Source organism: Pelobates fuscus, chromosome 2, assembly GCF_036172605.1.
Source record: "Pelobates fuscus isolate aPelFus1 chromosome 2, aPelFus1.pri, whole genome shotgun sequence".
NCBI classification, from domain to species: domain Eukaryota; kingdom Metazoa; phylum Chordata; class Amphibia; order Anura; family Pelobatidae; genus Pelobates; species Pelobates fuscus.
Window position 1 is genome coordinate 218521553 of NC_086318.1, and position 72089 is coordinate 218593641.

General features: G+C 45.2%; 1 non-coding gene across 1 annotated transcript; it reads right to left on the minus strand.

The window, feature by feature from the left end:
• Positions 1 to 5214: 5214 nt before the first annotated feature.
• Positions 5215 to 5319, minus strand: LOC134593889 (small nucleolar RNA SNORA23). Its single transcript, XR_010090301.1, has one exon. It is a non-coding gene; the product is annotated as a small nucleolar RNA SNORA23 (small nucleolar RNA).
• Positions 5320 to 72089: the final 66770 nt, after the last annotated feature.

The following is a 72089-nucleotide window of genomic DNA, read 5'->3' on the forward strand; positions in this document are numbered from 1 at the left end:
TAGGCTCATTAAATCCGTCTCTCAAAATTCTACTGTGAATACTGAAAAGGACAGGTCTCCTATATGGCACTGTAGCTTCACGAAATAGTGCCAAAGACATACAATGGGGGTACCGTTGTACTCAGCAGAAGTAACTGAACACATAATAAAACTTTGTACAGGAATAGCACACACCAACTTTACAAAATACACATGAGAAGTTCTTTGTTATAAGTTTGTGTGCGAAAACCCCCAAAAAACACAATTTTACTCCAATATTTAGCAGAGGTTGGCGGTAAAATGGCTACTTAGAAAGTGTCAAAACAACCTTAGGTAAATAGCCTGTGGTGTCTACTTTATATAAATATATACTTTTGTGTGGCAATTTTGTTTTCTTTTATGGCTATTAGGCTGACAAGACAAACATACCAAATTCTAAAATCGCTCCACATAAAAAGTTTATTTTACTCCTTGTGCTTTGTGACCTGTAACTACCAAAAAAAACTTAAAATCCCAGACACATTATATATTCTGTAATTCAGAACAACTAAATGAATTTATTTTTAATTACTTTCCTTAACCTGCACTAATTATGTACACATTATTATTGCAAAAACTGGAAAAAAAACACACAAAAATTCATTTTTTTGCATATTTCTGTATTTTTTTAATAATAAATAAGCATTTATATATATATGAGTTACATCAAATTAAAGCCCTTTCTGTCCTTTAAAAAACGGTATATAATATGTGTCGGTGCAATGAATTAGTAAAAAGCAAATTGCAGTTGAACGCAAATAGCAAAAAATGCAAAAAATGCCGTTGTCATTAAGTGAAAGACAAGCTTCTGAAGCTCTGTCCTTAAGGGGTTAAGATGAGTCCTCCAGTTCCAGTTCTGCTTTTCTCTGTTCAAGCAGGCGAGACGCTCCTCTGGCACTGTGAGCAGGAGGGAAGGGGAGTGGCTGGCCTGCTCTGCAGACAGAAAGACATTCTGCCCTCTTGTGGCCATAGGAGGGAAGACATGAATCAGACAGGAAATATCTTTCCTGTCTTGCGGCTGGTCTCAGCCACAGAACAAAGCGTCCCCAGGGCAGGCGGGACTCAAATATATTCACTGTGGGCCGCAAGTTTGCAATGCTTGGCCTAGGCCTATAGACCTGATCCAGACCCGAAAGAAGGGAGATTATAGAGTGAGGATAAACTAATAACAAGGGTGCAGTTGAAAACAGAGCAGGATGAGGTTAATGATAGATATGAGGTGAAAGAAATTAAATAAAAATAAATAAATATGGGATTGGGGAAACTGCCAATGGGAACAACCCCCTTATCTCAAACTCTACATACAATAGGGTATTTGTAAAGTAAGGAATCTACAGACACAGAGGTGCTTTTGCTTCTACCTTTATCTTTCATAGGTAGCTTACAAATAAGGATTCATGGAATTCGTCATACACTTGACACAATGTGTTTTTGATGTATATATTTTTTAATTTATTATTATTTTTATTTTATCATTCATTTTAATTTATTTTTTAAATTTCTATTTTTTTCATTTTATTTTTCTATTTTTATTTTTTACTTTTATATTTATTTTAATTTTATTATTTTTTCATTAGTTATATTTACTATTTTCTTAATTATTTTCTATTTTTTCCTCCTCTAAATATGGTTTAAACCATAGAGTTTTCAATATTGCAAATACTGTCTAATATGAGAAATAGATATGTATGTATCTGGCCATGTTCTCTGTTACTATTGTGTGAAGGCTCCCTCCCTCCCATTCCCTTATTATGTTACATTCCCAAACATGGATAAATTTGGTTAAAGCCTGAGAACATCATTGCGACGGAGGACACACCGAGCGTCAAAATAGCTTGTGTGTTCTTCTACTTTGTAGTTTATTGACTCATGAGCGCATCATTGCACCAGAATGTAGTGGCACTTACCTGATGCCACTGGACTCTGGAGGGTGCGCCACGCGGGTAAATGGCGAGTGTGTCCTTCAGTATAAAAATTATTTAAAAAAATTTGTTACACCAGGACCTTTGAAGGGAATAGACACTTGCAAAGTGCGCAGCCCCAGTCTGGACCCGTACAAAAATTCCCCCTGGAAAAAGAGCAAATTACCTTCAATAGCATAAACAAAGAGTCAAACATACAAAAAACTGCATAACAAAAGCTCATCTTCCTTAAAAGGGACTCTCATATGGTAGAATCACCCACAAATTTAACCTCAAGGCTTTATCCTGAAGCTTGAATTAATTGTTTAATGTGTATTTTACTTTTGAGATGCTCCATGCAATAGGCTAAACATTTTAGGGATCATAGAGATTCTTGTTCAGCGTTATGTGTTTCTATATATATTCTTTTTCTTTAATCATTTTTCATTTTTTCTTATTTTTGTGCACTGGTGACGGACCTTTACTTTTTGGCACAAATGTTATTTGCGTATATATTAGTTTTTCAGTTTTTGCCTTAGCTTATATACCTTTAACTTTTCTGAAATACATAGTGTAACGGACCGTTTCAGCCTAAAAGGGAATAAATCGGTTTAGGCGATAATCCCCTTTTCCATAGACAGGCACAGCTACTGCAGAACATCACACTCCCGATCTGGATACGAAATAACACTCCGAACTGGAACAGCTGAACAAGAAAAGCAGACATCGGCTTACACTCTTGGCAGTCAGCATACAATCCCATTCCCCCAAAGAACGAGACGACACATCGCTTTGAGGGTTAAGTAAGACTCTAGACTGGGACACCCAGTCTGGCTTTTATTTCCAACTCACACATACACACATACCAATGACATAGATGTTACCTCCCACACATCCCCTCCCCTTAGTGTGACACATAATCCCATTATGCATACAGAGTAAAATATACTTTTACACAACTTTCATAACTTTAAAACCATACATCACATTCACATAAAAATCCATATCCACAATCAATCCATTCAGGGGAACAACATATAAAAAAATGGCATGAATCCGACCAGGGGTTTAAAAGTTACTAAAAGTATCTTTTATTCCCCCTGGCTCAAACAGTAAAAGTAAAACATCCCCACAATGCATCCTGGCTTCCTCCCTTCTGCCCTGGAGATAATTGGAGAAGAAATCTAATTATCCAGGACTAGAGGCAGACTCCATTAACCACATGGTTGCAAAAAGACAGTAAAAGACATAAACTTACATACTGATACATTTAACACATAAAACACACATTTCTACATATCCCCAGTTTAACTGAACACATAAATACCTACATAATATTTAAGACAGTATTACTGTGATATGTTACAAAGTCTTAAAGGGACATTAGTCCCAAAAGTCCCAATATGTCCATTGCTGATTTTAAAGGGCCAGTAGCAGCAATATAAATTATTACATGCCCAAATATAGTGTTTATAGAGCAATATGTCCATGGGCCGTAGTCGCAGGGCAGGAGGCTAGCAGCCAGGCCTCTCCAGTTCCCAGTGGCGAAGCTGGTTTCGCCACACATAGGCCTTACTTTGTTAAGCAATTAAAATGTATTACTCCCCCTCCTTTTCGTCCAGCATCCTTCCTTCTCCACCATACCTCAGTGGCGACTTCTGCGTATCAATGACCATTCAAATCTTAAACACTGCTAAATTCCTAATCTCCCTGATGTGGCATAAGTCTGTTGCCCCGTCTTTGAGCATGGCTGCGCTGCTTCCCTCCTCAGGTCGCGTGGCCCGAACAGGGAATACATCATACTTACCATTCATCCTTCCTCTTCTGGTTCATGCAGACGTTTTCTTCCCTGTATTATCATAGACGCTGCCGATTTGGATGTTGCCTCTTTTATAAATTAAATGTTGTTATGTCACACCCACTGTTCAAATGACCACATCATCCAAGCGACCCAATGATTAATCGTTTTGGACTCTCAGAGATGACGTGGACCAATCAGAAACATTGTTAGCCTATATAATGCTAATTTGGGCCTGTATTCATTGCCGTACCGTGAATTCTGACCTGATACACGTTAGTGCTTATAGGAAGTTTCTCTTGAAATTATGATATTGACCTTGGCTTGTATTTGGCTTTATGTATTTCTGGTATCCTGACTGTGATGTTTAAACAGACTCACTGTCTGTCTCAGAGTTTTCCCAGGTTGGGAGTGGCATTATGAATCTCCCCTTTTTTCCTGTTGCAGTGCATGCTGGGAGAAGGAGGATGTGTTGGTCATCTGGAAGCAGCAGCCATCTTGTTGGTTAACTGAAGTCAGCCAACTTGGGAAGACACTGAGACAATGGGATAGGTTAGGAAACTGTAAAGTGTGTTTAGTAAGAAAGCATTGCATTGACTCATCCTGTATACAGTAAGTAATACACTGCCTCTGGATTTGAAACCTCATGCCAGTGTGTATAATTTATTGAATAAACACTCGCAACATCACATTCAATATTTAAGCACCATCCCACACTTTGGGACATAACAGTGGCGATGAGGATTGTGGATTGTAACACACATGGCATTAATAGGCTCTATTTAGCCTTTTGAACCTGCTACTCATGGCCGTCTATAATAGCAATAGGACCCTGGGCAAAGTATTTTCTTGGGCCCCTGGGCCCTGTCCCTGCGCTCTCCCTCCACCATTACGCCCAACCCCCAATCACACTGACAGACATACTGACACATACACAGACAGACATATTAAAACATTCGCAGATACATACTGACACACACATACACTGACACACAAATATATACTGGCAAACATATTGACACACATTAAGACATACTGATACACACACAGACACACATACATACATACATACACACAGACACATACACTGACAGATATACTGACACACACACAGACACATACACTGGCAGACATATTGACACACATTAAGACATACTGATACACACACAGACACACATACATACATACATACACACAGACACATACACTGACAGATATACTGACACACACACAGACACATACACTGGCAGACATATTGACATACACAGACATACTGACAAACACACACACACTGACACACACTGAGACATACTGACATACACACACAGGCATATACACACACAGTATGTCTCTGTGTGTGTGTGTATGTCAGTATGTATGTCTGTGTGTATGTATGTCAGTATGTCTGTGTGTGTATGTCTGTGTGTGTGTATGTCAGTATGTCTGTGTGTATGTTAGTATGTCTGTGTGTATGTCAGTATGTCTGTGTGTGTGTGTATGTGTGTCAGTATGTCTGTGTGTGTATATGTCTGTGTGTATGTCAGTATGTCTGTCATACACAGACATACTGACATACACACACATATATACACACAGACATACACACATACACACAGACATACTGACATACACACACACACAGACATACTGACATACACACATACTGACATATACACACAGACATACTGACATACATACACACAGACATACATACACACAAACATACTGACATACACACACAAACATACTGACATACACACACAAACATTCTGACATACATTTAGCCATCCTTCAGGGTCTTACCTTTCTATGGAGGGTGTTTCCCTGGGCTCAGTGGCAGGCTGAGACAGTGGGGAGTTATCTTGAAGAACTCCCCTCCTCCCTGCCTTCCTCCTCCCGCGCGGCTATTATCTCTGGTGGGAGAAAGTGACGCGCGGCACTCACTTCCTCCCAGCCAGTACAGGAAGGGGCCCGGTCGTGCTGTTTAAGCGTCACAGCACCCGACCGGGCCCTTGCTGACACATGGTCACCAGGTGGCACTTAGTGTATGGGTCACCCGGGTGGCCTCCTTAGTTGGTGGGCCAGTGTGGCTCTGTGCAGCCGCACCACCAGGTACATGGGGGCTGCTGAAATTGCGGAGCCCATTGGGCAGCTGCTCTGGGGCCCCCCAGGAGCAACTAGGCCCGGGGCAGCTGCCCCGTTTGCCCCACGCTAAAGACGGCCCTGCTGCTACTGAATTATGGAGTTCATGGGTGGAGAGCCTGGAGCATTACATGGAAGCAAATGCTTCAGATAAGCAAGTTGCAGTTTTCTTCACAGCGTTAGGTCAAACTGCCTATGGCACACTCAGAGATCTAATTTCACTTGATAAGCCGGCCTCTAGACCCCTGCCTGAGTTAATTGAGAAGTTACATGAGCACTACAATCCCAAGCCCTTAGAAATTGCAGAACGTTTTATATTCTACAGTAGGAGGCAGCTTACAGGAGAAGACATAAAGACTTACCTGATTAGCTTACTTAAGTTGGCTGCTACCAGGGGCGGGCTGGGCCAGGGGTCAGGGAGGCAATTGCCCCCCAGGCCACCCTAAATAATTTTAAGACCGGCCGCTGCAGGGCCGGCCCTTTAAATACTGCAGCCGCCTGAGCACTCTGTAAAGAGCCTCAGGCGGCTGCAGCACAGCTTCTCCCCTCCCCTTCCCTGTAGCGTGGCCGAGCTGCTCTCCAGTCCGCGGTGCCCGGCCGGAGTGATAGGAAGGTGCACGCTCAGTGTGCACTTCCTGTCAGTCCGGCCGGTTACAGGAAACAGAAACTCCGCGCGGAACAGGAGGGGGGAGGACTAAGTGAAGGAGGGGGGGAGACTAAATGACGGGGGGAGGACTAAGTGAAGGAGGGGGAGGACTAAGTGAAGGAGGGGGGAGGACTAAGTGAAGGAGGGGGGAAAACTAAGTGAAGGAGGGGGGGAGGACTAAGTGAAGGAGGGGGGGAGGACTAAGTGAAGGAGGGGGGGAGGACTAAGTGAAGGGGGGAGGGCTAAGTGAAGGAGGGGGAGGACTAAGTGAAGGAGGGGGAGGACTAAGTGAAGGAGGGGGGGACTAAGTGAAGGAGGGGGGGACTAAGTGAAGGAGGGGGGGACTAAGTGAAGGAGGGGGAGACTAAGTGAAGGAGGGGGGAGACTAAGTGAAGGAGGGGGGAGACTAAGTGAAGGAGGGGGGACTAAGTGAAGGAGGGGGGGACTAAGTGAAGGAGGGTGGGATACTAAGTGAAGGAGGGGGAGAGAGTAAGTGAAGGAGGGGGGAGAGAGTAAGTGAAGAGGGGAGAGTAAGTGAAGGAGGGGGAGGGGGGAGAGTAAGTGAAGGAGGGGGAGGGGAAGAGTAAGTGAAGGAGGGGGAGGGGGAGGGGGAGAGTAAGTGAAGGAGGGGGGAGAGAGTAAGTGAAGGAGGGAGAGAGAGTAAGTGAAGGGAGGGAGAGTAAGTGAAGAAGGAGAGGGGAGAGTAAGTGAAGGAGGGGGGAGAATAAGTGGAGGGGGAGGGGAGAGTAAAGGAAGGAGGGGGAGAGAGTAAGTGATGAGGGGGAGGGGGAGAGAGTAAGTGAAGGAGGGGGGAGTAAGTGAAGATGGGGGAGTAAGTGAAGATGGGGAGAGCAAGTGAAGGGGGAGAGAGTAAGTGGAGGGGGGAGTAAGTGAAGATGGGGGAGTAAGTGAAGATGGGGAGAGCAAGTGAAGGGGGAGAGAGTAAGTGGAGGGGGGAGTAACAGGAGGGGGGAGTAAGAAGAAGAAGGGGGTAAGAAGAACAAGGGGGAGTAAGAAGAACACAGGGAGGAGAGGGGGTAAGAAGAACACAGGGAGGGGGAGGTGAGGAGGACACAGGGAGGAGAGGGGGTGAGAAGAACACAGGGAGGGGGAAGGTGAGGAGAACACAGGGAGGGGGGAGAGGAGAGACCACTAAGAGACAGGGGAGAGCTCTAAGGGACAGAAGGGACGGCTCTATAGCACAGGGGGCAAGACAGGGAGCTCTTTCACACTACGTGCACACACACACACACACACAAAATGCATCCCTATACATACACAGAAACACACAATGCATCCCTACACACAGAGAAACACACAATTCATCCCTACACACACAGAAACACAACATGCTTCCCTTACACACAGAGAAAAACACAATGCATCCATTACACACACACAATGCAACCCTTACACACAAAGACAATGCATCCTTTGCACACATACATAGAAACACACAATGCAAACCCTTACACACACATGGAAACACACACACTTCTTTTCTTACATACACACAGAAACACAATGCATCTCTTACACACACTCAATGCACACACTTACAGACACACACCTTGCATCCCTTAAGCATATAAACACAGATTCACGCAATGCATCCCTTACACACAACCAGAAACACACAATACATCCCTTATACACAAATACACACTGCTTCCACTACACACAAACACACTGCATCACCTGCACAAACTGGTATCCCTATACACTACATACCATAAGCACACATATTAGATCCTCTACAATAACACATAACACATCCCCTACACACTCCACTCCCTGTGAGCAAACTCATGGGTGGGTGGAACATATAAGTGGACTTATGAGTGGGCCTTGTGGGCATACTCACAGTCAGGCCCTGGGTCCCAGATCTTGAGCTGTGTAAGGTGCCCCCCAAAAATGGAGCTGTTTCCAATTCTCCCAGAACATTGAATTTTGTGACCACAGTTGCAAACAGCCTCCAGAAATCCTGTTCTACACCAGACCAGTGGAGCCAAACTGCAGCCCATCATCCTCATCTGGTTGTAAGTATGCAATCTAGTATATTATTAGTGACACTAAGCTATAATTTACCTCACATTAAAGGGACACTATAGTCCCCAGAACGACTGCAGCTTAATGAAGTGGTTCTGGTGTCTATAGCCGGTCCCTGCAGGCTTTTTAATGTAAACACACACTGTGTGCAGCACTGGCGTTAGTTCATATGGCAGATCATATGGGTGGGGCATTGTGATGTCACATGGGGGGACGGCAAATTCAGCTGTTCCCCATGCAGCCACAGGTGCCGCTGTGCTGGGAGATTGTGATTACTCTTCACTTCATCCCAGCCTACAGAGCAGCGCATGGTAGAGAGAGAGAGGAGGAGGCATGATTAATCTTACAACAAATCCAGTAAGCAAATCTTTATAAATTTACTCTGATGTCTGTATTAATATTGAGGGATGTCTAAGTAGTAACATCAGTGTGTGTCAGCAGGGCCAGCCGTTGGGGTGTGCAAGCTGTGCAGTCTCGCAGGGTGCCATGACAACAGAGGTGCCCGGCAGACAACACAGCTCACAAGTTGGGTACACCAGCATATTCAATTTAAACGATCGCTGGTGGTCCACTGGTGCGCACCAGCGGTAGGTGCAGTCAGATTATAGCCTCTCCCTCGTGGTTCCGTCGCTCAGTTAGGGAGTCGGAGCAGAGGCTCAGAGATTCTCAGCCTGCGCTCTGACAACATTGAAAGTCAGAGCCGTGAAGGAGCGGGTATGGTAAAGAGATACTGATTAGCATAACATCAATATCCGTTATAAAACCAGGAAAAGGTGGGCACCATTGCACTGATTTGGTGGTGCAATGGGCCACTTGACTGGTTTTTCCCCCTAGGCCTAAGGCTGCCAGCCCTCCCCTGGCTGCTACATGTCAGTTTGGAGACTTACAGACCGCTCTCCGCAATGTTTGGTATGGGGCTTAATGACCCCGCCATACAGAAACACTTACTCACAGTACCTGATTTGATACTTCAAAAAGCTACTGAACTTGCCAGTATCATGGAGTTAGCTTCCAAAGATGCTTTCACTGCTGAAAGAGCACCATTCCCCATGGGTGGCCCTGTATGTGAAGGATAGCATACAATCTAGCGTAATAAAAAGTTAGTGAGGTGAATATAGAGTCCGTTTGGGTTACGTTAGAATTTGGTAATCACACAGTAACTCGTGTAGGTGTGATTTATAGGCCCCAAGGACAAATAGAAGAGTTAGATAATCTACTAATCTACAAAAGTTTTAGACTTTAAAAAACAAACTGACTTTTCTAAAATTAGAATATGTATAAAGGAGTCATTATCGGGGCGTGGCTTGGACGCCGAGCATGATGGCGGCGTAAACCGGGAGCTCCCCACAGGCTCTGCACAAATCCTCGCCTAACCAGCACTCCAGACCGACAAAATGGGAAAAACTCACCGGACATCACAGGCTAACCAGCCCTCCAGCACACGTAAGGGGATACAGCACTCTGCCATGCGGCAGTTCCTTTTGCCGCTGGCCGAACTGGCATCTCTGGCCTCCAATGACTCGGAGGCCTCGGGCCTCTCCCGCCCACCCTCACCGCATGACGACCAGCGCGGTGGACCCCACTCCCAACACCCTCAGCCAGAATGGATCGAGCTGATCCGAAACCTGACGACCAAGGCAGACTTGAAGGAGGCCCACGCCGCCCTCCATAAGTCCCTCTCTGAGGAACTGCGCACCCTGCGGGCAGACATCCAGGGCACCCAGCAGAAAGTAGCCCAATTAGAAGCCGACTGCGACCACATGGCAGCGGCGCAGACCGCGAACACGTGCATGCTCCAGCAACAAGGAGTCCAACTCCGCCAGATGGCACAGCACGTGGAAGACCTGGACAACCGCGGACGGAGGCAAAACATAAGAATAAGAGGTATGCCAGAGGAACTTGACCAAGCTACCCCGATCAGGGACACCCTAACTGAATTATTTAATAACCTCCTCGGCAGGCCGGCAACTACACACATAGACTTTGTTAGGGCACATAGAGCCCTCAGACCGAAAGGGCCTCCAGATGCCCCCCCCAGGGACGTCATCTGCTGCCTTGCTCACTTTCAAACCAAGGAGGACATCCTGCACAGAGCCAGGGACGCCAAACAGGTGCTCACTAACGGAGTCGAGGTACAACTGTACCCAGACTTATCGCCAGCGACACTTGCCTACCGGAGAGCGATGCGCCCCCTCACGCGGGCACTACAAGCCAACAAAGTCAGGTACAGGTGGAACTTCCCCACGGGACTGCAAGCAACCACTCAGAACGGCCCTTTCACAGTGAAAAGCGAAGGGGGCATGGAAGACCTCTTAAAGGAGCTACACCTCACGCCGATCCAAATGACCTGGCCCGACCCGCTGAACTTCTATTCCTTTCCACAGGGGCCGAACCCTCCAGCCCCAACACAACAACAAGTGAGGAGACCCCGACAGCAAGCCATAAGGCCGTCGGGAACAACACGATAACTGATCCGAGCGTCTGCTACCCGGGACTAGACACTGAGAAGGATTTGGCCTAACGCAGCACGACCCCCCTGCGCTCCCCCTGCCACGTGTTTCCCAGAGACACTATCCGACACGACACACGCAAGGAGCCAAAAGATATGGCATAGACTAATGGCGCAATGTGACCCCCCCAGACGGGCCACGCCGCCGCACCACTAGACCCCCCAAGCACTGGGGTGGTACGGGACTAGAGCCGTCGATGCCGGCAAACTGGACTAATGAGTACCTCTAACGGCAAGTACCGCCATCCTAGTGAACAAGCGAGTGCCGTTACAGGAGGGGGGGTGCCTAACAGACGAGGAGGGCAGATACCTATTCCTCAAAGGCAAAATTGCTGGACAATCTTACACATTCGCAACCATATACGCTCCCAATAGAAAACAGTGCCGCTTCCTTCACCGACCGCTACGCAAATTGCACGCTTTCGCTGAAGGGACCTTGATTCTAGGGGGGGACTTTAACATCACGCTAGACCAAACTTGGGACTGCTCCACAGGCACATCCCACACCCCGACGCAACAGCTACACTCCCTCAAGACACTCCTACGGAAATACAGGCTGATCGACTGCTGGAGAGCCCACCACCCAGACGAAAAAGACTTCACGTACTTCTCCCACCCACACCAAACGTACACTAGAATTGACCACTTCTACACCACACAGCATGCTCTTCCCCTAGTAATGGACGCAACGATAGGAGTGTCGACGTGGTCGGACCACGCACCCGTAACCCTTCACCTAAAATCCCCACTGTACCGACCCACCATTACTAAATGGAGACTCAACGTATCTCCTGGCCAGAACTGACCTAACGAAACACATAGGGGAAAAACTCAGGGACTATTTCCTAGACAACCCTCCAACACAGACGACCCCGACGACTAGATGGGAAGCCCACAAATGCGTGATACTGGTCACTTTATACAGCAGGGAGCCTTACTTAAGAAACAATCCGAAGCCCGTCTAACCCAGATCCTGATGGACACCCAAAGTGAGGAAGACCTCAACAAACACACGCCACACCACACCCACCAGACACGACTCCTACAGCTACGACGAGAGTTAACCTCGCTGCTACACTCTAAGTTCCAAAGAGACGCAATAAGACACAAAGCTTTCTTCTCCCTACAGGGGAATGAAAGCGGAAAACTCTTAGCCAACATGCTAGCTAAAAAAAGGCAGCTTACATACATAGAAAGAATCAGGGACAAAAGCGACAAACTTCACCGCCTCCCGACCCACATACTAACCGCAATACGGACATACTACGCCGACCTATACTCCCTACCGCAACCACACACAGAGAGGGCGAAAACACGACTACGAGACAAAATACCCACGTACCTTAACACACACCCATCCCCGACTATAGATAGAGACACATCACTGCTGCTAGACGACCCAATAATGCTAGAAGAACTGGCACTGGCGATCAAACAAACTAAACCGGGTAAGAGCCCGGGCCCTGACGGCCTCCCACTGAAGTACTACAAAACCTTCGCGGACAGTCTATACCCACCGCTGTTTGAATCATTCAACGCGGTGAGGGAAGGCCAAAGCATCCCCAAGCAAGCCCTGACGGCTCACATCACCATAATCCCCAAAGAAGGCAAGGACGGGGAGCATTGCGGGAACTACATCTCCCTCATTAACTGCGATGTCAAACTCCTCGCAAAGATCCTGGCGACGCGGCTCCTGGCGACGCGGCTCCAATCACACATCCCCAGACTGGTCCATCCAGATCAGGTGGGGGGCCGCGAAGCTAGGGACAACACTACCCGAGCACTCACCCTTATGCACGGCATGGGGGCGAGAGCCGGGGGCCTCCTCTTGCTGTCCACAGACGCGGAGAAGGCCTTCGACAGAGTGGGTTGGACATATCTCTTTGACACCCTGGCACACACGGGACTGGGAACACACATGATGAGGTGGATAACCGCCCTATACCAAACGCCAACGGCACACGTCCTTGTAAACGGAGCACTGACCCCCGAACTTGCAATACGCAACGGCACCAGACAGGGATGCCCCTTATCCCCTCTGCTGTTCGTCCTAGCCCTGGAACCATTCCTGACACACATCAGACAGAACAGTAACATCACCGGAATCACGACGGGCGACGTCCAGCACAAAGTGGCCGCCTTCGCAGACGATCTGCTGTTCTTTGTCACCAACCCAGAAATATCCCTGCCCAACATCCAACAGGCCTTCAAGGAGTTTGGAGAGATCTCCAACCTAAAAATAAACTTTTCTAAATCCCATATCCTGAACGTCAGTTTCCCCAGCAGACGCGCTGGCCCCCTATGCCAGAGCTTCCCGTTCCAATGGGCTGACCAAAAGATCAGGTACCTGGGAACCTGGCTAACCAAAAACAACAAGGACCTCTTCCAAGCTAACTTCGCCACCACACTCTCTACCTTCCAAAAAGACATGAGGGACTGGGCGCACCCACACATATCGTGGCTTGGGAGGGTCCAAGTCATCAAGATGAACTTCCTCCCGCGTTTACTATACTTATTCCAAACCATCCCCATTAAACTCCCGGGGGCGTTCTTCGCCGCGCTAAAAACAGCCATGATTACGTACATCTGGGACGGTAGGCGCCCCAGGTTGAAAGCCACCACACTAATGAAATCCAAAGATATGGGGGGCCCAGCACTGCCGGACTTCCGCTTATACCACACGGCCACACATCTCCTACGGGTGATGGAGTGGACGAAGAGCGGGGTCCATAAACTATGGAAAGTGGCAGAAGAATCAGAGGCAACCATGCCACTAGCAGCCATGCCATGGGGCAGGAAGGACCCGGGAAATCGAGCCATGTCCCCATACACCAAACACACCTTGGAAGTATGGCGCAAAGCGTCAAAGACACACAGCTTAGCGCCTTACCCCTCCCCCTTGACACCACTGATACACAACCCCGACTTCACGCCGGGTCTCGACCCTAAAGAATTTCAGGACATCCTCCAGACCTCGATCCCGAGGCTACACCACATAACCACCAACGGCAAGTGCAAACCACTGACGAACATGCTAGGAGACGTGACACCCACTTTCCTGCACAGGTTCAAACACGCACAACTCACCGCCTTCGTGCACACCCTACCACAGGGGACCGCACTCACCAGAGACCGCACAACATTCGAGACACTAAGCAACAACCCAGACCCATTACCACACGGAGTCTCCTTCTTATACACGATGCTGCAGATGGAGACACCCACGGTTAATCCCCTCTTTATGGGGAAATGGGAAACGGCACTGAATAGAACGTTCACTGACGCAGAGTGGGAGCAGATCTGCTACCTCACTCACCACTGCTCGACACACAGCAAGACCCAAGAGACGGCATTTAAAATCCTGACAAACTGGTACCGCACCCCACACCTCCTCCACAACATAGACCCAGAACACACTAGCCTCTGCTGGAGGTGCGAGAGGGAAACGGGAACTGCACTACACATTTGGTGGGACTGTGAGGTAATTAGACCATACTGGCAGGGCATTCACGAAATATTGGGGATGTTCTCGGACGCACCCCCTCCCCTGGAACCGGCGGCAATGCTTCTCCACCACACCACAGTACCCAGATCAAAATACAAGAAATCCATGACGATTAGGATACTGAATGTAGCCAAACAGGTACTCCCCCAATACTGGAAGAAAAAGACAGCACCCCTGTTAGACGCATGGTTCGCCAAGATGGAAGAACTCAGGGCGATAGAGGACCTAATCATGACGGTCATGGACAAACCCCAGACTTACGCAGAGACTTGGAAACTATGGCTACTCGAGACCGCCCAAGAGAGGATTAAAAACAGAGAGAGGATTAAAAACAGAGACGTAGCCAGACCCTGACCTCCCCCCCCCACTACTACCTAGAACGAGAACGACATGAGACTAGTAACCCACGGTTACACTACCCTGAAGCTCCAATGCGCAACTAAAAACAGACACCACTAACAAACGAAATGTCATACGCTATCCTAACATACCGCATATACCCAACACGGTAGATACCTGGACACACTTCAATTCACCTATTGCAGCAGACATGCAGTGCAACTCGATAAGACACACATAGCCAACAGCACATGAACAGGAACGAGACCCAAACTCTGACAACACACCACTCCTCCCCAGGAGGTGGAAACACCGTGGAACACAAACACACAGACGAACCGTAATTAACCCACACACAACATATGGGAAGTACACACTGTTGCCTGCTTATGTTTCCTAAGGGACCTGCGCGTCCAACAATACTGCGGGCCTGCGAGCCCAAATATACCTACGATTAATTGAATTCAACACATTGCATAACGCATAGATATGGTATTGATACCGGAGAAACTGACGGAAGCCAAGCACAGAGAGATCGACACAGGTTTCTTCAGGAAGGAAGAGATTCTTTATTCGATTCACCGACCGGGACTCAGAGGGACTAATGTCACCAAAAAACAGCAAAGTCTGAGCCCTGATCATACAGTGTAGGTCCCTTATATAGGCATGTAGCTCCTCCCATAATCAGTTCAACCTACACATACTCTTATCCATCAACCGAATAGAGACTAAATTCCTGTTTGACCACATGGCTTGCCCAGCACATTCCTACACTTGCTCAGTACACTGTTGATTGTATCTTAGCTACGTGTAACTGACTAACTGATACACCAACATACACATATGCCACGTGGAAATCTCGGCCTACTAAATTTATTTTTACCGAGATTCCACCACATTCCCCCCTTTGATGCTTCTGATATTTCACAATTCCAGATGCATCACTTAACCATAGTTTGCTTACACCTCAGGTTGCTATGAACAAGACCAGACTTTGCGACTCCCTAACGATATGAATCCCTCAACATTCCTCTTCCTGTACTAGTTCTCCCTGATTTAGAGCCTCATACCTATATATAGCCATTATCTGTGCAGCAGCCTTTCTCTCTGCTATATTCTCTATAATGCTCTGCACAGACCTAACTACCAAAGGAATCAGACATGGTAGGAGAAGGCACAGCATCAGGATTAGCATGACTCCACCTACCAATGCCTCCAAACAGCTCATACCAGTTACCAAACCAACTACTTGAATTATACCCTTTCCATACCTGGGTAGGCACATGCGCTAGTTTAACCATATGGCTAGTAAGCTCAGCTATTGCTTGCCCTTCATCATCTATTTGAAGACAACAATTGCTTAGGTTAAAACTTCCCACATACACCTCCCTCTACTGCCAATAGGTAATCCAAGGCTAATCTATTTTGGTAAACGGCTGTCCTCATCCTAGTATTATGTTTCGCTAGGAGATTGAGCGCTTGCGATGTTTCATTGGTAATTATCTCAACCACTGCCTGTAACCTTATAATACGGTTGAGCATATATATTGGGGTTCTATATCCAAAAGTACCATCCTCTGCCCACGTAGCTGGCCCATAATAATCTATAATACGCTGGGGAGGCCACTCATTATCTTCCCAGGTACCTATCTCTAGGGGTCCCCTTTTCTTTCTATGATTCACATCATATAGAGAATAAGATCCCCCATAATGCTAAGAACTTGTTTATTGATCTAGCCGAGAGTATTGCCTTAATTGTCTTAATTGTAACCAACTGCTATGTGTGTGGAGGTACTAATATGGGAGACCAATGGCCCTGGGAAGCAAAGGAGGTAATGTATTCCGGTTCTGAGACAATTGAACAAAGTCTCTCCTGTTTCAATAGGCAACAAGAAGAAGGATGGTTTGAGCATACCTAACACACATGCCCCTTCCCAGTCCTGTGGTAACTCCGAATAGGCTTTCTTACCACAGATCCAGTACAAATTTGCTGGGGCATTCCAACTAGATGTAACAGGTCAAACCACACATCCTTTAAATTGGTATAACTTGCAAATGGGTTAGGTGGTTCTGAGACATTTGAAACTGACCACCAAGTTGTATTCTTTGTATCATCATCATAAGCTTTTTGCCCTAGACAAGTCAATTCTCCTACAGATGTATTAAACATTATTCCTTTCCTTGCTATGCAAACATAACCTATAATGGAGGTCTTTAATCGCCACTCAGATTTACCTCTAACACTCATTTGATAATCAGCTTGAGAAGATGTTATCTGTTCAATTGTCTCAGAACCGGAATACATTACCTCCTTTGCTTCCCAGGGCCATTGGTCTCCCATATTAGTACCTCCACACACATAGCAGTTGGTTACAATTAAGACAATTAAGGCAATACTCTCGGCTAGATCAATAAACAAGTTCTTAGCATTATGGGGGATCTTATTCTCTACACTCATCTCCTCATAGAAAGAATGGAAAACCTGATGAGTCTGGGCTGCCACAGTATTGGTCTCTATCCCTATAAATAATATTGTCCCAGGATCCAAACCTGTCCCATATATCTGGAACCCAAATAAGTTTCCGAACCTATCTATAAACTGTTCAGGATTATTAATAAGTATATGGACTAGGTTACACTCCATAGACTTACAATATGGTTTGGTAGGCAACTTAGTAACAATCATATCCTTATCTACTGTCTGTCCCCAAGTTGCCCACCCTACACAAGACCAATATGGACAATAATTATAATTCTTATTTGGGCATTTTGGATCTATACACTTGTTCTTACTACTGGGGCAAATATACTTATCATTAGACCCATACGTTCTTTCCCATTTAAGATCTCCGCATACATTCCACGGTTTTCTACCACTTGATATCGCCTTACATGCATCAAATAGCAGAACACCCGAAGAATGTACGGTTTCTAGTATTGTCTTATTTATTAGGGTCCCCTGTGAGTCTCCATTCCGAAGGGTCAACCAAATTGTACGGGGTTGATACTCTGGACTAAAACACTTCTAAATGGCATACACTATAATCTATACCTAAGTATCTACACTTAGATAATATCATTTACACTCATATTGTGAATGCCAAATAAGGGTCTGGGAAATATGATTACCTGTTTTTGTAGTCTTAATGCAAACCTCACAGCCAGGTGTATCGGTACCTCTACCTTCCTGAATAATTAAAACCACACATATATACATTATAAAACACATCACTCCTGACATCTTTGTCCTCATTCTTCGACCGTGCGATGGCACCTCAGCTTCCAGGATGTAAGGGCTGCAAGGAATGGAGTCCTTCAAGTCCTCTCTTCCCTTCACAGAGGTCCCTTCAAGATACTCTGGCTATGTAACGTGGGTAGGTGATCAGGCTTTATTATGGCCGTCAAAACACCTACTTGCTGATCTCTTTGATTACTCTTGAAGTCCCCATATCTCCTCGTCACTCCGACTGAGTTACACGCTTTAACCGGATCTTGCAGGGATTCTCTGGATCTGGTGTAGCTTGCCAATAATCTACTGCTGCTGGTTTAACCCTGGAGTGATGAATCCACTGAGTCACTTCAGCCACCTATATAGCTGTAGGGGTAGACAAAAGAACAACATAAGGACCCCTCCACTTTGGCCCCAACGGTACACTGTTCCACTCCTTTATCCAAACTTGATCTCCTGGATGATAACAATGGACAGGTGGATAAATATTCACAGGTAATCTATCTTGTACCCATTTCTGTACCTCCTCCATAGTTTTACCCAACTCTACAACCTGCTGCCGGGTAATTCCTTCTCCCAACTGACTCAAATCCCCCCTTAGGTTACCAAGTACAGGAGGTGGACGCCCATACATAATTTCAAAAGGTGAGAGACCCATCCTTCTGGTAGGTGTACTACGAATGCGTAACAGAGCTATTGGCAAAAGAACATTCCATTTAAGTTGAGTTTCTTGACACATCTTTGCCAATTGGTTCTTAATAGTTCTGTTCATCCTTTCCACTTTCCCAGAACTCTGAGGCCTATATGCCGTATGAAGTTTCCACTTAATACCAAGCATATGAGTCAGTTGTTGTAGGCACTGGTGAACAAAGGCTGGACCATTATCCGATCCTATAGAGCATTGTAGTCCATATCGGGGTATTATTTCTCGCAACAGGAATCGCACTTCTCCTGCTTTCTCTGTACGAGTAGGACATGCTTCTACCCAACCTGAGTAGGTACACACAACTACTAGTAGGTAGCGATGTCCGCCGGATTTAGGCATTACCGTATAGTCTATTTGGAGATCGGACATAGGGAGTCCTCCCATATACTGGACTCCCGGTGGTTTCACTGGACTTTGCCTTGCGTTGTTCCTGGCACATATCACACATCTTCGTACAATGGCTTGGGTCAAGTTGGACAATCTTGGTATGTAGAAATGCTTACTAAGAGATTCTTCCATGCTATCTCTTCCGAAATGTGTCCCGTTATGATAATTTTGGACAATTTCTTCGGCTAGCGATGCTGGAATAACTATTCTTCCATCTTCTAACTGATACCAATTGTTCTCCAGGTACTTCCCAGCTTAAGTCTTTAACCACTCTTCTTCTTGAGCTGTATAAACTGGAGTCCATTGAGACAGAGGGGTCGGTATGAGAGCAGCTATACGTTCCACATACTCCTGTTTTCCTGATTCAGCGGCACGCTTGGCTGCATTATCTGCCATCCGATTTCCTTTTGTTACGTCACCATCACCTTTCAGATGCGCTTGACAATGTATGATACCAACTTCTTTCGGTTCCCACACGGCTTCCAGTAGTTGTAATATCTCAGCTGCGTACTTGATTTCTTTACCCTCTGAGTTTAGTAGTCCTCTTTCTTTATACAAAGCTCCATGGGCATGAGTGGTTAAAAACGCATACTTGGAGTCCGTGTAGATTTTCACCCTCAAACCTTCAGCCAATTGTAACGCTCGTGTGAGTGCGATTAGTTCTGCCTTCTGTGCCGATGTTCCTTTTGACAATGGCCGAGCTTCTATCACCTTGTCTATGGTTGTCACTGCATATTCTGCATAGCTAATCCCTTCTTTCACATAACTACTGCCGTCCGTATAGTACTGGACATCAGGGTTCTGGATGGGAAAATCACAAAGGTCCGGCCTACTTGAAAACACTTCATCCATCACCTCCAGGCAATCATGTTGACTTTCAGTAGGTTGTGGCAAAAGGGTAGCTGGATTCAAGGTATTAACAGTCTCTAGATGCACTCTCGGGTTTTCACATAACATAGCTTGATACTTAGTCATGCGGCTATTGCTAAACCAATGATTGCCTTTATAGTCTAGCAACGTCTGTACTGCGTGTGGGACTCGCACGTAGAGTTCCTGACCCAGAGTGAGCTTATCAGCTTCGGCTACAAGCAGGGCGGTGGCAGCTACGGCTCTTAGACAAGGTGGAAGACCACTGGCCACTGCATCCAATTGTTTGGACATATATGCAACAGGTCGTTGCCATGATCCCAAGTACTGTGTCAATACTCCCACAGCCATTCTTCTTTGCTCGTGTACATATAAGTAGAATGGGCGTGTATGATCAGGTAGACCTAATGCTGGGGCGCTCATCAATGCCTTCTTCACATCTTCAAATGCCTTTTGATGTTCGGGGGTCCACAGGAAGGGATCGTGTTCTGTACCTTTTATAGCCGCATAAAGAGGTTTCGCCAATATCGCATAACTGGGAATCCATATCCTACAGAAGCCTGCTGCCCCCAAGAACTCTCGCACTTGTCTTCTATTCTTGGGTATTGGTATTTGGCATACAGCTTCTTTTCTCTCTGGCCCCATTATCCTTTGACCTTCAGAGATATGGAATCCCAGATACTTGACAGTTGGCTGACACAACTGGGCTTTCTTCCTGGACACCTTGTATCCTGCCTTACAAAGAATGTGCAGTAGATCATGTGTTGCTTGCTGACATATCTCTCTTGTAACTGCCGCTATCAACAAATCATCTACGTATTGTAATAGTACACATTCTCCTGGGATGGACTTGAAATCCAGTAAGTCTTGACTTAATGCTGATCCAAATAGGGTAGGTGAATTCTTAAACCCTTGGGGCAATCTTGTCCAAGTCATCTGGCGTTTCGAGCCCGTTACAGCATTTTCCCATTGGAATGCAAAGATACACTGGCTTTCCGCAGCAATTCGTAGGCAAAAGAAGGCATCTTTGAGATCCAAAACAGTGAAATAGGTAGCCCCGCCCGGAATTAAAGCAAGCAGGTTATATGGATTGGGCACAACTGGATGTATACTTACTACCGCATCATTGACTGCTCTCAAGTCCTGCACAGGGCGATACTCATCTGTACCGGGCTTTTGAACAGGCAACAATGGGGTGTTCCAGGGGGAAGTACAGAATTTTAGGATACCATACCTTATGAACTTATCCAAATAAGATTGTATGTTCTTCTTGGCCTTTTGTGGAATGTGATATTGTCTCAGGCTTACTGGATAAACCCCAAGCTTTAGTTCGATACGAATTGGTGGGATATTACAAGCAAGTCCTGGTGGGTTATTCTCTGCCCACACTCCAAGTATATTGAACAAGGATTCATCACCAGTGTTGTCGCGAACCCGAAACTTTCGGTTCGCGAATGGCGAACGCGAACTTCCTCAAATGTTCGCGAACCGGCGAACCGCGCGAACCGCCATTGACTTCAATGGGCAGGCGAATTTTAAAACCAACAGGGACTCTTTCTGGCCACAAAAGTGATGGAAAAGTTGTTTCAAGGGGAATAACACCTGGACTGTGGCATGCCGGAGGGGGATCCATGGCAAAACTCCCATGGAAAATTACACAGTTGATGCAGAGTCTGCTTTTAATCCATAAAGGGCAGAAATCACCTAACATTCCTAAATCACAATGGATATGGATTGACACCTGATATATGACATATTGACACCTTGACATATGGATTAACACCTGTCCTCAGAGACCCTGATGCACACGGACACAGAGCAGAATAGGGACTGTTCCCCCTACATAGGGTCACTTGGCAGATATGGATTGACACCTGTCCTCAAAACCCCTGATACACACTGACACAGAGCAGAATAGGGACTGTTCCCCCTACATAGGGTCACTTGGCAGATATGGATTGACACCTATCCTAATGATCCCTGATACACACTGACACAGAGCAGAATAGAGACCGGGGGTCTAGTAGCGTGGACACCCAGCACAGGTCGTTCTCCTTCAGCCTTTTTATACAAGGGTCCCTCAACAGGCACGACAGCATGAAAGACCCCATTTGCACAAGGTTGGATGCCGAGATACTCATTTCCCGTTCCTCCTCCTCACACAGAGCAGAATAGAGACTGTTCCCCCTACATAGGGTCACTTGGCAGATATGGATTGACACCTGTCCTCAAAGCCCCTGATACGCACTGACACAGAGCAGAATAGGGACTGTTCCTCCTACATAGGGTCACTTGGCAGGTATGGATTGACACCTGTCCTCAAAGCCCCTGATGCACACTGACACATAGCAGAATAGAGACTGTTCCCCGTCCACAGAGACCATGATACACACTGACACAGAGCAGAATAGAGACTGTTACCCCTACATAGGGTCACTTGGCAGGTATGGATTGACACCTGTCCTCAAAGCCCCTGATACACACTGACACAGAGCAGAATAGAGACTGTTCCCCCTACATAGGGTCACTTGGCAGGTATGGATTAACACCTGTCCTCAGGGACCCTGATACACACTGGGGGGAGCTACTGTCCTCCCGAACCCCTGCGCGGTGGGTGGGGGCCATAAATCACAATGGGGGGACTTACTGTCCTCCCCCCCTCGGCCCCCACCCCTGCGCGGTGGGTGGGGGCCATAAATCACAATGGGGTGACCTACTGTCCGCCCCCACCCCTGCGCGGTGGGTAGGGGCCATAAATAACAATGGGGGGGACCTACTTTCCTCCCCCCGGGCCCCCATCCCTGCGCGGTGGGTGGGGGGCATAAATCACAATGGGGGGGACCTACTGATAGGAGTGGAGTATTGTTCATATCAGTTTAATACCTTCCGCGTCTCCTATCAGTGGACGTGTATATGGCAGCCATTTTAGGAACCGCACACCTGGGACCCGAGCAAGGTCACCTCGTTCAAGCTGCTCTGGTTCCTTGATGAGCCAACTGCCCGCGAGTTGACATGTCCCGTGGAGAAGCACTCTGTCCTGTAAAGCCTCACCACAAAAAATTTAAATAAATAACAGCACTCGGAGTGGTGAGTTTAGTAAATGTTCATATCAGTTTAATACCTTCCGCGTCTCCTATCAGTGGACGTGTATATGGCAGCCATTTTAGGAACCGCACACCTGGGACCCGAGCAAGGTCACCTCTTTCAACAGGCGACAAGATTTGGCCCTGTAAAACTCTCCTGGATATTATGTACAATTTCTATGGATATGGCAGTGATTTATGTAACAGGGAGATGGAAGAAGATACTTGGTCAGTCCTCTTACTTTAAATTTTGGGCACTGCGCGGGCAAGCTAATGTGCCACCAGATAGGAGTGGTGAGTTTAGTATTGTTCTGATCAGTTTAATACCTTCCGCGTCTCCTATCAGTGGACGTGTATATGGCAGCGATTTTTAATTGTGGAATCACCTCCCCTTTTTAGGCCAAGGTTGGAAGATGCTTAGACCACTGGTATATTGGTGCCATCTTGGAGGATTTTTTTTTGGTTTGGTTTTTGAAGCCACAGTGCTGCACCAGTGGGCCTAAAAATTAGGCATGTACACATGCCTGAAAAATTTGGTATTGTTGCAGCCGCTGCTGTAGCAGCGGCCAGAAAAAATGATGTTTGTTTCACAGGCAGAAAGTGCCCTAAAACATGGCGGCTTGAACCCTAGTTGGTGGCGGATAAGTCACGCAAGTCAAACGTCATTCAGAGCTAAAATACAGCAGCGTGTGGACCATTTTTAGCCCAAGGCAGCTCATCTCATCAGGCCTTTTTTAATCAAATGTATCACCCAGTGTCAGTCCCTTCGGGATCCATCCCTCATTCATCTTAATAAAGGTGAGGTAATCTAGACTTTTTTGACCTAGGCGACTTCTTTTCTCAGTGACAATACCTCCTGCTGCACTGAAGGTCCTTTCTGACAGGACACTTGAAGCGGGGCAGGCCAGAAGTTCTATCGCAAATTGGGATAGCTCAGGCCACAGGTCAAGCCTGCACACCCAGTAGTCAAGGGGTTCATCGCTCCTCAGAGTGTCGATATCTGCAGTTAAGGCGAGGTAGTCTGCTACCTGTCGGTCGAGTCGCTCTCTGAGGGTGGATCCCGAAGGGCTGTGGCGATGCGTAGGACTTAAAAAGGTCCGCATGTCCTCCATCAACAACACATCTTTAAAGTGTCCTGTCCTTGCCGGCGTGGTCGTGGGAGGAGGAGGATGACTTCCACCTCTCCCCCTGTTAGATTCCCGTTGTGCTGTGACATCACCCTTATACGCTGTGTAAAGCATACTTTTTAATTTATTTTGCAAATGCTGCATCCTTTCCGACTTGTTGTAATTCGGTAACATTTCCGCCACTTTCTGCTTATACCGGGGGTCTAGTAGCGTGGACACCCAGTACAGGTCGTTCTCCTTCAGCCTTTTTATACGAGGGTCCCTCAACAGGCAGGACAGCATGAAAGACCCCATTTTCACAAGGTTGGATGCCGAGCTACTCATTTCCCGTTCCTCCTCCTCACTGATGTCATTGAAGGTATGTTCTTCCCCCCAGCCACGTACAACACCACGGGTACCAGATAGGTGACAACGAGCACTCTGGGATGCCTGTTGTGTTTGGTCTTGCTCCTCCTCCTCCTCAAAGCAGGTCCGGACTGGCCCACCGGGATACCGGGAAATTTCCCGGTGGGCCGTCGGCACCTGGGGCTGGGGTGACCTGCGGCCGCAGGGAGAACTTGAAAGGCGGCCGCAGGGGAAGCTTTTCATGAGGCCGCTGGAGGAGCAGGCTCTTCTGGGGGAGCAGGCTGTTCTGTCTCTGCTCCCCCTCCCTCGCGCGCAGCTTAATGAGACCGGAGCCAGAATATGACGTCATATTCCGGCCCCGGTCTCTTTCTAGCGCGCGAGGGAGGGGGAGCAGAGACAGAACAGCCTGCTCCCCCAGAAGAGCCTACTCCTCCAGCGGCCTCATGAAAAGCTTCCCCTGCGGCCGCCAGCACAGCAATCAGTCTGCCCCCCCACAGGTACCAAAAAGTGTGTGTGTGTGTGTGTGTGTGTTTGTGTGTCTGTCTGTCTGTCATGCTGTGTGTGTGTGTGTGTCTGTCTGTGTCATGCTGTGTGTGTGTGTCTGTCTGTCTGTCTGTGTCATGCTGTGTGTGTGTGTCTGTCATGTTGTGTGTCTGTCTGTGTCATGCTGTGTGTGTCTGTATCATGCTGTGTGTGTGTGTCTGTGTCATGCTGTGTGTGTGTCTGTGTCATGCTGTGTGTGTGTGTCTGTCATGGTGTGTGTGTGTCTGTCTGTGTCATGCTGTGTGTGTCTGTCATGCTGTGTGTCTGTCATGCTGTGTGTGTCTGTCTGTGTCATGCTGTGTGTGTCTGTTTGTGTCATGCTGTGTGTGTGTGTCTGTCTGTCTGTGTTGTGTGTCTGTGTCACGGTGTGTCTGTATCATGGTGTGTGTGTGTGTGTCATGCTGTGTATGTGTGTGTGTCTGTCTCTGTTCCGCTGTGTGTGTGTCTGTCTGTGTTACACTGTGTTTGTGTGTCTGTATGTGTCATGCTGTGTGTCTGTGTCGTCTGTGTCACGGTGTGTCTGTATCATGGTGTGTGTCTGTGTCATGGTGTGTGTGTGTCTGTCATGGTGTGTGTGTGTGTGTCAGTCGTGGTGTCTATGTGTGTTTTAAAAAAAAGTATTTTACTCACCTTTTTTTTTTTCCAACGTCGTGCTGGTCTCTGCCTCTATGACTGAGATCATCAAGCTTGATGATCTCAGCCAATCCGCACTGACACAGGAAGCGCCTCTAGTGACCGTCTGAGTGTCTGTCACTAGAGGTGTCACTAGGAAGCAATGTAAACACTGCCTTTTCTCTGCAAAGTCAGTGTTTACATTCAAAAGCCTGCAGGGACAGGCTATAGACACCAGAACCACTACATTAAGCTGTGTGTGTGTGTGCGCCTGCTAGTGAGCTTGCTTGCTTGCATGTGTGTGTGTGTGTGCCTGCTAGTGAGTGAGCTTGTGTTTTTATGTCAATGAGCTTATGTATATTAGTGAAATTGTTTGTCTATGAGGCTGTGTATCAATGAGCTTGTGTGTGTCAGTGAGATTGTCTGTGTCTGCATGTGAGTATGCTTACTGTATAATTAAATGTTTTACTCTGAAAGGACCAATATATTATATTAGAAAAAGCAATATATATATATATATATATATATATATATAATTTTTTTTATATATATTACTCTATTATCTGGGGTGGCAAGACATATCCTTACATATTACATGCGACAATATATGGCGCAATGACTTATGGGGCTGGCATAGATTTTTTTTTCCAGGGCTGCTTTGTATCCCCAGTCCGGCCCTGCCTCAAAGCCACATTCCCCCTCTGACTCCTCTTCCTCACAATCCTCTTCCAGCGTTGCCGCAGGTCCAGCAAGCGATGCTGATAAGGCTGTTTCTGGTGGTGATGGTGACCACAACTCTTCCTCTTCCTCTTCACGCTCATCTACGGCCTGATCCAGCACTCTTCGCAGGGCACGCTCCAGGAAGAAAACAAATGGTATGATGTCGCTGATGGTGCCTTCGGTGCGACTGACTAGGTTTGTCACCTCCTCAAAAGGACACATGAGCCTACAGGCATTGCGCATGAGCGTCCAGTAACGTGGCAAAAAAATTCCCAGCTCCCCAGAGGCTGTCCTAGCACACCGGTCATACAAATATTCATTAACAGCTTTTTCTTGTTGGAGCAGGCGGTCGAACATTAGGAGTGTTGAATTCAAACGTGTAGGGCTGTCGCAAATCAAGCGCCTCACTGGCATGTTGTTTCGCCGCTGGATATCGGCAAAGTGAGCCATGGCCGTGTAGGAACGCCTGAAATGGCCACACACCTTCCTGGCCTGCTTCAGGATGTCCTGTAAGCCTGTGTACTTATGCACAAAGCGTTGTACGATCAGATTACACACATGTGCCATGCACGGCACATGTGTCAACTTGCCCAACTTCCATGCAGCTATCAAATTGTTTCCGTTGTCACACACCACTTTGCCAATATCCAGTTGCTGCGGAGTCAGCCACTTTTCCACCTGTGCGTTCAGGGCGCATAGGAGTGCTTGTCCGGTGTGACTCTCTGCTTTCAAGCAAGTCAAACCCAAGACGGCGTGACACTGCCGTATCCGGGATGTGGAATAGTACCTGGGGAGCTGGGGGGGTGCCGTTGATGTGGAGCAAGACGCAGCAGCACAAGAGGACTCAGCCGAGGAGGTTATGGAAGAGGATGGAGTAGGAGGAGTAGAGGAGGTGGCAGCAGGACTGCCTGCAAGTCGTGGCGGTGTCACCAACTCCTCTGCAATGCCACGCATTCCATGCCTGTCAGCCGTCAGCAGGTTTACCCAATGCGCAGCGTAGGTGATATACCTGCCCTGACCATGCTTTGCAGACCAGGTATCAGTGGTCAGATGGACCCTTGCCCCAACACTGTGTGCCAGACATGCCATGACTTCCTTTTGCACAATCGAGTACAGGTTGGGGATTGCCTTTTGTGAAAAGAAATTCCGGCCGGGTACCTTCCACTGCGGTGTCCCAATAGCTACAAATTTTTTGAACGCCTCAGACTCAACCAGATTGTATGGTAAAAGCTGGCGGGCTAATAGTTCGGACAAGCCAGCTGTCAGATGCTGGGCAAGGGGGTGACTTGGTGACATTGGCTTCTTACGCTCAAACATGTCCTTGACAGACACATGACTGTGGTCAGATGAGCGGGAACTGCTCAAGGCGGGAGACGGAGTGGCGGATGGTTGAGAGGGGGCAATTAGGACAGCAGTGGTTGACGTGGCTGAAGATGCTGGACCAGGAGGAGGATGGCGGCTTAGAGTAGGCGTGCTGCTTGTACTCATGTGTTGATCCCATAGGCGTTTGTGATGTGAGATCATGTGCCTACGCAAAGCAGTTGTACCGAGCTGGGTGTTGGACCTCCCACGACTCAGTTTCCTTTGGCACAGGTTGCAAATGGCATCGCTGTTGTCAGAGGCAGACACACAAAAAAAATGCCACACTGCTGAGCTCTGCAATGACGGCATTCTGGTGGTGGACACAGCATGCGTTGATTGGCGTGCTGTCGGGCTGACCCCGGGTGCCGATGCATGCTGTCTGACTGTGCCACTAGCTCCTTGCGACGACCCCCCCCTGCTTCCAACTTGTCTCCTCCTCCTCTCTGTCTCCCCATCTGAACTTTCGCCCTGTTCTTCTTCTTGCCGAGCGGGCACCCACGTGACATCCATGGACGCATCGTCATCATCAACCGCTTCGCTTGTATCTGACAACTCAGAAAAGGAAGCAGCAGCGGATACAACATCATCATCATCACACCGTACCTCCATGTGTTTAATGCTGCCTGCCTGAGACATATCCCTGTTATCTACATCCTCTAGCAATAATGGTTGCGCATCACTCATTTCTTCAAACGGGTGTGTGAATAACTCCTCTGACATACCAAGTAAAGCGGCTGTGGTGCTAGTTTTGGTGGTGGTGGCAGGCGGGTGAGTGGTATCTTGAGAGGTGCCTGAAGCTAAGCTGGAGGAGGATGGTGCGTCAAGGTTCTGAGCGGAGGCTGTACAAGATTGGGTGTCCTGTGTTAGCCAGTCAACTATGTCCTCAGAACTTTTCAAGTTCAGGGTACGTGGCTTCTGAAAACTGGGCATTATTCTAGGGCAAAAGGGAATCACAGCACCACAACCATGACGGCCCCTGCGGGGTGGCCTGCCTCTGTCTGACATTTTTTGGGGGATTAGTGGTACTATGCGTGCAAGCTACTGTGAGACCAGATATGATTGGCAATGTGAACTGTAACAGTTCTGCAGAGCACACACTGTAGGCCTGACACAACCGCTTGAAGACAAGTAACTGCTATTCAATCTATAACAGTGAAAAACTAATTTTGGTTTTAAAAGCACGCTATAGAGACACCAGATATGATTGGCAATGTGCACTGGAACAGTTCTGGAGAGCACACACTGTAGGCCTGACAGAGCCGCTTGAAGGACACTGACTGGCTGCTATTAGCTTACACTGGAAAACTTTTTTCTTTGTAAAAGCACACTATAGAGATACCAGATATGATTGGCAATCTGCACTGGAACAGTTCTGCAGAGCACACACTGTAGGCCTGACACAACCGCTTGAAGACAAGTAACTGCTATTCAATCTATAACAGTGAAAAACAAATTTTGGTTTTAAAAGCACGCTATAGAGACACCAGATATGATTGGCAATGTGCACTGGAACAGTTCTGGAGAGCACACACTGTAGGCCTGGGAGAGCCGCTTGAAGGACACTGACTGGCTGCTATTAGCTTACACTGGAAAACTTTTTTCTTTGTAAAAGCACGCTATAGAGATACCAGATATGATTGGCAATCTGCACTGGAACAGTTCTGCAGAGCACACACTGTAGGCCTGACAGAGCCGCTTGAAGGAGACTGACTGGCTGCTATTAGCTTACACTGGAAAACTTTTTTCTTTGTAAAAGCACGCTACAGAGACACCAGATATGAGTGGCAACTGTCAAAGTACGCTGGCACAGGTCTGCAGAGCACACGCTGAAGGAGGCCTGACACCCAGACGCTTGCAGACAACTAACTGCTCTTCTATTACAGTGAAAAAAAAATATTTTTTTTAAATCTAAAGCTTAAGCTATTGTAAAAACAGATATGAGTGGTGGCACTGGGCAAGAGGGCACAGTATCCACTGTGAACCTCACACAGAAGCTGTCAGGCAGGCAACTGCTCTTCTATTACAGTGGAAAACAAATTTTGGTTTTAAAAGCACGCTATAGAGACACCAGATATGATTGGCAATGTGCACTGGAACAGTTCTGGAGAGCACACACTGTAGGCCTGACAGAGCCGCTTGAAGGACACTGACTGGCTGCTATTAGCTTACACTGGAAAACTTTTTTCTTTGTAAAAGCACGCTATAGAGATACCAGATATGATTGGCAATCTGCACTGGAACAGTTCTGCAGAGCACACACTGTAGGCCTGACAGAGCTGCTTGAAGGACACTGACTGGCTGCTATTAGCTTACACTGGAAACCTTTTTTCTTTGTAAAAGCACACTACAGAGACACCAGATATGAGTGGCAACTGTCAAAGTACGCTGGCACAGGTCTGCAGAGCACACGCTGAAGGAGGCCTGACACCCAGACGCTTGCAGACAACTAACTGCTCTTCTATTATAGTGAAAAAATTTTATTTTTTTAAAATCTAAAGCTTAAGCTATTGTAAAAACAGATATGAGTGGTGGCACTGGGCAAGAGGGCACAGTATCCACTGTGAACCTCACACAGAAGCTGGCAGGCAGGCAACTGCTCTTCTATTACAGTGGGAATTTTTTTTTTTTTTAAATCTAAAGCTTAAGCTATTGTAAAAACAGATATGAGTGGTGGCACTGGGCAAGAGGGCACAGTATCCACTGTGAGCCTCACACAGAAGCTGGCAGGCAGGCAACTGCTCTTCTATTACAGTGAAAAAAAAATATTTTTTTTAAATCTAAAGCTTAAGCTATTGTAAAAACAGATATGAGTGGTGGCACTGACTGTGCAAATGGGCAAGGCATCCAGCCTTACACAGAAGCTGGCAGGCATGCAACTGCTCTTCTATTACAGTGAAAAAAAATTTTTTTTTTTAAATCTAAAGCTTAAGCTATTGTAAAAACAGATATGAGTGGTGGCACTGGGCAAGTGGGCACAGTATCCACTGTGAGCCTCACACAGAAGCTGGCAGGCAGGCAACTGCTCTTCTATTACAGTGAAAAAAATATATATATTTTTTAAATCTAAAGCTTAAGCTATTGTAAAAACAGATATGAGTGGTGGCACTGACTGTGCAAATGGGCAAGGCATCCAGCCTGACACAGAAGCTGGTAGGCAGGCAACTGCTCTTCTATTACAGTGGGAAAAAAAATATTTTATTTTAAATCTAAAGCTTAAGCTATTGTAAAAACAGAAATGAGTGGTGGCACTGGGCAAGTGGGCACAGTATCCAATGTGAACCTCACACAGAAGCTGGCAGGCATGCACCTGCAATTACATTACACAGAAGAAAAAAAAAAAAGCAGCCTGATGTTCTAGCCCTAAAAAGGGCTTTTTGGGGTGCTGTCCTTACAGCAGAGATCAAATGAGTCCTTCAGGATTGTAGTGGACACTGAATACCCTAGCCTAGCTATCAATTTCCCTATCTAATCAGCAGCAGCTAAACTTTCCCTCCTCTCACTAAGCATGCAGCTTCAGAATGAATCAAAAATGGATGCTGGGAGGAAGGTTGGAGGGTGTGGAAGGGAGTGCTGCTGATTGGCTGGAATGTGTCTGCTGACCGAGAGGCACAGGGTCAAAGTTTGCCCAATGATGACGAATAGGGGGAGGATCGAACTGCGCATGTGTCCGCCCGCCGCGGCGAACGCGAACACGCTAAGTTCGCCGGGAACTGTTCGCCGGCGGACAGTTCGATACATCACTATTCATCACTCTTAGGGTTTTGGCTAGTCAACACTGTATAAAGTCGCCACTCTTCTTCCTTTGGTACAGATATTGTCATTATACCTGAGGGTCCATTGAACTTCAAAGATGTTGTTCCGTTAGGTAGAAATGTTATCTGTGCTTGTAATTTCGACAACAAATCACGTCCTAGCAGTTGGACTGGACATTCAGGCATATAAAGGAACTGGTGTTTCACTATGTGGCCTCCCAATGTACAGAGTCGACTTTTAAGAACCGGTTTAGCAGCACTCCTTCCAGTTGCTCCTATTACGGTGATAGTTCTTCCTGAAGGAGGAGCGACTAGGTCAGTCACCACCGAATGTTCAGCACCAGTGTCAATCATGAAAGAACTCCTTTTTCTCCCTATTGCTACATCGACCATAGGCTCCGCTCGGCCAAGGGGGATGGAGCCCGGTCGGTATCAATAGTCCTCCATGACTGTGTCAGCCAAACCCACAAAGTCCCTATCCTCTCTCTCGCGGGGTCTCTGCGCTGCTGGGTAATATCTATATCCACTAACACTTCCTCTATTATTCCCACTATTTCCTCCAGGACCTCCTCTACCTCTCGCTCTACCTCTATAATTACTGCTATATCCTGCCCTAGGTCTGTCTCTCTCATACTGTTCCCTTCGTGGACACTCACTTCTCCAATGCCCTTCTTCCCTACAGTACGCGCATTGGTTCCTACTCAAAGGTTCCCCATTCCACTTATTCTCACCTTTTTCTGTTCACCTATATACTTCCTTTTCCCTTCTATCTACGCCTGCGATAGCTACTGCTTGCATATCTGCTTTCCTACGCATCTTTCGCTCTTCCTCCTTCTTCGTCTCTGTCTCCCTATTCATATAGACCTTATTTGCTATTTCCATTAGTTGGGTTATGGACATCCCTACAAACCCTTCTAACTTCTGTAGCTTGCGCTTTATATCTCCGTAGGCTTGGCTGACATGTTAAAACACTCCATATACAATACCTTGGCATGTCTATTTGATAAAAATATATACTTTCATGATGGTAACATTAACTGTGGGATGCAAAAATATGCCAAACTGGGGGCGGAGCCTAGCACCCTGCCTGGACGGACGTGCCGAGACCAGGCTCCTACCACAGACTGCGACTTTTGGGGGGAAATCCCCATAAATACGGCATGCCCGCACTTTGGAGGGCCACTGTAGGGCAGGGGACACCCGGGTGTAAGTATAGACACCAAAACCAGCTTCCTACCCGCCCGGGAACCCGAAAGACTGTTGAGGCCTGTTGCAGATCGAGACGGCCGCTCTCGTCGCTCGCTAACCAGCACAAACGTCCATCGACTCTTCACCTTTCCCCCCCCCTCTCTTGTGTGTCCGGTGGGGAATATCCCCGTCCCCGCTGAGAGTTCGGAGTAACCTACCTTTGCCGAGACCAGACCCCAAACGTCACATACACACAAACACACACCAGCTGTATTGCCACACGAGGCGCACACAAGATGGCATCAGCACACTCCCCAGCTAAGCAGACCCAGCTCTCCAGTCACTCAATCTGCCACAACAATACAGCTGATAATGAGCAGCGGCTAAACAGACTGTTCAATGACTTTTGGGATAGAATTCAAACCGCATGCAGGTAGCACAGCTAAGACAGCTGAATCCCCTGGAAGTGAGTAAGAGGGGACACAGAGTGAGGGAGTAACCCTCGGGCAAAGCACCAGACCACTCATCAATCCATACACGCCTTAGCCCACCCGGGCTGAAAGCCAAGAGGGTCCTGACCCGGCAGCATCGCCCACACAGACGGAGGCCCATGCGCCGCAAGCGGCAGTCCACCATCAGGCCCCCCGCAACTCCCAAGAGAGGAGAAAAAATTTCATGCTCGGGAAGCAGACTAATTTATCCTGCAAAGGAAAAGGAATTACTAAGTATCAAAATGGCTTTAGAAACCTGGAGACACCTTCTTGAAGGTGCTCAGAACTCTTTAATCGTATATACTGACCATAAATATCTCGAAAACCTTCACTCCAATAAAACACTGTCTGTTCGACAAGTAAAATGGAATCTTTTTTCTTCTCGATTCAATTTCCACATCGTCTTTAGACCTGGGTCTAGAAACAAAAAGGCTTATGCCCTTTCCAGGGTTCATAAGGACACTAAAATTGAACCTCCTTTGCCTCCATTTATTGAATTCTTATCTTCTCTTATTGACGACATTAAGGATCTCAGTGAAAATGCTCTTGAACTTCCAAAATCAATTAAATTATCCAAGAAAAACGATCTCTACTATTTTAAAGACCGGATTTACGTTCCTCCCTCCTTCAGAATCAAAGTACTCAAAACTATTCATGATTCTCCTCTGGCAGGTCATCCAGGTATGGAAAAGACCCTTAAATTGTCTAAAAGATACTATTGGTGGCCTCGTCAAGATCAAACCATTGAATCTTATGTCAAATCTTGTTCTACATGTCAAAAATCGAAACATGTCCATCATCAACCATCAGTTTCTTCATCTAATCTCTTCGAATCGAATCGAATCTCTCAAATGTCCTCTTTATTCGAGAAATTGCATGAAAATCTAGAATTGGCCTCCTCCAATCAAAATAAGTTTTTTGATTCAAAAAGACAACCTTCACCCTCATATAAAAACGGTGATCTTGTCTGGCTTTCCTCAAAGAATATCTCTACAAACCATCCATCAAAGAAGCTAAGTTCTCCTTTTCTTGGTCCTTTTCCAATTACAGCGGTTATCAACCGTAATGTTGTTAAATTGAAACTTCCACCTACAGTGAAGCTACATCCTGTTTTTCATGTATCCTTGCTGAAGCCTCATCATCCTGACCCTTTCCACATACATGTCTCTACTTCTCCTAATCCCATATTGATCCAAGGTGAAGAAGAATACGAAATTCAAGGTGTACTGGATTCAAGGATCCATCGTGGCTCCTTACAATACCTCATCAGATGGAAAGGATATGGAATTGATGAAGATACATGGGAAAACTCCTCTGTCGTTCATGCTGACAAATTAAATTCCACAAACGTTACCCTGTTAAACCAAGTCAATAGCACCCAGAGGTTGCTCATTAAGGAGGGGATACTGTCATGCCTTAATTACGGTATTCCCTTACTTCCTGGTTCCACGGAGCCTAGCCACACCTCTTTATGACACGGTCTGCCTATTTAATCTGACCGCACCAGCTGATCAACGCTGGATTATTAAACTACGTCCCGTACCTACCAACCGGTACAACTTCGTTGTGAAAGCCTCTGTTACCAGACCGGACTGAAAGACTCTGCAAAGTTCCCTTCACCTCTCCTCATCCACGACTAAAGCTTAAACACTCTTCATCCGTCTCTGAGGAGATCTCGGGAACCAGTGTTCTATGTGCCGGAAGCTAAGTAAAACCAATGTGATAAGCGTTGCATCTAAAAGCTGTTATTACCTGTCTCCGAAGTCCTTCGGTAAAACCAACCCTGTTACAGCTAACTTCAACTCATACTTCATATCAGTTATCTGCATCAGTCTTGCTTCAGTTAAAGTTATGGAACAGCAATTGTAACTACTTATCACCTAAACCGTTAATTCTACTAAGAGACTTTATTTGATTCAGTATCTGCAATTTACTATCGTTTACTCCTTAAAGCTACAGTGCCTATAATTGTGGACTTCAGTTATCGTTTACTCCTTAAAGCTACAGTGCCTATAATTGTGGACTTCAGTTATCGTTTACTCCTTAAAGCTACAGTGCCTATAATTGTGGACTTCAGTTATCATTTACTCCTTAAAGCTACAGTGCCTATAATTGTTGACTTCAGTTATCGTTTACTCCTTAAAGCTACAGTGCCTATAATTGTGGACTTCAGTTATTGTTTACTCCTTAAAGCTACAGTGCCTATAATTGTTGACTTCAGTTATCGTTTACTCCTTAAAGCTACAGTGCCTATAATTGTGGACTTCAGTTATCGTTTACTCCTTAAAGCTACAGTGCCTATAATTGTGGACTTCAGTTATCGTTTACTCCTTAAAGCTACAGTGCCTATAATTGTGGACTTCAGTTATCATTTACTCCTTAAAGCTACAGTGCCTATAATTGTTGACTTCAGTTATCGTTTACTCCTTAAAGCTACAGTGCCTATAATTGTGGACTTCAGTTATCGTTTACTCCTTAAAGCTACAGTGCCTATAATTGTTGACTTCAGTTATCGTTTACTCCTTAAAGCTACAGTGCCTATAATTGTGGACTTCAGTTATCGTTTACTCCTTAAAGCTACAGTGCCTATAATTGTGGACTTCAGTTATCGTTTACTCCTTAGAGCTACATTGCTTATAATTGTGGACTTCAGTTATCGTTTATTCCTTAAGGCTACAGTGTCTGTAATTGTGGACTTCAGTTATCGTTTATTCCTTAAGGCTACAGTGTCTGTAATTGTGGACTTCAGTTATCGTTTTCTAATTAAAGTTACAGTACCTGTGAATTGGACTAAAGTCCCATTATCTTTTACCTTTTCTAATAAAAACTTCAAACTATACGAAATCTACAGTTGTGTTCCTTCATATCAAATGTTTAGACGTGACAGCAGAGCCCTGAAATCCCGGCTCTGAGGTTGATAAACAATGTGCTACTTTAGAGGGGGAATAGCACTCTCCCCAATGGAGTGCCTGATGGCTAGAAAGGACTTTGGACTAAAGTATAAAATAGTAAATAACATTTATTGATAATGCATTAAAAACAAAATAAATGGGTACTTAGAAAGTAAAAAGATCCAATAAAAGTCCAATAAAAAGTCCAGAATAATCAGCTAAACGCGTTTCACTCTATGAGCTTCCTCAGTAGCTGTATGATAGCCTCAGGAATCCTTCTTTTTAAATGTTTGAAAGTCCTTGTGGATCCTCCTCTTGAAGTCACATGGTGTCACATGGTGTGGAATTAATCACAAATTGTGTTTTCCAATTTGTGATTAATTCCACACCATGTGACTTCAAGAGGAGGATCCACAAGGACTTTTAAACATTTAAAAAGAAGGATTCCTGAGGCTATCATGCAGTTACTGAGGAAGCTACTGAGGAATCTTAAACCCCAACCGCCAGACCCAGGGGACATCCAAAATTTTCTCACAAAGAGGCTCACCCAGACAATTCCCCCAAATGCCAGACAAATATTAGACTCGCCACTCACACCCGAGGAATTTTCCCTAATTACACGACAATTGCCGCTGGGAAAAAGCCCAGGGCCAGACGGCTTTACGGCCAAATATTTCAAAACATTCTCCGCAATCCTGAACAAACCATTCCTAAATGCATTCAATTCTCTGAACCAAGGATATACCCTTCCGCGAGAAACATTAGAAGCGCACATTACACTTATTCCCAAACCGGGTAAGGATCCCACGGAATGTGGCAGCTATAGGCCCATTTCGCTAATAAATATTGACCTAAATTTTTTTTAAATGATATTGGCCGTCCGTCTCAAACCCTACTTGCAGGGATTAGTCCACCCTGACCAGGCCGGGTTTGTGCCGGGGAGAGAAGACAAAAATAATACCACCAAATTGCTGAACCAATCATGTATCATGCAAAGAAAAACGGAGACCCATGCCTCCTCCTCATGATCAACGCCGAGAAGGCGTTTGACAGGGTGGACTGGTCCCTGTTAACAGCTACAATGCAGGCCATGGGCTTCAGTCCCAACTGGCTATCATGGCTTTCCGCCATCTATTCCACGCCTGGAGCAAAGATAAGGGTCAATGGCCAACTCACGGACACAGTACGCATCTCTAATGGTACGAGACAAGGGTGTCCTATATCCCCCCTTCTTTTCATCCTAACACTAGAACCCTTCCTACAGGGAATCAGGGACAACCCGAATATCCAAGGCATACAAATAGCAGACCAGGAGTACAAAATATCTGCCTTTGCGGATGATCTAATATATATACACTAAGGAACCCAGAGACCTCATTACCCCACCTACTAGAAGAGATTGACCTATATGGTCTAGTGTCCAACTACAAAATGAATAGTAGTAAAAGTGAGATCCTCCCCTGAATATTTCGGATGGGTTGGGGGCCCGACTTAAACAGACATATCCCTTCCATTGGCCGCAGACCTCTGTGAAGTATTTGGGAATACAATTGACGAACTCACTGAATAAAATATATGACCTCAACTTCGCCCCACTATTGGCCAACATAGACAGAGACTTAAGAACTTGGAACAAACCTCAATTCGGCTGGCTCTGTAGAGTCCACATATTAAAAATGGCCATCGTGCCGAAATTCCTCTACATCTTACAAACATTACCCATAAAAATCCCAACCTCATTCTTCACGACGGTAAAACGCAACCTCTCAAACTTCTTATGGGCTGGGAAACACCCGAGGACTCAATACACACACTTAACGAGACACAAAACACAAGGCGGCCTAGGGGCACCAGACATAGAGACATACCATAGAGCTGTAGTCCTCTCCCGAATCTACGATTGGACTAACACATATAACCAGAAACAATGGGTACAAATAGAAGCTACCAGCTTAAAAGTTCACATAAGAACATTACCTTGGCATGACTCCAGCCTGGAACTAGTCCGCCCGAACCACACGAACTACCCGACGATAATACCCACACTAAGATACTGGAACAATATCAGGAAAAACTAACATATCGCCCCGCACCCTTCCCCATTATATCAAATTACGGGGAATCCGTACTTCAGACCGGGCATCCCACAGAATGCCTATCGAGACTTTGGGAATCAACAGGAGCAACTACTCCTGAAAGACGTACTAAGTGACCAGGGAATAGTCCCAATTTCAGATCTAATTCCCACATCCACACACACAGCAATGCAATGTTACAAAGTTGGTCAAGGAGTGTGTCCGTTGATTTTCGTTTGTGAAGTGCTTCCAGCCTGGCCAATTCTGTCAGAGCTTCGATTAGGTCTTTTAGACGGCATCGTTTGAGATCTGTGGCTATGGCTATAAGGTTGCCTCTGATCGTTACTATATGGGCGGCCCATATCATTGCTGGGGCGATGTCTTCGGTAGTGTTTGTGTCGAAGTAGTCTTGAATGTTGTCAGTCAGGGTTTGGATGGTTGCGTGATCTCGTAAGATCCATGGGTTAAGGCGCCAGCAGTTTGGGTATTAGTACGGTCAGGGTGACCTCCGCATGGTCCGACCATGCTATGTTGCCGATACATGTGTGGGTGGTCCAGGGTTGGACCAGGTGGGAAATGAGGAATCGATCGATTCTGGAATATGAGTGGTGCGTGTGGGAGTAGAAGGTAAAGTCTCTGGTGGATCGGTGCTGTGCCCTCCAGGCGATTAAAGGCTTGTCGATATCTGGGTGTCTTCTGCACTCGGCCTCTCGTTCTCGATATATCTGCTAAAGATATCCTCTCATTTTTGCCACCATTTAAAATACCATGAGTTCTTTTCAAAAATATATGGTTTGATGGGGGTAAAATACATTGTCCGGCTTGAAAAATGTCCCAAATACGACATGGGCGCAGGTTGACTACATTTTAAAATTCCAAGTTGCAAAATAGATATGCGCACCTGCCAAATGTGGCCTTTTAGCCCCCAAACAACCCGACAAGCCTATGCATGGTTGGTATCACTGTACTCAGGAGATGTTGCTGAACACATATTGGGGTGTTGTTTGGTAGTGACACATAACAGGATCGGTACATTCATGCCTAAAGTACAAGGTGTGTGAAAAAAACACACAAAACATTACTACCCAAAAGTTTGACAAAGGCTACTGGTTAATTCAGTGCATGAAAAGTGTTAAAATACCACCATTTGAAATACCCTGGGTAGTCTACTTTTCAAAAATATCAGCAACACATAACAGGATCTGTGAATTCATACCTGAATTGCAATTTATGTGAAAAAAATAAAAATAAATAAACTACCTATGCAAAGTTTGGCGGTAAAATGGCTGCATAGAAAGTGTCAAAATATCCTTAGATACTTAAAAAAAATATGTACATGTGGGTTACTATTGATAAATTAAAAAAATTTATATTTTGAAACAACAATATCCTACTTGTACTTATAGCGCTATAACTTGCAAAAAAAAAGCAAAAAAGCAGGTAAACACTGGGTGTTTTTAAACTCAGGACAACATTTTGAATCTATTTAGCAGTTTTTTTCATTAGCTTTTGTAGATGAGTAAAATATTTTTCAAGTAAAAGTCACAAAACATGTATTTTTGTAAAAAAAAAATCACCATATTTTATTATTATATTTAAATTAAATATGACATGATAGATATAATGGTATGTAAAGAAAGCCCCTTTTGTCCTGAAAAAAAAAACAATATATAATTTGTATGGGAACAGTAAAAGAGAGAGAGTAAAATTACAGCTAAACACAAACACCACAAAAGTGTTAAAACACCTCTGGTCCTTAACGTACAACATGGCCAAAACAGTCCGGTTCTGAAGGGGTTAAAATCTATGTGCATATTTATATAATATTTTTACCTAATTAAATAATTGTATTGATGGCAATTTAAGGGACCTGCCTGACAACCTAGGCCGAAAGTCCAGAGAATTTACAAGGAGCAGATAAAAGGTCCAGAGTTCATTTCAAGTGTGCTATTTGCATTTGGAATCTGTTGCTGTCAACTCTCAATATGAGATCCAAAGAGCTGTCACTATCAGTGAAGCAAGCCATCATTAGGCTGAAAAAATAAAACAAACCCATCAGAGAGATAGCAAAAACATTAGGTGTGGCCAAATCAACTGTTTGGAACATTCTTAAAAAGAAAGAACGCACCGGGGAACTCAGCAACACCAAAAGACCCGGAAGACCACGGAAAACAACTGTGGTGGATGACCGAAGAATTCTTTCCCTGGCGAAGAAAACACCCTTCACAACAGTTGGCCAGATCAAGAACACTCTCCAGGAGGTAGGTGCATGTATGTCAAAGTCAACAATCAAGAGAAGACTTCACCAGAGTGAATACAGAGGGTTCACCACAAGATGTAAACCATTGGTGAGCCTCAAAAATAGGAAGGCCAGATTAGAGTTTGCCAAACAACATAAAAAAAAAACCTTCTCTGGAACAACATCCTATGGACAGATGAGACCAAGATACACTTGTACCACAGTGATGGGAAGAGAAGAGTATGGAGAAGGAAAGGAACTGCTCATGATCCAAAGCATACCACCTCATCAGTGAAGCATGGTGGTGGTAGTGTCATGGCGTGGGCATGTATGGCTGCCAATGGAACTGGTTCTCTTGTATTTATTGATGATGTGACTGCTGACAAAAGCAGCAGGATGAATTCTGAACTGTTTCGGGCAATATTATCTGCTCATATTCAGCCAAATGCTTCAGAACTCATTGGACGGCGCTTCACAGTGCAGATGGACAATGACCCGAAGCATACTGCAAAAGCAACCAAAGAGGTTTTTTAAGGGAAAGAAGTGGAATGTTATGCAATGGCCAAGTCAATCACCTGGCCTGAATCCGATTGAGCATGCATTTCACTTGATGAAGACAAAACTGAAAGGAAAATGCCCCAAGAACAAGCAGGAACTGAAGACAGTTGCAGTAGAGGCCTGGCAGAGCATCACCAGGGATGAAACCCAGCATCTGGTGATGTCTATGCGTTCCAGACTTCAGGCTGTAATTGACTGCAAAGGATTTGCAATCATGTATTAAAAAGTGAAAGTTTGATTTATAACTGTTAATCTGTCCCATTACTTTTGGTCCCTTACAAACTGTAATTCCCACATCCCCGTTCACCTGATTTGGATGTAAATACCCTCAAATTAAAGCTGAAAGTCTGCAGTTAAAGCACATCTTGTTTGTTTCATTTCATTGTGTTGGTGTATAGAGCCAAAAAGATTAGAATTGTGTCGATGTCCTAATATTTATGGACCTGACTGTATTTAACCCTGTAACTTTTCAAGACACCCTAAAACCTTTACCTGGGGGTGGGCTGACCGCCAAACTGAATGGTCGCATACAAAAACAGCTCCTACAACCCTCAGACTTTGGGCTTACAAGAACAGATCTTACACCTGATTAACGACCAGCAGCTGTGGTCCGACACACAAGGGAGCACTGGCTCAGATGAGAGACTTGCAAATTTTGTTTTAGTCCCTCAAGACGAGAACAGTCGTCCCTACAGGATGAGGCCTACACAGGCGGTGAGTGGGGTGGACGGCCGCTGTTTACACGAACGTGTAAACAGGGCCCTGTTCCCCCCCCTCTCTGGGTCGGTGGGGGTGTTCCTGGCCCACACCCATCAGCCCTTACCGCACTAGAGATCCCGCTACTCAGACCACAATGCCCCACTAAAATGGCAGCAAACGCGAATCCATCAGTTCGTAATGGGAACAACGCCACCTTTCCTCCCTCGCTGGCTACGGTCCTTACACACGCAAGGCGGATGCTACGTACCTGCATGAGGCAGCCTGACGGGCGGGATCTCCGCGACACACTACTCCAGTGCTTGCCGGATCAATGCTGCTGCGGTGCCCGGGCTCACATAAGGTGAGGTACGCAGAGAGTCAGCTGACTGACAGGCACGGCACGGAACCAGACCACCCTGAACATCACCGAGCGACTCACACACAGACATATCCAAGTGGCTGGCTCACAGCGCATGACGTCGCTCCCTACCCTGGATCTAGAACGCAGCGCCTCCGTGATTAAACTATGGCTTCTGCAGACAGCCGGTTCACGGCAGGAGGGCACTAGAACACAAAGGGGCATCTGCTGAAATGAGCTGACCCTACTAAATACAGATTTATCTTGCCTACAGCAGTCAAAATGAAGTTCTTTGCACACTCAAACTAGCTTACTCATGCTATAGTTAACCCATGAATATTTAACCCTTTAAAAAATGTGCAAGTCTTATCAAATGTCCTCAATGTGTTCATATGCTTTGTAAGCTCTCCTGCTTGATATCTGCTTTTGGGGCATGACAAGCATGTCTAACAATACGCACAGCAAAAATAAAGAAATTAAACATTTAAAAAAAGAAATAAAACCTGTACATAGGGGGTACTACTTTACTTCGCTGAACACAAATATGAGTGTTTCAAAAAAGTAAAACATATCACAATGATGATATTGTCAGTAAAAGTGACTTTTTTGCATTTTTCACACACAAACGGCACTTTCACTGATTATATTGTTGTGATACGTTTTACTCTTTTGAAACACTCATATTTGTGTTCAGCAAAGTCTCCAGAGCATAACAATACCCCCTATGTACTGGTTTTATAGTGTTTTTGAAAGTTACACGGTCAAATTTAAGGCTTGGCCATTTTATTAAAATTTGCCAAATTGGTTATGTTGCCAAACACTGGCCAAAGTTAGCGTTCATATTCATTTTTTGCAATTTTCACACAAACAAATATGAAGTCTAACTTTGGCCAGTGTTTGTGACAAAGTGTCTACTAAAAAAGACTGGACATATCCCATGTTGAATACCCTGGGTTGTCTACTTTTGCATATGGTATGCTATCAAGGAGTAATTCTAATTTCTAGGTTAAGATACAGTGTCAAAGGCAACATAACCAGTCTGGCAAATTTCAGTGTATATAAACTGAAAAATTAACTGCTATATTTGACCATGTAACTTTCCAAAACACAATAAAACCTGTACATGGGGGGTACTGTTGTACTTGTGAGACATCACTGAATACAAATATGTGCATTTTTTTGCAGATATATAACAACTAACAGTATTATGACATTCACAGTTAAAATGCCACGAAAAACTAAAAAATTACAAATCTTAATTTCTCACACTTTTGTAGATGTTAGTCATAAAAAATAATGTTTTATATATAAATAGTTCATATGAAGCCCTGTTTCTCCTGAATAAAACGATATATAATAAGTGTGGGTGCACTTATGAAAGTGGTGAATTACGGCTGAACAGACATGTAGCGCACAGTGGCGTCTCTTGGATTCATTTTTAGGGGGGGCACATGGTGGGCCAGGGACAAAAGTAGGGGGGCACATTTAACCCCGCCCTCGTGCAGTTTGACTCTGCCCCTGCCACATGTTAAGCCTCACCCCCTACACAATGTGTTTTTTTTTTTTTAATAATCCCGGGTGGAGGATTCATTATTTTCCACCAGGGATTATTAAAAAACAAACACATTTCCCTTGATACAGTGCCATAGTAGCCAACATTTCAAAAAAAAATTCCAAGGACATTTTGCAGCACATCTATCAATTACTGTCTGTGTATAATATCCCTGGACAGTCAGTGCTCTCTGTATAATACAGGGTTGTGTGTATAATAAATTGGGACAGTCAGTGCTCCCTGTATAGTGCTGCTCTCTGTATAATACAGGGCTGTGTGTATAATATCCTGGGACAGTCAGTGCTCCCTGTATAGTGCTGCTATTACAACAAGCCTGGCATGTCCCACAGTGGAAAACTCATTTCTGTTCCTGTGTCCAATTAGTTAAGAATTTTTTTGGGACTTCTGTTTTTATAAAACTAGAGGTCAACATTTGTTTGAGGTTCTTAGCTCCTCTAAATATAAACTTAGGTTTAGTGCCTATATATTGTTGAATATCCTCCTCTTGTTAGAGGATGTGCCAATTCTTGTAAATAATACTCTTTACAGCACCAATATTACTTGAAAAATTAAAATTAAAAGGAATCTGATCATTTTTCTGTTTGTTATCTTCTTTCTGTTTATATTGTAATAAAAGGGATCTCTCCATATTAGTGACTTGGTTAATCTTGTCTTGTAAATCATATTTATCATATCCCTTTTCTATAAGTTGATCTTTGAGGGTTGTTGCTTGAATGGCATAGTCCTCTTCTCTAGTACAATTCCTACGTATTCTTAAAAACTGTCCTTTTGGTATATTTGTTAGCCATGGACGGTGATGCAACTTTCCAATTCAATAAAACTATTCACATCGACTTGTTTAAAAAAAGTTTTAGTCATTAAAACATTATTTTGAATACAAATATTTAAATCTAAAAAATCCACATTATCTCGGCTCAAATATTTTGTAAGTGTAATACCCCAATCATTCTGATTCAAATGTGTAAAAAATTGGAGGAAAGTTTCTTCGGACCCCTTCCAAAAAATAAAGATATCATCAATATATCTCCTATAGAGGACCAAGTTTGCGCCATAGCCATGCCCCTGAAAAACAAAAGATTGTTCCCAAAATGACATAAAAAGGTTGGCATAGCTTGGCACAAACTTGGTCCCCATAGCTGTACCTCTGGTCTGCAAGAAGAATTCCTCCTCAAACCAGAAGTAGTTGTTTTGCAAAATCATACGTATCCCCTCCAAGATAAAATTCCTTTGTAATTCTCCATATGCTTTAGATGCTTCAAGGTAAAAAGTCACAGCTGCACACCCTTTCTCGTGCTGGATAATGGTGTACAAGCTGGACACGTCACATGTGGCAAGGAGATAACCATCATGCCACACAAAATCATTTAAAATGTTAAGTAAACTCATCGAATACTGCAAGAAAGCCGGGGTGTTCCTTATACAAATGATATAATTAAGTATCCATGTTAAAACATATATAAATGGTACCATGCTCATTGTAATGCTGCATAGCACCTGAGGAAGACCATATGCAAATGGTTGAAACACGTTGTGCATTTTTTATTTTATTTTATATGTAATAAATCTTTGATAATATATCTTCAACTCCTGACTCCTGACTCCAGCTTTCCACTAAATGGTTACTGCAATAATTGGATCCATTTGAAAGGAGGAAGAGTTTTTCAATGTCCTTGAAAGTGACATAAAGGTGCCATAAGTTCTGAGCCAACTTCCAAATGGCTCAAAAAAGTGTGAGTGGTTTCAGCTCAAAAATGTTCATATTATTGTGGATTATATACAGATTACACTATGTTCTGTTGTATGTTTATATTTTTTGTATAGGAAAATTGTACCATGTATTATTGAACATATTCTCTGTTCAAAAGGAAGGAAAATCTACTATCAGTTACCAGTTATTATATCAAATAACAGGTAACTAATTTTTCACCTTTTGGTGTGTGCTTTTACCTTTTTGGAATTTCTTTCACAGACCTGTATTATACAAAGAGCAGCGCTATAAAGGAAGCACTGACTACCATTTGAATCACTGGTGTATGTTAGAACTATATATACCTTAGCCCAGAGTTGTGGTTCTTGGCAGAATTTAAGCTTTTGGTAACAGGTTAAGTACATAGAGTTTGTTTATTCAATTGAATAATTCTGCTACATATATATCCTCCAGTTTCCTTCATCTAGCATTTATAATGAATATATTTTTCATAGTAAATACGTGTTTATATACTTAGTTAAGTCTATTATACTCTTTCAGTCCAGGAGTTCAGGAGCTTATTATTGTTTTTTGTACATATTTCACATTGTTTTCACACTGTTTCACATTTTTTTGCATTGTCTGCACAGTAGCTTCGTATTTTACTCCTTGTACTGGGGATGAGTATTTAGTCTAATTTATCATATTGCAAGTGATTGTATACTTGTTTGTAAATTAGATTTTGTAATTTCCTCCATATAGGTTCTAATCTCTTATATTTCCTTCACATCTCTGTCACTTTTGGCACTTTGTATAGATATTACATCGGGGTATCACTTTCAACGTGTATACACGTTGCCTAGTAACCAAACGCCATGTGAGCTTCATCACATTTGGTCACATGTCCCGCCTGTGCACTTCCGGGTTCGGATGGGTGTGGGATCGTTGTTCACTCACTATTGGTAAGTAATTAACTTATATTTTATATATATTTACACTTTGCACATTGGTATGTTGATCTTGAAAAAGACCCTTGTATGGGTCGAAACGTTGATCGGGACTAACGCATGTAAATTGCAATAAAACCACTATTTGAAGAACACAAGACCTCTAAGTGCTCCTATTTCCTAATTTTTTAGTATATATTACGCCAAGGGAAGCACCGAGGCAAATTTACCTCTATTCACCAAAGGCGTGACTGCCAAGGATCATTATTTATTTATATGTATATATATTTATATATATATATATATTGTACAGTAAGCACAAAAGCTCACTGACATGCGCAAATAGGCTTACTGACAGACAAAACTCTCTGACTCACACACAAGCTTACTACAGACAAACTCACTTATATAAACACAAGGCTCACTACAAAGAAGTTCAGGGACACACACAATCTCACTAAAGACAAGCTCACTGACACACACATGCTCACTAAATAGAAGCTCACTGACACACACAAGCGGTATCATTTTAACAGCGTTAAGGGCCTCTGGACAAAGCAGTGCACTGCGGCCCTTCCTACACAACAACTCACAGGAATAACATTTTAATTATTGATAGAGTGCATACACACAGTACACTGAATACGAACACCGAGAGACTGATGAATACACACACACAGATTTCTGAATGCACACAGACTCCTGAATGCACACAGGCTGATTTATACACGTACACACACACACTGCTGAGTCCATATATACACAAAGACACACACACAGGCTGCTGAGTCCATACACCCCCCACAGACTGCTGAGTCCATACAAACACAGACTGCTGAGTCCATACACACATATAGACTGCTTAGTCCATACACACAGACTGCTGAGTCCATACACACACACACACACACACAGACTGCTGACTCTATACACACACACATACTGCTGATTTCATACACACACACCCGCAGACTGTTGAGTCCATGGACACACAGACTGCTGAGTTCATACACACACACACACACACCCGCAGACTGTTGAGTCCATACACACACACCCACAGACTGCTGAGTCCACATACACACACCCACAGACTGCTGGGTCCATACACACACATATACTGCTGAGTCCATACACACACACACACACACACACAGACTGCTGAGTCCATACACACACAGACTGCTGAGTCCATACACACCCACCCACAGACTGTTGAGTCCATACACACACATAGACTGCTCAGTCCATACACACACACACACACACACACACACACACACACAGACTGCTGAGTCCATACACACACATAGACTGCTGAGTCCATACACACACACCCACAGACTGCTGAGTCCACACACACACACCCACAGACTGCTGAGTCCATACACACACATATACTGCTGAGTCCATACACACACACACACACACACAGACTGCTGAGTCCATACACACACAGACTGCTGAGTCCATACACACCCACCCACAGACTGTTGAGTCCATACACACACATAGACTGCTCAGTCCATACACACACACACACACACACACACAGACTGCTGACTCTATACACACACACAAGCTTCCTCACTAGCAGACACACACACACACACACACAGACTGCTGAGTCCACACACACACATACACACACACACACACACACACACACACACACAGAGACTGCTGAGTCCACACACACACAGACTGCTGACTCTATACACACACACAGACTGCTGAGTCCATAAACACACACAAGCTTCCTAACTAGCAGAGACACACACACACACACACACAGGCTGCTGAGTCCATACACACACACACACACACACACACACACACACACAGACTGCTGAGTCCATACACACACACACACACACACACACAGACTGCTGAGTTCATACACACACAGAGACTGCTGAGTCCACACACAGACTGCTGAGTCCATACACACACACAGACTGCTGAGTCCATACACACACACATAGACTACTGAGTCCATACACACACAGACTGCTGACTCTATACACACACACAGACTGCTGAGTCCATACACACACAAAATCTTCCTCACTAGCATAGACACACACACAGACACACAGACTGCTGAGTCCATACACACACACAGACACACAGACTGCTGAGTCCATACACACACAGACTGCTGAGTCCATACACATACAGACTGCTGAGTCCATACACACCGACTGCTGAGTCCATACACACACACAGACTGCTGAGTCCATACACACAGAGACTGCTGAGTCCATATGTGGTGGAATCTCGTTAAAAACAAATTTAGTAGGCCGAGATTACCACGTGGCATGTGTACGTGCATATGCTGACGTATCGATCAGTTAGTTGCACGTGGCAAGATACGATCAGTAGTGTACGGAGCATGTGCGAGAATACAGGATGTAGTATTCCCCTCCTCCATTATGCTGGACAAGCCATGCAGTCAAGCAGGAAGTTAATTCTTATTTGTTTTGATTGGTTAAGAGAATGTGCGGGTGGAGCTTAATATGGGAGGAGTTATATGCCTATATAAGGAGCCTGCACTATTGTCCGGGGCTCAGAACTTGTTGTATTTTGGTGACATTAGTCCCTCTGAGTCCCGATCGGTGAACCGAATAAAGAATCTCTTCCTTCCTGAAGAAACCTGTGTCCATCTCTCTGTGCTTGGCTTCCGTCAGTTTCTCCGGTATCATTTGGTGCATTGGCCGGGAAGCTCATCGTTCAACGGTAGCTGAGAAGCAGAGGCGTGAGACGGTCTATCTTTGCCCACGTTCTCTACGGCTGCACCCCTGAACTTCTGCGTGGACCTCCCTTCGTCTCGGCGCCACTGGTCTGTTGTCCAGGAGATCATCGGCCTCTACGTAGTAAGTGCTGGGGTGTCCCCGTCGATGAGTGTGAACTCAGGTTCAGGAACGAGGAGGTAAGACGACTGCTATTTTAGACGGCGGACCCACTAGGGGTATACCGATTGTGCGGTAGGCCCATAAGGGGTTAAATCTGTGTATGGAATCTGCCCCCTCTGTCGGAGGGAAGGAGCGAAGGCGCACCGCTCAATCGAACGCTCTTTAGTAAGACCGTTTGATTTGGTTTGGAGTCAGGCGGGGTTCTGTGTAAATAGCCCTAGCCGGACACCGGTGTCTTGTCTAGACTAGCGTTCTAGGGTGTACAATTTGTTCGCTAGGTCGGAGGGACCGGGAGACTAAGCGGCGTCTGTGTAAATTCGGTCCGCTAGCTCTCAACCTATCTTGGCTAAGTGGGAAGGCGTGTAAATTTGGAACCCACTAGACTATTGATAGAGTAGAAAGACTAAAAGGGTTCTGTTGTAAATTCCGCACTCTAGTTCGCTATATGTGGTGCTTGGGCAGTGTGGCTAACCAAAACGGATGTAGATAGTTTTAGGTAGTCCATCAAGGTACTGGCCAATAGATTAGTTGGGATTGTATATGTGATAAAGATTGTTTAGTAACGTGTATATCTTGTTAGATAGCGTGAGCTCTGCCGTCTAGCGAGAGTGTTAATAGTGTGTTGCTGTATTATAGTGCACGGTACCATAACCCTGTATATTTACTGACACTGTATATAAGTACTAATAATTGTCGTCTATTGCATGTCTAACACCATAACCACTAATAATTGTATTGTGACCTTAAATTGTACTTTGACCTATGCTAACCGTACTGTAACTGCTGTTTGTAAAAGACGATGTTACTGGGGTGTGTTATAGACGGGTAATTCATATATAGAGAATTATAGCGTGGGTGACGGTATAGTTTCGCCAAAGGGCATAATATTGATTACTTAGTGACTGGTGTAACAGCTGTGTGTGTACGGGAATTCCCTGAGTGTTTTTATCGTGTTATTGTGTACGTTTCACTTGGTAACTGTACCACGTGGTGCTGTTGCCGGAAGAAACGGGTGTGACTGTTGAATAGAGTGTGTGTATAGCATTCGTTGTCAACGACGCTCCATTGATAAGTATGGGCGCGTCGGAGTCGACGATTTTGGATCCCTTAGGTTGTATGGTGAAGAATTTTAAAAAGGGATTTACAAAATGTGATTTTGGGGTTAAAATGTCTTCTGTACGTTTGGTCACTTTGTGCACTAGGGAGTGGCCTACTTTGGTTGCGGCATGGCCGCCACGTGGCAGTTTAGATCCAAATCTGGTACAGCGTGTACACGTGGCTGTATCAGGTAGGCCTGAACTTTACGGACAGTTTCCATACATTGATTGTTGGAGACAGGCCGTAAACGACTCGCCAAAATGGATTCAGATATGCCACGAGGAGCAATGTCGCCTCATGGTGGCAAGGACTTGTTTGTCCACTAGGACCATGGTTAAGCCCATTTTGGACACGCCCCCTGAGTCCGAGATCCCTATGCCGCCCCCTTACTTCCCTGTAGGAGGAGGTGACACAAGTACAGGAAGTTCCACACCCACTCGCCCGTTGTCCCCATCTACTTCCTCCTCCAGCTCAGAATCCATCCCACCCGTTACTAAACCTCCCCTTCTGGTACCAACCCCCGTTAAACCCATATATCCTGATTTGGCGCCAATTCAAGCTTCCGGTCAGGCTTTTTCTAGCCCGGCTCGGAATATTCTATTCACCGACCTTCCCCAAAATCAAGCTTCTACATCCTCATGTCTTACTACCCCCCGACCGGAACCTCTAACCGACGCCCCTCCACGAAGCCCTATACTAACCCGACAACTGACCGGTACCCAACAACCCAAACATTACCAGATGCCTCTTCGTTTGAATCCTGGGTCAGCCTATCTTGATGCCTTAGGTCAAATGGTGTATGCTGACCCAGTCTTCGTATATGTCCCGTTCACGACTACCGATCTCTTGAATTGGAAGACCCACAATTCCTCGTATACTGAGAAACCACAAGCCATGACCGACCTGTTCATCTCGATAGTCCAGACGCATAATCCAACCTGGGCTGATTGCCAGCAATTATTAATGACATTGTTTAATAATGAGGAGAGGACTAGGATTAATCAAGCGGCCATTAAAGCGCTGGAGGAAGAAGCCCGTACTTTAAACCAAGCCAATCCAGCAGCATGGGCCGCAACCCATTATCCTAATACCGATCCCGACTGGAATGTTAATGGCGCAGATATGGTTCAACTATAAGCCTATAGAGACGCTATAATTGCTGGCATGAGAGCCGGAGGGAAGAAAGCCATAATTATGTCGAAGACAGTTGAGGTGATTCAGAAAAGTGATGAAACGCCCAGTGTCTTTTATGACCGATTATTGGAGGCATACCGCTTGTATACCCCCTTTAATCCGGAAGACACAGAGAATTCCCGAATGGTAAACTCTGCCTTTGTCAGCCAAGCCTACGGGGATATTAAGCGCAAGCTACAGAAGTTAGAAGGGTTTGCAGGAATGTCCATCACCCAACTAATGGAGGTAGCAAATAAGGTGTACATGAATAGGGAATCAGAAAGTAAGAAAGAGGAAGAGCGTAAGATGCGTAAAAAGGCGGATATGCTAGCGGTAGCGATCGCAGGCGTAGATAGACGGGGCCCAGATAGAGGCGATAGTAGATGGAATAGGGAGCCCCTGAGTAGGAATCAGTGCGCGTATTGCAGAGAAGAAGGGCATTGGAGAAGCGAGTGTCCGAAAAGAGAGCAGTACGAGAGAGACCCACCCAGGGCAGGTTATGGAAACTTTAGAGGCAGAGCGAGAGGTAGAGGAGGACCCGGAGGGAGTAATAGTGGTAACAGAGGAAGTGTAAGAGAAGACAGATATTATCCCGCAGCGCAAAGGTCCCGCGATAGAGAAGATAGGGACTTTGTAGGATTGGCTGACACGTTCATGGAGAGCTATTGATACCGACCGGGCTCCACCCCCCTTGGTCGAGCGGAGCCTATGGTCGATGTATCAATAGGGGGAAAAAGGAGTGCATTCATGATCGACACTGGTGCTGAACATTCGGTGGTGACTAACCTAGTTGCTCCTCCATCTGGAAGAACTATTACCGTAATAGGAGCAACTGGAAGAAGTGCTGCAAAACCGGTTCTTAAAAGTCGACTCTGTACATTGGGAGGCCACGTAGTAAAACATCAATTCCTTTACATGCCTGAATGTCCAGTCCAATTGCTGGGACGTGATTTGCTATCCAAATTACAAGCGCAGATTACGTTCCTACCAAACGGAACAACATCCTTAAAGTTTAATGGACCTTCGGGTATTATGACATTATACGTACCAAAGGAAGAAGAGTGGCGACTTTATACAGCGTTGACTAGCCAAAACCCTAGGAGTGATGAATCCTTATTCAACATACCAGGAGTTTGGGCAGAGAACAACCCACCAGGACTGGCCCGCAATATTCCACCTTTTAAAATCGAACTAAAACTTGGGGTTTATCCAGTGAGCCTACGACAATATCACATTCCGCAGAAGGCTAAGAAGAACATTCAATCTTATCTGGATAAGTTCATACGGTATGGTATCCTAAAATTCTGTACTTCCCCCTGGAACACCCCATTGCTGCCCGTTCAAAAGCCCGGTACAGATGAGTATCGCCCTGTGCAGGACTTGAGAGCAGTCAATGATGCGGTTGTTAGTATACATCCAGTTGTGCCCAATCCGTACAACCTGCTTGCTTTAATTCCGGGCGGGGCTACCTATTTTACAGTCTTAGACCTCAAAGATGCCTTCTTTTGCCTCCGAATTGCCGCAGAAAGCCAATGTATCTTCGCTTTCCAATGGGAAAACGCTGTAACGGGCTCGAAACGCCAAATGACTTGGACAAGACTGCCCCAAGGGTTTAAAAATTCACCTACCCTATTTGGTTCAGCTCTAAGTCAAGATCTACTGGATTTCGAGTCCATCCCAGGAGAGTGTGTATTGTTACAATATGTAGATGACTTGTTGATAGCCGCAGTCACAAGAGAAATATGTCAGCAAGCAACGCACAATCTACTACACATTCTCTGGAAGGCAGGATACAAGGTGTCTAGGAAGAAGGCTCAGTTGTGTCTGCCAACTGTCAAATATCTGGGATTCCATATCTCTGAAGGTCAAAGGATAATGGGGCCAGAGAGAAAAGAAGCTGTGTGCCAAATACCAACACCCAAGAATAGAAGACAAGTGCGAGAGTTCTTGGGGGCAGCAGGCTTCTGTAGGATATGGATTCCCAGTTACGCTATATTGGCAAAACCTCTGTATGCAGCTATCAAGGGTACAGAACACGACCCCTTCTTATGGACTCAAGAACAGCAAACGGCATTTGAAGATGTGAAGAAGGCTTTGATGAGTGCCCCAGCATTAGGTCTGCCTGATCACACACGACCATTCTACCTGTATGTACACGAGCAAAGAAGAATGGCTGTGGGAGTATTGACACAGTACTTGGGATCATGGCAAAGACCTGTAGCCTACATGTCTAAGCAACTGGATGCAGTGGCCAGCGGACTTCCACCTTGTCTAAGAGCCGTAGCTGCAGCCGCCCTGCTGGTAGCTGAAGCTGATAAACTCACTCTGGGTCAAGAACTTTATGTACGAGTCCCACATGCAGTACAGACGTTGTTGGATTACAAAGGAAATCATTGGTTTAGTAACAGCCGTATGACCAAGTATCAAGCAATGTTGTGTGAAAACCCAAGAGTGCATTTAGAGACTGTTAATACCTTAAATCCAGCTACCCTTTTGCCACAACCTGCTGAAAGTCAACATGATTGTTTGGAAGTGATGGATGAAGTATTTTCAAGTAGACCAGATCTTCGTGATTTTCCCATCCAGAACCCTGATGTTCAATATTACACAGACGGCAGTAGTTATGTGAAAGAAGGGATCCGCTATGCAGGATATGCAGTAACAACGATAGACAAGGTGATAGAAGCTCGGCCACTGGCAAAAGGAACATCAGCACAGAAAGCAGAATTGATAGCACTGACACGAGCGTTACAATTGGCTGAAGGTTTAAGAATGAACATCTACACGGACTCCAAGTATGCGTTTTTAACCACTCATGCCCACGGAGCTTTGTATAAAGAAAGAGGACTATTGAATTCAGAGGGCAAAGAAATCAAGTACGCAGCTGAAATCCTACAACTATTGGAAGCAGTATGGGAACCGAAAGAAGTCAGTATTATACATTGTCGAGCGCATCTGAGAGGAGATGGCGATGTAACTAAAGGAAACCGCATGGCAGATAATGCAGCTAAGCGTGCCGCTGAATCAGGAAGACAGGAATATGTGGAACATATAGCTGCTCTTATACCAACCCCACTGTCTCAATGGACTCCAGTTTATACAGCTCAAGAAGAGGAGTGGTTAAAGACTGAACCTGGAAAGTATTTGGAGAACAAATGGTATCAGTTAGAAGATGGGAGAATAGTTATTCCAGCATCACTAGCGGTAGAAATTGTCCAAAACTATCACAACGGGACACATTCTGGGAGAGACAGTACAGAAGAATCTCTCAGAAAACATTTCTACATACCAAGATTGTCCAACTTAACTCAAGCCATTGTACGAAGATGTGTAATGTGTGCTAAAAATAATGCAAGGCAAGGACCAGTAAAGCCACCAGGAGTCCAGTTTATGGGGGGACTCCCTATGTCCGATCTACAAATTGACTATACAGTAATGCCTAAATCTGGTGGACATTGCTACCTACTAGTAGTTGTGTGCACCTATTCAGGCTGGGTAGAAGCATGTCCTACTCGTACAGAGAAAGCAGGAGAAGTTGTGAGATTCCTGCTACGAGAAATAATACCCCGATATGGACTACCCTGCTCTATAGGATCGGACAATGGTCCAGCTTTTGTTCATCAGTGCCTACAACAACTGACTCATATGCTTGGTATAAAGTGGAGACTTCATACGGCATATAGACCTCAGAGTTCTGGTAAGGTAGAGAGAATGAATAGAACTATTAAGAATCAGTTGGCAAAAATGTGTCAGGAAACCCAACTTAAGTGGAACGTTCTTTTGCCCATAGCTCTGTTACGAATCCGCAGTACACCTACCAGAAGGATGGGCCTCTCTCCTTTTGAAATCATGTATGGGCGACCACCTCCCGTACTTGGTAACTTAAGGGGGGATTTGAGTCAGTTGGGAGAAGGAATTACTCGGCAGCAGGTTGTAGAGTTGGGTAAGACTATGGAGGAGGTACAGAAATGGGTACAAGATAGATTACCTGTGAATATTTATCTCCCAGTTCATAATTATCACCCAGGAGATCAAGTGTGGATTAAAGAGTGGAATAATGTACCGTTAGGGCCCAAGTGGAGACGTCCTTATGTTGTTCTTTTGTCTACCCCTACAGCGATAAAAGTGGCCGAAGTAACTCCGTGGATACATCACTCCAGGGTTAAACCAGCAGCAGTCGATTCTTGGCAAGCTACAGCAGATCCAGAGAATCCCTGCAAGATCCAGTTAAAGCGCACGACTCAGTCGGAGTGACGAGGAACTTTGTGGATTACAAATTTTATTGTTTCAGAGATTGGTAAGTGAGTGAGACGGCCATAATAAAGCCTGTCCTCTCACCAACGAGTGATTTAAAAGTCAGGAAAAGTCTCGAAGGGACCCCTGTGAAGACGAGCAGAACTCCATTCCCTGCAGCCCTTACAGCCTGGAAGCTGAGGTGCCATCGCACGGACGAAGACTGAGGATGCCGACGAAAGATGTGCGTATGATAATGTTTATTTATATGTATTTTTATATTCAGGAAGGTAGAGGTACCGACACTCCTAGCTGTGAGGTATGCATTAAGACTACAAGAACAGGTAATCATGTTTCCCAGACCCTAATTTGGCATTCGCAATATGAATGTAAAGGAGATGTATCTAGGTGTAGATATCTAAATGTAGAGTATAGTGTATGCCATCTAGGGGTAGGAGAACCTAAGTGCTTCAATCCAGAGTATCAACCCCGTACAATTTGGTTGACTCTCAGGAATGGAGATCCTCAGGGGACCCTAATAAATAAAACGGTGTTAGAATCCGTACATTCTTCGGGTGTTCTGCTATTTGATGCATGTAAGGCGATATCAAGTGGTAGAAAGCCATGGAATGTATGTGGGGATCTTAGATGGGAGAGAACGTATGGGTCTAATGATAAATATATTTGTCCCAGCAGTAAAAATAAGTATATGAGTCCTAGATGCCCAAATAGAGAATATAATTTTTGCCCATTTTGGTCTTGTGTGGGGTGGGCAACTTGGGGACAGACAGCAGACAAGGATATGATTGTGACTAAGTTGCCTACCAATCCATACTGTAAGTCTATTGAATGCAATCCAGTCCATATTCTTATAAATAATCCTGACCAATTCTTAGATAGATATGGTAATTTATTTGGGTTTCAAATATACGGGACGGGTTTAGACCCTGGGACAGTATTGTTTATAGGGATAGAGACCGATACGGTAACCTCCCAAACTCATCAGGTATACCATTCCTTTTATGAAGAGATGAGTATAGATAATAAGATCCCCCATAACGCTAAAAACCTGTTCATTGATTTAGCCGAAAGTATTGCCGGTAGTCTTAATGTTACCAACTGCTATGTGTGTGGAGGTACTAACATGGGAGACCAATGGCCTTGGGAAGCAAAGGAGGTAATGTCCGGTTCTGAGGCAGTTGAACAATTGATATCTTCACAAGCCGATTATCAGATGAGTGTTAGAGGTAAATCTGAGTGGAGATTAAAGACCTCCATCATAGGTTATGTTTGCATAGCAAGGAAAGGAATGATGTATAATACTTCTGTAGGAGAATTAACTTGTCTAGGGCAAAAAGCTTATGATGATGATACAAAGAACACAACTTGGTGGTCGGCTTCAAATGTCTCAGAACCATCTAACCCGTTTGCAAGATATGCCAATTTAAAGGACGTGTGGTTTGATTTATCCATCACATCTAATTGGAAAGCCCCAGCAAATTTGTACTGGATCTGTGGTAAGAAAGCCTATTCGGAGTTGCCACAGGACTGGGAAGGGGCATGTGTGTTGGGTATGCTCAAACCATCCTTCTTCTTGTTACCTATTGAAACAGGTGAGACTTTGGGTGTTAAAGTGTATGATGTGAATCATAGGAAGAAAAGGGGACCCATAGAGATAGGCGCCTGGGAAGATAATGAATGTCCTCCCCAGCGTATTATAGATTATTATGGGCCAGTCACGTGGGCAGAGGATGGTACTTTTGGATATAGAACCCCAATTTATATGCTCAACCGCATTATAAGGTTACAGGCGGTGGTTGAGATTATTACTAATGAGACCTCACAAGCGCTCAATCTTCTAGCAAAACATAATACCAAGATGAGGACAGCAGTGTACCAAAATAGATTAGCCTTGGATTACCTATTGGCAGTAGAGGGAGGTGTATGTGGGAAGTTTAAGCTGAGCAATTGCTGTCTTCAAATAGATGACGAAGGGCAAGCAATAGCTGAGCTTACTAGCCATATGGTTAAACTAGCGCATGTGCCTACTCAGGTATGGAAAGGGTACAATCCAAGTAGTTGGTTTGGTAACTGGTATGAGCAGTTTGGAGGGCTTAAGGCATTGGTAGGCGGAGTCCTACTGATTTTAATGTTGTGTCTACTCCTGCCATGTCTTATCCCCTTAGTAGTTCTTATCCCCTTAGTATACGAGGCTCTAGATCAGGGAGAACCAATGCAGGAAGAGGAGTGTTGAGGGATTCACATCATAGGAAAAGTCTGGTCTGGTTCATGGTAACTTGAGGTGTATGCAAACCAAGGTTAAGTGATGCCTCAAGTAATTGTGAAATATCAAGAGGCATCAAAGGGGGGAATGTGGTGGAATCTCGGTAAAAATAAATTTAGTAGGCCGAGATTACCACGTGGCATGTGTACGTGCATATGCTGACGTATCGATCAGTTAGTTGCACGTGGCAAGATACGATCAGTAGTGTACGGAGCATGTGCGAGAATACAGGATGTAGTATTCCCCTCCTCCATTATGCTGGACAAGCCATGCGGTCAAGCAGGAAGTTAATTCTTATTTGTTTTGATTGGTTAAGAGAATGTGTGGGTGGAGCTTAATATGGGAGGAGTTATATCCATATATATGTTGTGTCCATCTCTCTGTGCTTGGCTTCCATCAGTTTCTCCGGTATCACATACACACACACACACACACACACACACAGACTGCTTAGTTCATACACACACACAGACTGCTGAGTCCATACACACACACACACAGACTGCTGACTCTATACACACACACAGACTGCTGAGTCCATACACACACACAAGCTTCCTCACTAGCAGACACACACACACACACACAGACTGCTGAGTCCATACACACACACACAGACTGCTGAGTTCATACACACACACACACACACAGACTGCTGAGTACATACACACACACACAGAGACTGCTGAGTCCATACACACACACAGACTGCTGAGTCCATACACACACACACAGACTGCTGAGTCCATACACACACAGACTGCTGAATCCATACACACACAGACTGCTGAGTCCATACACACACAGACTGCTGACTCTATACACACATACAGACTGCTGAGTCCATACACACACACACACACACACACACACACACACACACACACACAGACTGCTGAGTCCATACACACACACAGACTGCTGACTCTATACACACACACAGACTGCTGAGCATAGGATAGCCTATTGCAATTGCATTATTACCCTAAAGCACAAGCACACGCTGCGTATATATATATATGTGTATATGTATGTACATATATATATATATATATATATATATATACACATACATTGCTGTGTGTGTGTGTGCTGTGTGAGGGTGCTGTTAGTGTGATGTGTGTTTGAGGGTGCTGGTAGTGTGCTATGTGGGTGAGGGTGTTCGTGTGTGCATTTGTGAGGGTGCTGTTAATGTACTGTGTGTGAGGGTGCTGTTTGTGTGTGTGTGTGTGCGCGCTTGTGAGGGTGCTGTTAATGTACTGTGTGTGAGGGTGCTGTTTGTGTGTGAGGGTACTGGTAGTGTGCTGTGTGTGTTTGTTAGGGTCCTGTTAGTGTGCTGTGTGAGGGTGCTCTGTGTGCTGTGTGAGGGTGCTGTTTGTGTGCTGTGTGAGGGTGCTGTTTGTGTGGGTACTGTTAGTGTGCTGTGTGGGTGCTGTGTGTTTGTAAGGGTGCTGTTAGTGTGCTGTGTGTGTGCTGTTTGTGTGCATGAGGGTGCTGTTTTTTTGTGTTGTGTGTGAGGGTGCTGTGTGTGTGTGTTTGTGACAGTGCTATGTGTGTGGATGCTGTGTGTGTGTGGATGCTGTGTGTTGGTGCTGTGTGTGTGTGGGTGCTGTGTGTGTGTGCTGTTTGTTTGTTGTGTGGGTGCTGTGTGTGCTGTATGTGTGTGGGTGCTGTATGTGTGAGGATGCTGTGTGTGTGAGTGCTGTTTGTTTGCTGTATGTGTGTGGGTGCTGTGTGTGCTGTATGTGTGTGTGCTCTATGTGTGTGTGCTGTATGTGTGTGTGCTGTTTGTGTGTGTGTGCTGTGTGTAGGTGCTCTATGTTTGGGTGATTTGTGGGGGTGGAGGTGGGGGCAGATTAGTTAATAAATATCCCCCCTCCCTTCTTACCTTATGGAGGGAGGGGGGACCTTGCTGCTGCTGCCTTCCCTGGTGGTCCAGTGGAGGTGGGGGCAGATTACTTAATATCCCCCCTCCCTTATTACCTTATACAGGGAGGGGAGATCCTTTCTGCCTTCCCTGGTGGTCCATTGGTGAGTGAACTCTAACCTGCGGGGCTAGAGTTCACTCTCGCGAGATCTGAGCGTTACCACCAATCCCGCAAGAGGAACCCAGCGGAGCTGCTGGCAAGAGCTCCCCGGGTCCTCTCCTGCCTCCCGTACTGCCTGTGGGTCGGTGAGGGGAGGCTTAGAGCAGAGCCGGCACTCGGATAGCGCCGGCTCTGCATGAGCCGACAGGGGAGATCCTGAGATCTCCCCTGCTGGTCTCACACCATAGGCGTGCCGCAGGGCGCACGCCTATGCTGCTGAGTTCATACAGACACACAAGCTTCCTCACTAGCAGAGACACACACACACCAAGCCTACCTGTCACTGGAGGCTGTTGCTGGGGGTCAGACAGCCATCTTTTGGCCTTTCCAGCAGCAGCAAGGTCTGCTGCTTAACAGCGGGGCTTATGTGCAGAAGGCGGGGCTTAATTTGGGGCGGGGCCTGTGCCGGGGAGCCTGTCAGTGCGTCCTCCTGCCCCAGCATTTCTCCACAGACAGCACCCAGCGCTCCAGCTCCTCTGTCCTGCATTCCCTCGGGCTGTAACAGACTGTTACAGTCCGAGGGAATAGAATGTAAGAACATGGCAAACAAGTTGCCGGCATTTGGGGGGGCACAAGTGGGGGCACAGCATGTTGTGGGGGGGCCATGGCTGGTAGCGCATTTCCAGTTTTTGTTTACTTTTTGTTTTAATCACAACTTGTACAATTTTGCTCAGTCCTTATGGGGTTAAATCACCTTTGTTTCTGTTTATGCAGCGTTAGCCACACATCCCCTGGCTATGACTGCAGGAAACACAATGGTTTCATTTTCAATTAGATGTAACTACTTTAAAAGTGTTTATCTCCTGCTCTGTAAATTGAACTTCAGTCACACACAAGAGGCTCCTGCATGGTCTAGCAGGCTATTGATGATCTCAGCCAATCCAATGCTTTCCAATAGCACGTCAATGCACTGCACTGCTCCAGTCAGCATCTCCTCATAGAGATACATTGAATCAGTACAACTCCATGGGGAGCATTCAGCATCTCCATTCAGGACATGGAGACGCTGAACACCAGTGGTGCACATAATGCAGCACTGATCTCAGAAGCATCTCTAGTGGCCATCTGAGTCACTGCCACTAGAAGAGTTACTAGGCGGCAGCAATGTAAACACTGCCTTTTGTCTGAAAAGGCAGTGTTTACATTGAAAAGTCTTCAGGGACATACTCAGGGCCGCCATCAGGGGGTGACAACCATAACGGTTGTCACGGGCCCGGCGGCCCTGGGGGACCCGGCCACCCGGGCCCCACGTGTAGCGGCGGAACTGCCGCAGGTGCACTTGCACCGGGGCCCGCACGCTGATGGGGCCTATCGGGTGGCCCTAAGAGCATGGACCCTATATCTTCAGGGGCCCAGTCAGTGCTGTGGCCGTGGTAAAGCACAACCGCTCCCCTTTAAAAAAAAAAAAGCAGCCACAGCAAGTGCTGCTGGGAGGAAGTGGTCACTTCGTCCCAGCTCACTCCGCGCAGGAGTGAGGAGAGCCATGCCGACTACTCCCATCAGCCCCAGCCACCCTCCTGCAAAGAAAAGGTAAGAGAATGGAAAATGAGCTGTGTGTGTGTGTATGTATGTCTGTCTGTATGCATGCATGTATGTCTGTATGCATGTATGTCTGTCTGTATGTCATGTTTGTGTCTGTGTGTGTATTCCTGTGGGCGGTATTTGGAGGCGGACCTTGTGGGTGGTATTTGAAGGCGGGCTCAAGGGTTAGTTAGGGGCCCCAAAATACCTGGTGGCGGCCCTGGACATACTATAGACACCAGAACCAATACAAACTGTAGTGGCTATCACAGTATCACTTTCTGAGCAGTAGACATGTGCAATTTGTTTCGGGCCGAATATGTATTCGGACGAATTTCGGGCAATTCGGACATTCGAGTACTTCCGAATGTCCGAATAGCAGAAGTGCCGAATTACCGAGGTTCCGAAATTACCGAATTTCCGAAGTGTCGAAGGGCCGAAGTTCCGAAGTTCGCCTAAATTCCAAAGTGCCGAAGTTCCGAAGAACAGTATTGCCTAAGTACTAATATACTTACCCAGTGGAAGAAGAAGAATGTTACACCGTATACAATTTTAAATAAAAAGTATACAAACATAGCCAGGATTCAGCTGTAAGCATTTGCAATACTTACAACAATCAAGTAACACACATTCATATAAAATGTAAGTTACTTGGCCAGTCAATGTAATGACAGGAATGAATAAGTAGATAACTCCCTAATTCCCACGGTATTAGGGCGCTATCTACTAAAAGACTGAAAGACCTAAATTGGTCTTTCAGACAAATTTACTAATATTAAGTAAAGATTACTTAGTATTAGTGAATTATGCCCCTACTCGCTATACCGTGAGTAAGGGCATGTCTATTGTGGCTGCTCACTGTAAAAAAAAAAAAAACACGTCCCCCCTCCCCCTCCTAACCTGAAGGGGGGACCTATTGCCCCCCCCCTGCCCCCACCCCTGAACGGCGGGTGGGGGCCCTAAAGTAAAATAAGGGGGGGACCTATTGTCCTCCCCCGGCCCCCACCCATGAGCGGTGGGTGGGGGCCGTAAAGTAATGGGGGGGAACTATTGTCCGTCCCCCACCCATGAGCGGTGGGGGCCCTAAATCAGAGTTCTTTGGAATTTTCCCACGCTGTGTAAAATGACACAGAGCACTCTGATTGGTGGATTTCAAACCAACCAATCAGAGTGCTCAGGGTGGGGGCCAAGGGAGAGGACATTAGGTCTGCCCCCAATTAGTCTTTAGAGCCCCCACCCACCGCTCAGGGGTGGGGGCCAGGGGGGAGGACATTAGATCCCCCCCCTAATTAGTTTTTAGGGCCCCCACCCATCGCTCAGGGGTTGGGGCCAGGGGGAAGGACATTAGGTCCCCCCCATAATTAGTTTTAGGGCCCCCACCCACCGCTCAGGGGTGGGGACCAGGGGGGAGGACATTAGGTCCTCCCCCGTCTTTCTAATTTTGGGCCCCTACCCACCGCTCAGGGGTGGGGGCCGGGGCAGGAGGACAATAGGTTCCCCCTCCCATTATTTTACTTTAGGGCCCCCACCCCCCGCTCAGGCTTGGGGGCCGTGGGGAAGGACAATAGGTCCCCCCATTATTTTACTTTGGGGCCCCCACCCGCCGCTCAGGGGTGGGGGCCGGGGGGGAGGACAATAGGTCCCCCCCATTATTTTACTTTAGGGCCCCCCCCAATTTAGGTCTTTCAGCCTTTTGGTAGATAACTCCCTAATACCGTGGGAATTAGGGAGTTATCTACCAAGCGGCTGCAAGAGAAGTTCCGAAATTCCGAAGCGTTGAAGTGCTGAATTGCAGAGGTCCCGAAATTACCGAATTTCTGAAGTGTCGAAGTGCCGAAGTGTTGAAGTGCCGAATTGCTGAAGTCCCGAATTTCGGAATGCCGAACCGAACCAAAATTTTTTCCCATGCACATGCCTACTAAGCAGAGCACCATAACATCTACAGAGTCTTTCAGCTTATTTGGTGCAAAGATCACAAGAAAAATTGTTGACATTTGCAAGCAGGAGAGACCAGACATTTGTAAATATATTTTTTCGTTCCTTCTATTTTCTGTGTAATTTGACTTTAAGTGACCAACTTTATATACATAGTAAATCACAAATTATACACTGCATGAATTGATTAGTGTCAGTGTTTTCCACAAACATACTGTCCATTTTAGACCATTTGATGTATGTAGAGCCAACAGTATAGCATTTCTGAGTGTGAATTGAATAACTGAAAACAAACTTTCAGTGTTCGCTTTCCAAGCACTAACTTTCTTCCTCTTCATCCCTCAGCTGACAAAGTATGTGTCACACTCTCTTTTTTCTGGCCACTGACCTGGTTCTGACACCTTTTATAAGTATTGAAGAAGAAGGATCCACATAGCTTAGAATTATAGAATTGTAATTCCCATCATGTAGCTAACAGAAAGAGCTTGTTCTGGACAAAGCTGAAGAAAAAGAGGACCAATGTGACTTTTAAAATATTCCTACACTCTGAATAAGCAAGCAAAATTAATAATATTTATTTATTAACTCTAGATAACTGTTGGCATGATGTGCCAATGTCAACCTACTGTTTATTGTCCAAAAACTAAATGTATTGATTAAATAACTTAACAAATGAAAGAGCAACTCACCATATAGTTCTCTAACATTGCAAAACTGCCTCAAACATTGCAAAACCGCCTCAAACATTGCAAAACCCCTCTCATATTCCACTTTCCTAGGTTGTTATCAAACACAGCAAAAATGGTCTCATATATATTTACAATTAGCACATGTAAGCAGATTTCCCATAACTAATTTTATAAAAACATTGTCTACTCCTTCATTGCCTGTTGTGAATATGTTCTCTTCTGCTCATCCAAATACTGTATTAGCATTAGCTGCAAGCTGTTCTACCACCATTGACAGGCTCTGTGAAACGCATAATCAGGGTTTCCACAAATGAGCTCATGAGATCAGGAGATCTTAGTGTTAATCTACATTTACAAAACTGTGAATGAAGCTGTTAGTAAACTGGTAGGAGCTAAACTATATATCCTATAAACAAATGTAGAGTATGAGTTTGTGGGATAACATCAGATTCCATTGAAGTGAATGTGAGCCTTCTGATTGATGTACCAACTAACTGGTATGGACAGAGATAATGTGTAAATAAAAGTTATAAAGATTAGTATTTTTTTGCATACATTTTGTAATGCAGTATCTTTAGATTGCATGCTCATATGACATGCTGCTCCAGTATGCCAATCATGCTCTGTTAGAATTAAATGTCTGTCTTGCTATGGAATAAGTTGGTGCTATATAAATATTTGTAGTTGTAATATAATGGAATATAGACAACAAAAATCGGAAACAGTGCTAAAGGATCTAGACAGAAATACCTGGGCAGTATACACTACAAAGGTGGACTCCCTCTAAACCCTTAGACAATAATCGAAAACAGAAAAAGGCACTTCATAGAATGTGTCCCGACTTCCCTCCACAGCCTCCGGTCCCTCGCTGCTCTGACAATGGTATAGGGGTTACGGCTGCCCGCGTGTCACATCCTGTTCCTGGCTGCGGATCATTTCTGGCAATGGCTTCTGGTAGCCAGTACTCTTTTTACAATTCTTGTTTAGTTTTTCTTGTTTTTTCTGGTTCTCTATTCCATGTCCGGGTTTCTTTATGCTGGGTTTTCTGGGTTCATTCCTTTATTCCGTTCCTGGAATTCCCAGTCTCTCGGATTCCTTTAAATCAGTGGTTCTCAAACCAGTCCTCAAGACCCACCAACAGTCCAGGTTTTGTTAGTATCTCCATTGAAATAAAACAGGGGAATACATAAATCCTGGACTGTTGGTGGGCCATGCATGAGGACTGGTTTGAGAACCACTGCTTTAAATGTTTGTTTTTTGTTGCCACACCCGTTCCTTTCCCATTAATCCTTTTTGTTTCAGTCTGGTCCAGCAGGCAGTGGTTTCATTACCTCTGCTCCTTTCTTTGCAGGTAAGTGCTGTGTGTGTTTTATTATTGTTAATTTAGTCATGCATATCTAGGCAGTTAGGACCCACCATAATTGGAGTACTTTGGCGCAGTGGTGGGCTGCATACATCTTGGCCATTTATGTAAGTCTAAATCTCCATTGTTTATTGCACATTAGTACTTAGTTGTGTCTCCTCTTGTTTTGCCTTTTATCTCTTGTCTTGTTTTATTTGTCTTGTATTCCCAGTTCATGTACAGTCCTGTCCCGCCCTGTCCATGTCCTCTTCATGTCTCCCTCATGTCTTGTGTACATGTTCTGGGTTCTGCTTTCTGTCCTTCTCTGGTTCTGGGTTCTTCTAGTCTTGTCTTGCTATCTTCTTTGGTGCCTTTTCTAGTCTTGCCTTTTTTTCTAGCACTGGGATCCTGGGAGGTCTGCATTTTGTCATCTGGCACCTGGGATCCGCAGAAGCTGCATCGGGGCCCTGGTATGTTGCCGCACAAATGCTGGTGCTCAACACCAGGGGGCATGTGGTTACCCTGCATCACGCCCTGATAATAAATTTCCACACAGTGACTCCCACTATCAAGATCAGGCATACTGGGTCCCGGTCACTGGACCGACACCCCTGACACCGCGCAAATGCAGGAGGCAGACCGCAACCTATGAACTCTGATTGCGTCACGTCTCCCATGCAACGACAGGCACCTGGGAGACGTGCATGATCGTTTCCCGCTGCAAAACATTGTGGCTGGTTCTAATTTAGGCAAGACTCACCTCCATGACAACCCTAGCAGATTGACAGTCCCATACACCAATAGGGTGTTATGGAGGCTTGTTTAGTAGCTGTACCTTTTGTATAGGACCCTATTTAAACCTGGAACAGATGAGCTTCATTGCTCAGTTCTGTGCTACCTCTCTGATATTAACTTCATTCCTGATCTCCTAAATACCTGTTTTACCTGACCTTGGATTGCCTATTCGTCATTACACCTCTGCTGCCTGGATTTTCACCTTTTGGATTGTCTGACCTTGTTTCTGCCTTGCCCCTATTGGATTATCCGCATCAGACTTTGTTTTATTATTTTTCTGCAAGTACAAGTACTGCATTCTGAGTTTCATACAAATTATACCTCACATAAGTCAAGTTCAGTTGCGCACACAGATGAGAGAACTACGTGCCACACAACCTGCTGGTCCTATGTCTATCGCCTCTTTAGATGAACCGCAGTCTCCTGAACCTGTCGTATACCTGCCTGACTGCTTTTTTGGGGATCATGCTTTGTACCAAGGGTTTTTTAATGGACTGTACGCTGATGTTCGCAGTTAAACCCTGTACCTATTGCAATGATTGCATGTTATGGTCAGGGCCGTTATTTACTGGATGAGCTCATAACCTACTACTCACACAGAGTCTGGTCTTGAATACCTGGAATTCATTCTGTGCCGCTCTTGATGCGTTATACGATGATCCTGATCATCTTGTTAATGCCCAAGCTGCAATAAGAGCTCTCAGACAAGGGAATAAAAAAGTCAAAGCCTAAGCAACAGAATTCAAGAGCATTGCTATTGAGACACAGTGGAACTAGATAACGCTGAAAGACCAATTCAGAATTAATCTCGGGGAGCGGGGCTGGACTGCCATGCTGTCCGGTCGCATGCGAGAGAGGCTCCTGCGGGGACCGACTTTGTAAGCTGAATTCAGCAGCTTCTGGGCCTCCTATGAGCCCAGAATACACGGCAAATCCCGCAGGTGGCTGATGGTGTTCTGAGATCGGGAGTTTTGGAGCCCAAGTGGCTAATCAAGAGGGGAGCCGGGCGGATGGCCACTGCCCTGCTCTCACCTTCAACTCTCACACATCAGCACTCCGATGCTCCAAATGGCCCCATCACCCCCCGACTTTGAACTGGTGGCGGTCATCCCAGTCCCCACTGGGGAGACCTCATGATAAGATGCAGAATATGTCAAACGTCCCTGACACTCTGATTCCCGCGCACCACTACCAAAATGGCTAAAAAGCTAAACAACCTAAGGCAGTGGAGCACTAAATCTTGCAGTGTTGATCCAGATACCAGGACCTTCTACCGAGGCACACAGGCATCACACCTGGACACCCTGACTACCATAAGAGAGCTGCTAGCTGCTTCCATACCAGGCTGGCATGATCGACCTCCGCAGCTGCTTACATGGGCTTCGAGCCTCGAGGGGACGATCCCTCACATCGCTGCCCAACACCCAGGGGGACAACTCTCTCTGGGACTCCCGATACCAGCTTGGAGGAGTACCGGATCCAAAGGCAAAAGATGCGGGCTCGTGTTGCAGCCTGGGGCTGGCAGAGTGGAAATGTTTGGGCCTGCTGTACTGCTGGGACTTGATCATTAGCCGAGCACACAGTCGGAGTTTGCATGAATGCAGATAGCAGCTTCGTAACACACAGTCAGGGAAGTACATGAAGTTATGTCATGTGGGACCACAGTGGTTCTCAGCTTTATAAGCAATAACTCTTTAAGATTATCTCTACTTCATAGCTGTTGCTTCCTAACTTTTGATTTATGCAGCCCATTAGAAATGATCAATTATCATGCTCTAATAGCAGCTTAAGCTAACTACTCAGCGACTCACTCTTGCATATTCTACACTCTAGCTCAGATCACTCACCACAGGGTCAAGCTTTCTGTCATATAAGTCTAAACCAGTTTTAAATCCCTGATGGTATATACCCTACAGTTTATATGATATTGTTTGTGAGCTAACTTTGGATTTGCCTGAGATAATCTGTTTACTATTAATAATACAAAAAATGTGGCAGAAAATCATTTGCCATGCAATTTTTCTACTGTGTACATTGATATGATTGCATCTGCTGTCGTGACAATGCAGGATTGTCTGCATATTCTAAGCACAACAAAAATAAAGAATAAAAATATAAATAAAAATTAGTCTCAACGAAGCCCTCAAATCCCAAATACACGTGATGAACTCATACAGGCAGCCATTCAAATAGACCGACGATTCAGAGAACGCAGACAAGAAAGAGCGGCTTCCTTTAGGGATAGACTGATTATTGGTTTGTCCGATATTATCGTCCGATATTCCGGATTTTGGCAAATATCGGTATCGACCACTATTAATACCAGTATAGCCGATAATGTGAGAGGTGGCAGTGGCCCAGCGCACGCCGGGCCGTCACATCCATAAGACTGGACAATAATGTTTTGGGCACTTTGGGCGTTACCCATCATACAGAAATAATGTGGTTTGACTTGATGGCCTCTCCCCTGTTTTCTATTATATTTGGGTTACCAAATAATCCTCTCATCTGTTGGACTAAAGGCATGGTTTCCTTCACATCCCCACATTGTGAAACAAACTGTTTACCCAACAGACCTATCAATACTATCCTTGACGTTCATAAAAAGAGTCTTATTGTACTTCTTCCTTCTGCTTACATGGATTATAATGAATTATTTGATGAGAAGGGGGTTGACTCACTGCCGCCACATTGGACTTATGACTGTTCTGTTGACCTGTTAATATGAGCACCTATCCCTTTTGGACTCATATATCCTTTATCAGAACCTGAATTGAAAATACTGAAAGAGTATTTGAAAGAGAACCTAGAAAAATGATTCATTCGTCCTTCAACTTCTCCTGCAGGTGATGATATATTTTTGGTTGGAAAAAAAGACAGGGGTCTTTGTCCATGTGTGGATTACTGAGAGTTAAATAACATTACAGTAAAGAACCGATACCCGTTGCCTCTCATACCAGAACTCATGGAATGTCTTAAAACTGCCTATATCTACACAAAGCTAGATCTTAGAGGCACCTACAACTTACTCAGAGAGGTGGGGGTTGTAGGTATGCCGGTAGTGGGTCTAAAAGGGGGTGGGTGGTAATTAAAGGGAGGAGCAAGTACCTCAGCTCAGGTCTGGCTTTTTATGGGGGAAATGGCTATTGTTTTGACTCAGCCTTCCTTTAACCAGCCAATCCGGAGATTGCACTGTCATCAGAGGGGCCGGATTATGACTCCTCCCTCTTTGAATACTGCAGCATATGAGAAATTTATCAAAATAAAGGAAGGAGATGAAAGGTGTGTCTTCAATCAAATCGGCAAACACATAATATATACCTATAGTTTTAAAACCCCTCCTTCTCTCCAACAGGAGAGAGGAGAAGCCCTTTCAGGGTTAGTGGGTTTAACCCCTTCTTTAGCAGGACATCTGAGCTGAGGTTAAGCATCAATAAAGACTTATCTTACCAGAATATATTGTATCAATTGATTGTGTGAGTTCAATGCAGTCACACAATCAATTCATAAACCGTGTGGATTTATTTATCCAATTATGCAAGACCAAATTTATTACTTGATTGCTATCTAGTATCACCCATGAATTGAATAGGCTAAAATAAAATGGAAAACATTAAAGTCTTTGAAACAAGGAGGCAACAATTGGTAAGAGATGCAATCTCCCTTATTTCATATATTTAAAAATGGGGCTTCGCGGGACCGAAGGTAAGCATTGTATTCATGCCACGCAGCTATGTGGAGCATTCGCATGCGCGGGCCGAGGAAAGAACAGGCGCAGGCGCCGGGTGAAGGTAAGTTTGTGACAGTATGTCAGTATGGTTGTATGTATCTTATTTATTATTTTTATTATTATTATCATTTAAATAGCGCCAACAAATTCCATAGCGCTTTTATCGGTATGCTTGTATGTGTAAGTGTGTCTGTATGTATGTCAGTATGTATGTATGTGTGTCTGCATGTTCTTATTCATGTGTGTGTTTGTGTCAGTATGTATGTTAGTATGTGTCTGTGTGTCTGTATGTCTGTTTCAGTACGTATGCCTGTATATGTGTGTATGTCTGTTTCAGTATGTGTCTCTGTTAGTATGTATGTGTTTGTCAGTATGTCTCTGTGTGTCTGTATGTGTGTATCTTTGTGTGTGTGTATCTGCATCCTTTTGTATCAGTGTGTGTATCTGTGTTTGTGTCTGCGTGTGTATTCTGCATCAATGTTTAAGTATCTGTGTATCTGTGTGTGTGTCTGTGTGGGCATATATGCATGTGTGTATCTGTGTGTCAGTGTATGTGGAAGTGTATAAGCTACACACAAATGCACACCTGCATTCAAACACCAACATTCACACACATACCCCATTCAAAAGCATGCTTTCATTCAAACACAAATTGTGTGTGTGTATATATACATACACACACACACACACACAATATGCACACAGTGCATCCACTGACACACACTGCACTTTACACACACTGCAGTCAATACACAAACACACACTACATCCACAAAACACATACCTTGTATCCACTCTACAAACACTACTTCCTTAATAATTATTAATGTAAAAATTGTACAGCCCTCCCTATTCTACTCCCTACACTCTACAGACAGTGAACCCACCACATACAGTTTACTCCCACCCACACAGAGTACACCTCTCCATACACACATAGTGCACCCTTCACACACTTCATTCCACACATAAACACTCCATCCCTCCATACATTCACCCACACATATATACTTTACCCCATTACAGACCAACTATCAGCACACACACAATCTCAAAAGCTCCTATACATGAGCACGTGCACATAGTGCCATGTGCAATTGCACTACTAGCACACCGTATACATTGTCCTGGGATGTTCGTCAAGCCATGATGTTTTTGATGTCTAAACAGAAGGCATCTCCTGTGTCACATGGAGGATGTTTTGTCTGTCCCAGAAGAGATATCTTTAATGTCTGATAGTAAGTACATTGAATACCCAAAGTGAGGCATCATTTCTGTCCATGTGAAATTGTCTTGCGTATCCTGACCCATACAGACTCTCACATACACACAAACTTACCCATGCAGACACACACAAACGCACACACATTGACCCAGGCAGACACACACTGACCCATACAGACACACACACACACACACACACACTGACCCATGTAGGCACACACATACATACACACATTGATCCATGCAGACACACACACATTGATCCATGCACACACACACATACACATACGATGACCCATGCAAATACACATATACACACATACACACTCCCCCATGCAGACACACACTTAACCATGGACATAGTCTTAAATTAGAGGGACAAAGGTTTAAAAATAATATCAGGAAGTATTACTTTACTGAGAGGGTAGTGGATGCATGGAATAGCCTTCCAGCTGAAGTGGTAGAGGTTAACACAGTAAAGGAATATAAGCATGCGTGGGATAGGCATAAGGCTATCCTAACTATAAGATAAGGCCAGGGACTAATGAAAGTATTTAGAAAATTGGGCAGACTAGATGGGCCGAATGGTTCTTATCTGCCGTCACATTCTATGTTTCTATGACACACACATACACACACTCACTGACTAATGCAGACACACACTGATCTAAGCAGACTGACACACATTCTCTGGAACACACTGTGTGTGTATGTGTA